Here is a 72,089-nt window from a genome sequence, read left to right as displayed (position 1 = left end):
ATGCCTCTGTTGTCCAGCCCAAATAGACCTTGGGTCTATTTGTCTTTTAAGCCCTCTTCCTTTTATCATTTAAGCTATTTAATCATTTCCCAAAATTTTGCATTTGTTACAATTTAGTCCTTTTGTTCAATTAATTATCGAACTTTAAAATTTCTTAACGAAACTTTAATACTAACTTTTAACACTCCATAAATATTTATAAAAATATTTATGGCTCAGTTTAAAATCCCGAGGTCTTGATACCTCATTTCGATTCTAATTATTTTAATATTTATTTCTAGTGCACTATTCACTATTTCAAAAATTTTCCTAACTTCATATTTAACTTATACTTACTAAATTAATAATATTTTCTACCCATTTGTCGAATTTAGTGATCTCGAATCACCGTTCCGACACCTCTGAAAATTAAAGCCATTACATTTTTTTTCGTCGGATTTGTGGTCCTGAAACCACTGTTCCGACTAAGCCTAAAATCGGGCTATTACAATGAGGATGCTGGTGATATTTTAGATTAATTAATTAAATAAATATTAGTTTATTAATATTTTAATTTAATTTTTAAATGATATTTTATTATTTTATTATTATTCTATTTAGTATATATATGGAATGAAAGATGAAGAATCTTCATCTTCTTCCATGCAACCAACGTGAGAAGAGAGGAAAAGAAAGAAAATTTTGCTTTCTTTACAATTTGGTCCTTCCACCAAAAATTTACCATTTTCACTAAGAAATCAAAAGAATTTCCATAGCTTCCAAGAGAGAAAAATAACAAGGAGACAATGGGGAGCTAGAATATCAAGTTAGATTCAAGAAATAGAAGCTGGAGGAGAGAAAAAATCTAGTTAAAGATTGAAATCAATAGCACAAGGTAAGAACATCAAGATTTCAATATATTTTTAAGTTTGATATTATTGAAAAAGCATGGAAATAATGTTATAGTAGAGTTTTCTTATATAATTTCTTATGTTCTTGATATATTAGTGAAAAAAATAGGTGAAAGTGATGGGAAATATTATAGAGAAAGGGAATAAGGGAGTTATACACCTAGTAATCAACATTTTCCACTAAAACAGTTTTGGACAGCAGGAGTAGTCTAAATTTGAAAAATCACCATAAATCATGAAAATTGAATTAGAGGATGAAAAAATATGGAATTAAATCTTATTGAGTCTAGTTTCTTATAGAATAAACGGTGTAAGCAATGGAACTGTAAATCATGAGTTATAATAAATATTGTGAGATAAGGTCAGAATGATTTCGGGTTCCCCTGTTCTGACTTTGAAAAATCATAAAAATTGGAGAAAAATTATTAGGGCTAAAATTTATATGTTTAAAATATTTAATGAGTCTATTTTCAATATAAATAGATGAGAACATTATCCGAATCTTGTACAAGGAGATAATTAATTTTTTTTGAAGAAAGGTCAAAACTGTCAGACAGCAGAATAGGGATGAATTTAAAGAATAAACTGTACTTATTGGCTAAACCAAAAATTCTGAAAATTTTATGGTAAGAAGATATGTGAGTCTAGTTTCAGATAAAATTTTCGGATCTTAGTTCAGAGTTCTGTAGCTCAAGATATAAATAATTTTGTGACAATGACTCAAGTGGACAGCTTTGAATGAACAAATAAATAAATAGTGAAATTATAGATAATGTTACATATAAGCATGTTATATACTTTAAGGATATGGAATGGAGAGGAGGAGGAAGAAAATATATGATTATTCAACTAGCATGAGTTTTCATTAAAATGACTAATTTGCATGTTTTAGGCTCGGGGACTAAATTGAATAAAAGTAATATTTAAGGGTAAATTTGTAAAAGTGTCAAAAAGTGACCAAATATCATGAAATGAATTGTTTTATTATTTAAATTAATAAATTGAATGAAATATTAATTTATATCAAGATTGAGTGGAAATTGAGAAAATAGAAAATTACCAAAATGTCCCTAAATTTTGGTATTTACGCAATTAGCCTAGTAAGTTCGTCTAACTTGAATTATATTCTTATATGATTGAAATATATATATTAGATTGAGAAATTGATTTGAATTGTGAATTGAATGAAATGAAAATGAAGCTTTGAATTACAAGTGTAAATATCGGGTCTCGTAGGCCCTATTTGTTATGAATATAATATTTCGAGGATATGTTGTAAAGAATTATAAAATAACATTAATAATTTAAAAGTTTTAATTCGGATGAAACTTTGTAACTCGGTTCAATACATATGCAAATGTATGTCTTCTAGTAATGCCTCGTACCCCATTCCGGCGTCGAATACGGGTAAGTGGTGTTACAATGTGACATCGCCAAATTCGGTCATAACATTTAGACTGGGTTTGGGGTGTTACAGGTAGTGCCTTGTGCTCGACTTCGGCAACGGTCTCAGGTAAGGGGTGTTACAGGTAAACTGTGATTTGACTCCTGATATAGGAGCCTTTGTAGTATTTTAAGCACCCATCGGCAACTTTTTATAATTTGCACATCAAACGTGCAAATTAAAGATATATGGGAATTAAAGCTAAAGATGCCTCCTTTTACAAATTCAACCATTAATTTTTACAATTGTACACAGCATTGGCGTTCAGTATATATATGTATCGCATTGGAGACAATAAACAAGTTTGGGTCCTAGACATTACCAGATATTTAAACAAAAATGCTTTAGGTTCCTTTTTAACCTTCTTCCTCTACTTCAATGTACATACGATATACCACTGCGAATGGCCAGCAAGAGCTCATGAAAAACATCATGGATGCTTGAAGCTTATCTGCAAGCTTTGATGTGTATTCCTACTTCATATATGCAAGGGGCATCGTTTCCTGTTTAGAAATTTATCCTAATTTACAGTTTATTTCATTCAAGCTTAGCTCAAAGAAATAATGATTTACATGCAAGATGCAGTTTGAATAAAAGATTCCATGTGCTGATTAACATTTGGGGATGCTTGTCAATTCCCATATCTGCCATGCCATGTCAATTCATGGTACTTGAACTTACGTCCTCTTGATTGTTGTGAGAACAACAGTACCACTAAAATAAGGACACTTCTCTTTTGATAATGATAATAATAATAATTTGAGATTCAATATAATTCATATGCAAAATCGATTCAAACCGAAACCCCTCGACATTTTTCACCCGAATGCGACATGACTTCTATGACCATACTCAATTTACCCCAAAACAGTGGAGGTCTATGTAATGGCCCAAATTTAAGGTTATCGAAACAGTGATTTCGGGACTAGAGGTGTTCATGGGCTAGGAGGTCCGGCCCGACCCGACGACCCACCCAAAATATGGGAGGGTTTGGGTAAAAATATAGGCCCGAAATATGGGCTTGGGCAAAAAAATGATGTCCACTTTTTTGGCCCGAGCCGGGCCGGCCCATGAACACCTCTATTTAGGACCACAAATCCGATGAGAAAAAAGTTATTTTTATTATATTTCTATGGCCTACAATTTCACGGGAATATTTCGTGAAAATTTCGTTCAAAAATTTTGACGTTTGGGCACTCAATTTAGTTAAAAGGACTAAATTGTAAAAAGTGCAAAAGTTGAGTTCTATATGTTAGAGGTGTCCAATTTTTATGAAATTTTAAATTAGAGGTCTTTATATGTTAATTAGACCATTGGTTAAGTTGGTGGACAAAAATGGATATGGTTAGGCATGTTTCCAAAGTTTTTCAATAATGGCATTTTAGTCATTTAGTTATTAAAATGAATTAAAAACAAAATTAAAAGCCAATTTTTGATCATCTTCTTCATTAGGCCAAATTTAGCAAGGGGAGAAGCCATAGTTAGGGTTTTCAAGTTTCCAAGCTCCATAATCAAGAAGAACGAAACTCGAGGTTAGACAAAGGAAAGAATAAAGTTGAAGGCTAAGTTGGTGAATTTGGCTATATTTTGTACTGAGTATTGTAAAGCTACTTTCGGGAACTTAAAGACGTCGGAGATCGTCCACACTATCAACGACAACAACTTGGTATTTTATGATGAACCATATTTGGGTTATGGCATGTATAGGGACTTAGTTATTTTGAATGTTTGTATTTATGATTTTGCTAAAGAATGATATGTAAGTATTTGATGATGAATGGTTGTTAAAATGGCTAAGTATGAAGGTGTTTGTTGTTACAAATGTTTAGGTGATAAATCATGCATGGAAATCATGAAAGAGTAAAATTTGCAAAGAAACAAATTTCAAGCAGCAACAGTAACGTGAATTTGAAAAATCACCTAGGATATTATAAAACGAATTAGAAGGTGAATGATATATAGAATTAAATTTTATTGAGTCTACTTTCATAGAAAAATAATGGTGTAGCAAAATTAATTTTATATTTTAAGATATGTGAATTTTAGTGAGACAGGGTCAGAACTATTTTTGGAGTCCTCTGTTCTGAGTTTAGAAAATCATTAAAAATTGTACAAAAATGGTTATGAGTTTTAGTTTATATTTCTAGATTCCTTATTGAGTTTATTTTCTGTAGAAACAAGTGAGAACACCATATGAAAATCCTACAATAAGAAATCTTATTTTTAGTGACAAGAGGTCAGGATAGTCGAGTGGTGAAACAAGGGAGACTTTAACTAATAAACTGTACTAATTGGCTGAACCAAAAATTATGAAAAAATTATGGTAAGAATACATATAAATCTAGTTTTAGGAAAAATTTACGGATTTAAATTTTGAATTTCGTAGCTTAAGTTATAACAAAATTAGTAACTGTTGCGCAGGTGGACAGCTTTGTTGTGAATAGTGAAATTAATTTCAAAAGTAAAATTTTATGCCCCTAATTTTTAAGTTAAGCAATGCCTCGAGCTCGACTCTGGCAATGGTCTTGGGTAAGGGGTGTTACAGTCTATCCCTTTTCCATTAAACCAAAGAGATACACGTCTTTAGCATAAAAATGGTTTCATTATGAGGTTTCAAGAGGATTTGACCATAGAACACTGGCCTCCTGGTATTGCCTCGTAATAGGGGTCAAAAGTGGGGCAAATCTGGAGGTATGGTAATCGGTTTCAGTGACCGTTGCTGTGTTCGTGAAATAATTGTTTGTTACAAAAGGACCTTTGTGATAGCCCAAAATAGGGCCTAATCGGAATAGTAGTTTCGTAACCACAAATCTGAAGTGAAATAGTTTAATTTTATAAATTTTTATTAATTACCGATTGATTGAAATATTGTGTGAAAATATGGATAGAAAATTTTATAAATTTCTACCATTTAATTTAAATAAAATTAAAGTTTAAAATTGGCTCATTCATGATATAATTGTAAATTGATTAGTGAGGTTAGATAATAAATGTTTGAAGTGTTAATTACAAGTTTTACTAGATGAATTTCGATGAAAATGTTGAAAAAAGACTAAATTGTGAAAGATGGTAAAGTGTGCATAAAGTTGTGGTTTTGTGAAATTGAGGGCTGTTATGAGTATGAAATATGATTTAGTGAAGTTTGAAATTTAATAATTTAGTGAATTTTATTTTTACGAGGTTTGGGACAAAAGCGGAATTTTTGAAAAGTTATGGGAAAAAAATGTAAGTTTGCCAAAATATTGTGTATGAATTGTATTTGAATGGAATATTGATAAAATGCATTAAATTGTGTTAATATAGATGAAGAAAGAAGAAATAGTGGAAGTGGTCGGGGAAAAGAGAAACTTATCGACTAAATTACAAAAATAGTCGTTTTGCATCCGAGGTAAGTTATGTGTAAATAATAGCAATATATTTTTATAAATTGTGAATTTTATTTGATATGTGAATCAATATTGAATGTGGAAGGAAAATTGTTCATGAATTATTCAAGTGATAAAGTGTTGAAAATAAAGTGTTAAGTGTAAATTCCCGGTTGAACTTAGGAATAGAAGTGGATACAAGTGACATGTCACTAGAGATCAGTGTTACAATGTTACAGTGAGTCCCGGGTGCTGGGTGATCTAGCATGTGTTGCAGACACCTGATAGATTGTGTGAGCAGGCCCGTGGACATTTCAGTGTTCTTGATCAGTGGTAGCTTCAGCTACATTTCAGTGGTAGCTTCGGCTACATATCAGTGTGGCTTTATGTGCTAAATCTCTACGTATCTGTGTATATTCCGAGTGTTCAATGGGATTAATAATGAGTTAAAGTGAATATGAAATGAAGTGTGCATGCAGGTACGTTTAAAAGAATGAGCATATGTGATAAATGTCAAGTGTATAAGTGCATGTGCAAGTGCAAGTGAAATGAGCAAGATTATGCATGTGTAAGTGATTGAAATTGCTAAGAAATGTTTGATTAGTTATAGGAGAGAAATGTCAATTATTAAATGAGTACTTATTGTTTACATGTAACTTACTAAGCTATTTGTAGCTTACACATTTTCTCATTTCCTTTGTTTTATAGTGATTTGAGCTTGTTCGAATTGGGGATCGTCGGAGCTCGTATCACACTATCATAACCATCTCAGTATTATGTTTTTTTCGATGTGTTTAAAACTATGGCATGTATAGAATCTTAATCATTTTGAGTATGTTCATATGATTGGCTAAGATTAGCTATTGAAATGGTTAGTAAAGATTATGTTTTGGTGTTTTGTATGTGTAAATGGTAGCTAATACAAAAAAGCAGTTTCTTTGACAGCAGCAGTGACGTGAATGTGAAAAATCACCATAAATAATATAAATGGAATTAGAGAGTTAATAATATATAGAATTAAATCTTGTCAAGTCTACTTTTACATGAAAGAAACGGTGTAGGCAAAGGAATTTTATATTTTGAGATATTTGAATTTTAGTGAGACAGGGTCAGAATGGTTTTTGAAGTCCCCTATTTTGACTTTAGAAAATCATTATAAATTGTACAGAAATAATTATGGGTCATAATTTATATTTCTAGATTCCTTAGTGAGTCTATTTTCAAAAGAAACAAACGATAACCTTATATGAATTCTGTATAATAAGATAATTTATTTTTGGTGCCAAGAGGTCAGAACTGTCTAGTAGTGAAACAAGGGAGAATTTAATGAATAAACTGTACTAATTGGATAAACCAAAAATTCTAAAAATTTTATGGTAAGAAGGTATATGAGTTTAGTTTCAGGAAAAATTTACGGATTTAAATTTAGAGTTTCGTAACTTGAGATATAATTAAATTAGTGACAATCGCGCAGGTGGACAGTTTTGTTGTGAACAGTAAATTTAATTTTAAAAGTAATTTTTTATGCTCCGAATTGGTAAGTTAAATTGGATGACATCTCGTACTAGATTCCGGCGATGGTCTCAGGTAAGGGGTGTTACAACCTTAATGGCTTTCAGTATCTACTACTCCGAACCATCTTGCAACAACATCCTGCATATTGTCCTGCTGAAAGCAGATGAAACATAACAACCTGGAAGCTCATTGTTTTTGTTTAGCGATGGCTGTATGAACATGTAGGACAATTTGAATCGACAGTCGTCACCAATAATCTACAAAGCAATGCTACCTTGAGAATAATACAAGTTGCACAACCAAGTGCAAGATTTATAAATCACTTTCACCCTCAGTTTAAAAGCATTTTCATGGAAGCATTATAGTGTTGCTATTACAGCATCAAAATTTGAAGTCTACAACCTGAGGATAAGAAATCAAATATTAGGGTGTGAAGCATTCAGCCTAAAATTTAACTGATGTGAAGATAATATCAGTTTGTCGTGTAGTGGAGAATGCCAATTTCATTCCTGGTAGTACAAACAAGTGAGGGTTTGACACACATGAAGTAGAGTGTGGGGATAATTCATAGTTCTTATCCAAATGAACTAAAAGTGTATTCCAGGCTGACCCAGTTAATTTAGTAATAAACCAATTGAGAGGAACCAGGTTTGCAGTAGTTCAATTCAACAATAGGGACAACAGAGGGAAAGAGCTAATCACGAGTTCTCTTAGAGGAGTACGTGTCGGAAGTTCACGTCAGCAAAGATGAGTGATTGGTTAGTCCAGTGGAACTGTCCAGCGGAACTGTCCAGCGTGGTAGGTCTAAACTCAAGAAAAATCGTCACAAAGATCTTTGAGTTAGCGTACTGGTTTCTGCTCCTTTATATGACTCGGAAGAAAAAAAAACAAAAAAAAAAATTTGGTGCAGTTGTTGCTTAGTGTACCCGCACTTTCTGCACTCAAATTCAGAGGCTGAGAACTCAACAACTATCAAACACAAAAATCCCTACAACAAACTATAAACAACACACACCCCCCAATATGTACAAAACAAAGAAGAAAAGAGTAAGCTGTTGCTTAAAAGGGTTCTCCAAATCCATCTACCAGGCTGTATCTACGAAAGCCTCCATTTTTTCTTATCTTACATAAATATTTACAAATATGACCATAATAACGTACATTACCACCACTGGACAAAACCCAGATTGCCATAAACATTAACAGTAAAATAGAGAAATGAACCCCATCTTCTTAGACTTATAGGGAATCAGCCTCCGAACCGCATTATACAAAACAGAAAAACTTGGAGGCTTATATTAAGAATTTGAAACCTCACAGATTATACTTTAACTACAGAGGCATTAAACAAGGAAAAGCTAAGAAAGGAAGGGGGTAGAAAAAGTGTTGCATCTCTCTCTGTCCATTCAAGCAAAGTGGTCACCAAAATTCCACCTTATCAATTAGTACCCGTTGATAGGTTGTGTTTGGTCCAGCACAGCCATCCTCTCTGAAACATCGGCTAATGACTTGAGATTACATCGGATAAGAGCCTCCACAAAGTAACAAGTTTCATCCTTGGTGTTCCCTTCTGGCACGTCCACAGCGAATGATTCGATCACCATTGTTCCTGGCCTTCCTTCAATAACCTCTGGATGGACCGTTATGATTGACGAATAATTCTGCCATACATACAAGTTAACAAGATTCCTACTTTTTCTTCTTCTTTTAGAATATAAAAAAAAATAAAAGTAAAAAGGGAGAAAGAAAAATTGTTGTTTATACCCTGAGACGGTGGTCGCCTCCGACGATTTTGATGCCGAGAATGTGCTCTTCGTCATCGAGAAGCTCTAATCGTTCGGTGCTGGTGGTGGCCGGAAGGCCAGATTTAACGTTGACTTCTCTGACGCTACCGATTCCGAGGTCCCCTTTCATGATGCACCGGCTTACGAACGGCTTGTACTTCTGCGGCTGATCAAACCGCCTTACCAATGACCATACCTTTCATAATTTAATCAAAACCATAACCACTATTATTAGTTGCAATAAAATTAATTAAAATTTCAAAAAAAAATAATATACCAACTATTTGGACATGAACTTTTACTTCTAATTTTGAAAAAAAGTACTAAAATAGTTGGCTTTTAACAGTAAAACATGGACATAAATTTGAATTTTTCTCTTTTTTTTAATAATTAAATCTAAAAAAAAAAGAGATGAAGATTTAGTAGATGAAGAGGAAGATTTGGGAAGAGAGAGAGGTGAATCAGAGGTAGAGAGACAAACTTACGAGGTTAACAGGAGCTTTGACATGTTTGACAAGAGCAGAGGAGCACTGGTCGTCTCTGATGTCGTGCCTGTGGTGTCTCCGAATGTATTGGGCCTCCATCATACCGTAAGCATCACCACCGTTCATTTGTTTTCTGATTGATATATCTAATCAATGAGCAATCACCTCTGTATAAATAAGAAGGTGAAAATTACAGGAGAGTTCCGCAGAGATAAGCTCTCTTTGGTTTGGCTTGGGTTATTGCAGGAGACTTGGCTTGGATTTACAAAAAGGAAAAAGGGACTTCAAACTTAGGACTTAGCTTTTAGTTTAAGAATTTAGGTTGAAGGCTTTGGTTTGCTCTTAACTTGGCTTCCCAGTCTATCAAAAATGAAAAATCTATAAATCCACCGACAAGTTCTTTTGTTGATAAAAGCAAAAAAAAAAATGCTCATAGCCCTCCTTTTAGCTTTCCCTACTGGACCCACTCTCTCTTCAATTTGCCCTTATCTTCATACCATCTCCACTCCCTCTTCCAATTGGAGTGGTTTTCCATTTCATTGGATGGTTTTTTCCTTTTTCTTTTTTAACTTTACTCTTACAAATAAAATACAATAAATATATATTTCCGAGTAATATACACATAAAATTATGTATTTTTAATATTTATTCCATGATTATAATAGTTTAATTCATGCCAAAAATATTAACTTGCAATTTTAAGAATATGTTTTGCAAAAATTAAAATAAATATTTCGTGGTAAAATTTAAATCAAAATAAAATTGGATCAAATTTTAGTATAAGAAGTATATATTAATAAACCGACTGAGCCGATCTAATTCAGTCGGAGGTCAGTTAATGATTTTTTGGAAGTTTGGTTATCAGTTAATTCAATTCAAAATCGAATAATAATTAACCGAATTAATTGAACTTAATAATTCATAATACAAATTATATGTAGTTTTAATTGATTAATTCGGTTAAATGAACACTATCAAATTTTTTATATTTTTTATACTAGTTTTAACTAAAAAGCAAAAATATATAAATTTCGGTTAATTTTATTTGAAAAATTTTGGTTCGGTTAAAGGATTAAAAATTTAGTTAATTCAGTTAATACTAGTTCGATTCGATTAACCGAAGGGTTAACCATTTGAGCACCCCTAATTAAAACCAAGTAAAATATTCATCATTTAATGTAAATATTTATTAAACTGAAAAGATAAAAATATTTTTGTAAGATTAAATTATTGTTTTGTTTATTTTATGTAAAAATAATTGACAACATAAAATTTTATGTAAATGTATATTTATTTTATTATAATAAAAAAACAGAATGATGGGTTGAATGAAATGGTAAAATTAAAGTTTAAAAACAATGATGAACTATGTTCAAAGAAATTGTTTTAAAGTTACTTTTGTTTAAATTGATTTAAATATATTTTGTATAAAAAAGTAAAAATAAAAACACCTTAAATAATATTTGTTACTTTAAAAATTTAGTTAATTAAATCGATATTCAATTGATTTATAGTATCAATTTAATAAATAGATTTAGATATATAATTAATCCTATGCTAGACCTAGTGGGTGAGATGCTTTTGAGAAAAACTTTACATGTAAAATTAATTATTTAAGAAAGTAAGTTTTTTTTAAATAATAGTAATTTTAAAAGAGTGGAATGATTTTTATAATTTAGAGTTTTATAGTCGTAGATTCGTCGTCTCAGGTGTACACGTTACGCCCCCTCAGAAATATATTGGTTGAGTCTGTCGAACTTCGTAACTTGTGTAACAGCCCGATTTTCAGTGGTGTCGAAAATAATGGTTCGATGTCACTAAATTCGACGAGTAAGTTCGTTAATATTATTATTTAATATTTACGAGTCAAATGTGATTTTTTTAAATGCATTCCCGGGACTCTATTCCGGTAAATCGGATTCGTAAATATTTTTAATAAATATTTACGAAGCTAGTTGTGTAGTTAATTAGGTTTTGATTAGGTGAGTTTGACTTAATTAAGGTTAATTAGATAAAATGACTAAATTAAATTGATTGTGAAAGTTTAATTATGAAATAGAAAAAATTAAAAGATCAAAGAAGCAATTATGCCATTACTTAAAGTTGAGACCCATAAGTAGATATTTATTTTAAAATCTAAAGTTAAAATATATTATAATATAATAATATTATTACTTAAAAGTTAAGTATATATATATTATATATATTATATTATATAATAAAACAAACAAATAGAAAAGAAGGAAGAAACATAATTGAAAAACGAAAAAGGGAAGGGAAGAAGGAAAGAAAGAAAAGAGAAAATTGGGGTTTTGAAGTTACAAGCTTAATTTGGTAAGTTAAATTAGTCCATTTTCTTATAATTTTGATGTTTTGGAATCCTAGAACAAAATCTGCTTGATTTAAATTGAAATTTTGAAAGTTAGTAAATTTTTAGATGTTGTTCATGTTGAATTAATTGATGAATTAGGGGTTAAATTGGTTGAATTTCAAGTTAGGAGTTAGTGAAGGGTTGATTTGTAAAAAAAACATAAGTTTTGAATAGTAGGGACTAAATTGAGAGAATTTAAAAATTAGGGATTTATGGTGAAATTAGAGAGTTAAATTAGTTTAAAGTGGGAATGGAATGAAAATATGAAATTAGTTTTGAGAATAAAAGTTAGTCTCGGTTTAGGGGCTAAATTGGAATTTAGGCAAATATTGAGTAAAATTTGAAATATTTAATGTGAGATTGAATGGTGTTGTATTGATGATTTTTAATTGTTTTAATTCCGTAGCTAGCGTTGTACCGGAATTCTCGACTAAAAAGGAGAAAAATATAGTTGACGAGGAATAGCTCGAAATTCCTGGTTTGTATTTCTATAATCCGAATCTAATTATTAATTGTTGTATTTTGATTAAATGTTACAATTGAATTGGATTGTCTTGATATGTGATGAAATTATATTGGTTGAATTGAATTGGAATATATATTATGAATATATATATATGTGTAAATGTTAAATTGTGCAAATATGATAATTGAATTGTTTTTTATATGTATAAAATTCAGCTTTAATGCCTAAGTAGACGGAATTTAGAACTACTGGGATATTAGTGGCATTCCATTAAGGAACTTTAGCGCGCTCTCTGATTATTAGCACGTTGGTGCTCTCTGATTACTAGCACGGCAGTGCTATCTATTTAGCACATGTGTGCTCTCTGTTTAGCACTTTAGTGCTCTCTGTTCATTAGCACATAATAATGCACTTCTGTATTTATTTCGTATATCCGGTGTGTTTTATAAAATCTACTTTGGGCTAAGAATATGATATAGCAAACTGAAAATAGAATGTGAAATATGTTGTAAATACATGGAATACACGAGTTATATATTCATAAATTGATTGTGGAATGGATAGTGTCATTGTTTAAATGATACGTGAATAAATTATGGAAAGGTATTATATATAGCAAGTGATGACAATTGAGTATTGTGTGATTTTAAATGTTCAATTGTGCTTAACATTTTATTATACATATTTTATTGTTTTATTTTTTTCTTTAAATTCGGATTATAGAAGTACTACTGAGTTTTTACTCAGCGTACGGTTTTGTTTTCCGTGTGCAGGTTAAGTACTTAAGTTTGATTGCTGATTCAGCATCCAACAACGATCCCGAACTCAAATATGGTGATGTTTATTTCTTTGTGTCGGCATGTACCTAGAGTGTCTAAATATTAGTTATTTTGTGGTTTGATTGTAAATGAAGTTATAAGATCTATTTTGGAGAGTTTATAATTTGGATTAAAATGATGCTTTGATGACTTGTTTTGATGATATAAAATGTTTGAGATTTCTGTCAGTTTGATTTGTAATCTCCGGTAATGCTCCATAACCCGGTTCCGGCGAGGGATACAGGTTAGGGGTGTTACAATTTGTAACAATATGTCTTCACGCGAGTGACACATTGAATGCATACAATTCGCTCATGTTGTAGCCTTCTTAATTTTTTCAGTACGTCTTCACTCCAAACGTGGCCGCCCTTCATTTGTCCAACATATTTTTCTAGTCGTTTTGGAAAAAAATCAGCCTAGGTATTGAAATAGTGGCGAATACATACTTATGTTGATCAATTGTGCGTGCTAACCTGCAGAATCGTGTTGTCCGTGGTAGTTCGCTACAACATGTCTTAGACAATACCTATGGTGTATACAGTCCCAAAGGCTTCCCTGTCGTTCAATTGCAGCCAATATTTTAGGTCCATTGTCGGAGATTATGCATATATCGAGTTGGGGGAAAACATTCCTCCTCGACCTAGACATGAAGAAATCTCAATCGCCTCTTGACTCTCCCGGCATTATACATACTTATGTTGATCAATTATTTGATAATCTGATTATTTAAACCCGTCCTACGTGGAGCTTTTTTCCCTCTATCACTTTTAACTCCACACTTTTCCCCCTCAACCATCAGATATCCCGGCATTTCCAAGATATATTTTTTGAAGAAATTTGAAAGTTTGAAAATAATGCATTGAAAAATCTGATCGACCTCAACCTCCTGTGAAAAAAAATTATCAAAACTCAGTTGCATTCAAAAAAATAAAAAAAATTACAAACTATGATTTAATCAAATCGAGTAGTTCGAGTTTTGATAAATTCAATTCGAATAATTGAATATACGATTAGCATAAATAAAATGCTTTTAAATATCAAATTAAATAATTATTAACTTTACATATCAAAAAAAACTAAAGAGTACATAAAAAACCCAAAACTCTACACAACCCTAAATCTTAAAATCCACCGAGCTCTAACCCTACTTTAAAAGGGATAAGAAAAAAAATTTAAGTTAAAAACATTTCTAAAAGAACATTTCTAACTAAAAGTATTTTTTTACCGAAATGATGAAAACGCTTTCAATTGAAAGCGTTTTCATTATTTCAGTCCAATCTTATAATATTTTTTTAAAAATAACATAATCCAATAACTATCGTAAAAAACCGTGATTTTTAATTGTACTTCAATTTTTTCTTTACAAGAGAAAAAGAACATTTGAATTTTGAACACCCGTCAACCCCAAAATGGAAATTTCTTAATATAAGCTGGGCGCAGTTTGCGCAAAACAGGTAAATCCAAATTTGCTTTTCCTTTCTGGTCAATGTTTATTTTCATATTTTTCCTTTTATGATATAAAGTGTTCATGGAATATTCCTTTTTTTTATTTAAATTCCTTTTAAATACTGTGCAATGACCCTTTTAACTTGCAGTTATGAGTCGTAATCGTTATCGAGCATTATTCTTGCTTATTCCTCCGATAAAATTAATAATATATATTTTTTTATATTCAAGATATCTTCCATTCCCGTTTTATGATGTATAAAAATTAATTACTAATAAAATTATTTCTAAGATTCGAACCTAAATTTTATTAATAAGAGTACAATACATCAATAACACGAGAAATGTTGTTTTTACATTGGTGAATAATATTAACATCATACCTAATATTTAGTGTTGGAGGGTTTTTTTGTTTGTAGTGTTAAAAGAAAGGAAAGAAAGAAAGAGGACGTCGTTGTCGAGGTTTTGGCAGTATAGAGAGAGTAAAGATGAGGTTAGGTCAAGTAGTGGGTAGCAGGGAAATAAAAAAGGGGAGGCCAGAGAGGAACCAATAGGGTTGGGACAAGTGAGGGTTTTAGTTTTTATGGTTGCCGCACACTTCCGAAGATAATTCAGGAACCACTTTTTGTTTTTGCGCTATGTTCAATGTTTCTGCTGCTCTTATTCCATCTTCAAAATTCCTTAACTTTGAGTTGGAGATAAATCCCCCGCACTTGCATTTTTTAAAATTAAAGGCGAAATGACCCCACTCCCACTGCTCCCACCTCCACCTTTTATTCACTACGCAGTTATTTTTTTTATTTAACACTTCCATAACTCACTTCGATTCCAATTCCAATGCCATTAACAATTTATTTATTCATATTTCCTGCATTTACAACCTTTTTTTTAATTTCCATCTTTTCCCATCATAGATTCTCTTACCTGATTATTCATCTTTGCTCGGAGATTTCTGTGGGTTAGATTCGAAAAATAAAAAGATTTGAATAAAAATATAAATTTATGTAAAAAATAATATTTGTTTGAAAACGGGTCGAGTTTTGAGTAAGATTCTTTTAGTTCGATTTTAGCTTGATTCGACTCAAATTTTTAATTAAAAATATTATTATTTTGCTGTTATTTTTTCACTTTTTACCACTGTTTTGCTATCATTTCATAATTTGTTTGAATATTGTAAAATACTTATTTTATTATTAATTTTACTATTATTTTAGACGCATTTACTTATTAAATTACATTTTATTAGTGTTATTTAAATATAATTTTTTAAATTTATTTTCAATTTATTAGGATATATTTATTTTAATATATGTAGTATATTTGATGTATTATGTTTTTTAAATTTTTACATAAAAAATAATACGAATCAAATTCAAATTTTAATATTTTTATTTGAACCGAAATATTTTTAAGGATATAGCTTATATGTTAGTTGGAGTTTTCATAAAAATACATTATAAACTTATCATTTGTATTAAGTAGAAGTGAAAAATTAAAGGCATAAAAAAATAATTAGGTAGGATGTGTGGTTCATCATCCTGCTTTTCATTTTCCATCAAACGCTTGATATCCTTGCCTTCTCCACTTCCAAGTTCTAACCATCATCAGATCTGTTCCTAAGCCACTTTTAGTACATTTCAATTTCCTGAAATAAATATTTTCTTCTTGGGTTTTTCATTTTCTTGTCTCCAAGTGTCTGGAAAACTAAAGTATCTCATAAATTTCTCAAGTTTTTGGGATGAAAACTTCGACGAGTTAATTTTATTTATTGCTTACTGGTGTTTCAAGGTAAATAAATTTTACTTTTGATGGAAGCAAGCTATATGTGAATGAAGAGAAAAAGACAAAAATATTAATCTGAAACCAAGGGGAAAATTTTACTCAAAAGAGAAGACAAAAATTGTAGGGTAATTGGGGGGGGGGGGTTGTAGAAAATGTACGAGTGATTGGAACTGGGAGGGTGCTCAAGTGGTCCAATGGAAAGCAACCTTTGGACAAGGTTTAAGTAGTAGATTTGGACTTATCAATCACTGCATGGATTGTGCAAACGCCAAATTTTTTATTTTTTTATTACCCACAATTGGAATTGAGAATAAAAGGTTATGAATATTATTGACAAATGAGGCTGTGGCGTTTCCTGCTAAATGCTAATAATGATATTGTATGTAGACTAAGTTAGGCTTTCCATTTTTGAAGTGATTATTTTACTGTTTATTGGGCTTTAAAATAGTATGAAATCTTAAATTTATGATCACATTACTTATCAAATATAACAAATCAATGTTTTTTTAATGTTTAATTTTATTTTCGAGATAACTTCAGGAACTTAAGTTTAACTCTTGTTCTAATTTAATTTTTAGTCAGGATAGGTTATGTTTTTAATCATTTTTTATTGTTAGAATCATAAAAAATTTAATAAATCATCACAATTATCATGATCATGAATAAAATTATATATTGAAGCGTATATGAATCCATCAATTCCTTAAAATTTTTGGATATTATGATTTTTATCTTCCAAATTAGTACTCAAGAAATTCAAATAAAATTTACTTTTTCTTTTCTAAAGATGGAATATTAGAAAATTTATCGTTATGTGTAATTTGGAGACTATAATTCTAATATATAACTGTTATACATTAACCTTAATTTTAACCAGTCCATCACCAATTTGAAATTAGTTACTAGAGTAGCTACACATATTTGACTTATATTTTATCTAATACTTAAATTCCAATAAACCTTAATCGAATTAGATCACTTTTAATTTAGGTTTAACCTATTATGATAGTAAATAATAACATTTAATTACTCTTATTATATACATGATGTTCATTTTTCAACATTAATTTTTAATCAATTCTCAATGCAAATATCTAATCTAATCCATCAATTCGATTTTGAAATCATTAAATTTGGAGTTTTCTAGATTTAATTCTTGAGTCCCGGTTTAACTCATTTGTATTTTTCTATTTCATGTTGTTTCCAACATTTTTTCTATTTTAATTAATTTTTAATACGTCACTTATTTGGTTAAATGATTAAATAATAGTGATTTCATCATTAAATTCCAAGCTTAATTCCTCTCTTAAGCACTTTTGTATTTTTTTATTTCATGTTATTTCAATTTTTATATTTTTAATTAATAAATATATTGTTTTTAATTTTTAATTAATAATTCTTTTATTTATAAAATTAAATAATAAATATGTAATTATATAATAAAAATATATTATATATATCATTATGTTAAAAATATTTAAAATTAATAATTCATTTATATATAATATAAACATCAACTAAATTTTGATATATTTTTCTTTATATATAATATTTATATGTCGATATTTATCTTCTCTGCCTATATTATGGGTATGGTGATTTCTAATATTATAAAATGAAATAATTATTTTAAATATTATTATGTTTATATGTGAAATATTTCAAATACATATACAAAAATATATAATACTAAAATTTACTACACTCATTATATGAATTGAGAAATAAATATTACACATACAAAAATATATTTACTAAAAATACTGATATTAGCAATAATTATTTAATTTTATAAATAAAAGAGTTATTAATTAAAAATAAAAAACTTGAAACAACTTTTCATGAAAAAATGTGAATATATTTAGAATATAAATTAAACCTGAGACTTAAGAATGAAATCACATGTGTTAAAAACATTAATTAAAAGTAGAGAAAAAGGCTTAAAATAACATGAAATAAAAAAATACGTAAGAGAGAAATCAAACCCAAAATTCAAAAACAAAATAACTAACATTTAACGATGTGTTAAAAAAGTCAAAAAATGTGTCCTATAGGACATACTTTCAATTGAGGTGGCTGAAGCTAAAAACACATATTTTTAATTTCTCTTACTAAATTCGATATATTTCCTTAAATATCCTTAAAAGTAACCTATGTCTCTATTTTTTTTGTTGGCATATTCGTTAAATTTAACCTATAGAACTTCATAAATTTCTCTCTCCTTGAATTACTTCAATTTTATTGGATAGCTAACAAGGAACATACAGCATCCTAGGGTGACACGTTTCAAAGCAATTAAAAAAAGTTTCTCTTTTCCTTGTGAACCATTGATGCTATGTCTACTTTAAAAAAGTCATATCGATTTTTTCCTCTAATTTTATAAAAAGAAATTATTTAGTTTTTTATTCGTCTATTCTTTTTTTAATTTATATTATCAGCCAAAACACTGAATAAAAATTTAACATTTATTAATTTTGTTGATATTATAGACATATGGATGCTACATTAGCAATTAATTGATTTAACAATTAGTATAATAACATACACATGACAATTCATATGTATAATTAAACAGAAAAGATGAAAAATAAATAGAAAATTAAAATAATTTTTTATAAAAAATTCATTATGCTTTTTAAAAATTGAGGAATGAGTTTGAGGCCAGCATTGAACTTTCGTTTCATTTTCAGCAAAACATAATGTTGATATGAATTTGAGGAGAATAATTTTGTAAAATAAAAATGAAATGATAATTTAAAAGATTTTAAACGTGCTTGCATACATGATGCATTTAATTACTTTTTTGAAAATTCTAATTACTCTTTTATATTGTATATTGATATTAAAGTTATATAATTTCTTTTGCACCAATAAAACTAAGATAAAAGCTTGAAATTCAATTTTCTTTTTACTTTAGCATTAAAATTAAGGGTTTTATGAGTAAAGATCATAAGTTATGATTTATTTAACTACAAAAATAATATTATGACTTCTTTAAATAAAGAGTAATACTTACTATCTTCACACCTATGAATGTTAAGTCATGTTGTACCGCTAAGTTCTTTCATTGTCACTCCATCGAAATCAAGATAAGTATTCTGGAATGATTAAATAATTTCGATAGTAACAAATGTCAAATTGTAAATGGATGACATCGAGTTCCTCTTTAATTGATATTTTAATCATTTAGAAAACATGACCCTAGCAAATGTGTGCTATGGAGCATGAATTGCTCCATGCAATTTCTTTTAACTTCAAGTATAAACTGCCACAAAAACTTATCCATGTGAGGATTTATGCAATGTGCGAGTGTCCATGATGGACGTCTAGCATTATTCAAAATGCTAACAACTCCACATGTAACATCCTTGTATTTTTAATACCCAAACGCTATCGTCTCAACATTTTCATTATCATCATTTTTATACACTCTCTTTCGTTAAAACTAAAAATTAAACAAGATTAATAATTTAATAAATTTTGTTATATCAAAAAATTAAAAATTAATAACTCTAAATCATAAACCCTAAATTACTTTAATTTAACGATATCTTAGTAAAAAACAAGTTCACAAGTTACTTTGCATCTCAACAATAAAAGATAGATAAGAATATGTATTATCCCTTCACGATTGGTTTCTTTCCTTTATCAGATGAATTTTTTTCCCAATTTGCATTTTTTACAAAACTTAAATATCAAACAACGTCTTAAAACACAAAATTTGATGCCCTTAGGCTCACATTTGGTATATTCATTTTAATCCGAAATCATAATCGAATTAACGTATAGAATTTATATTTTAACAAATATTAACTCTAAATCCTAAATTAGAATGAATTCTCGAAAAGTGATTCAAAAAAAAAAAAAAAGAGAGACCATGATTGTGTAAATTGAAAGCAATTTACAACCACAAATGATAAACATAAAAAGGTAGTAAAGAGGGAAAGAAAATAGGAAACTTTGGACCTTTGCTTTGCTTAGTAGCATGAGTTTATCTACAAGCTGACTTTATTTTGATTGGATGTTTAGAGCGTTATTATCCAAAACTTTGGCCTTTCAAACAAAAAGCCGAGTATTCCACAATTGCAATAACTTCCAATTTTATGTTCAACTGTGTAAAGCAATGAATGTTTGAAAGCAAAGACCCTCATTTACTCTATTTTTCACCAACTTTTCTTTCCAACCTAACGTAAGTAAAGTTTAATCCTTAATATCCACCACAACTTTATATCCTTAATGCATTCATTTGCCATGCACATATTCCTAAGAGTGAAGCTAAATTATTTATTTTTGAGATCTAAATAAAATTATAAAATTTTAATAGAGATTAAATCGAATTATTGTTTTTTTAAATAATTATTCATTTAGTAAGAAAATTTCTGCCATTTGATCCAAAAACCAAGACGCATACCTGGCGTATTCTCCGCCATTGCATCCCCAAAAAAAAAAAAAAAAAATCCCTTCAAAGCATTTAGGTTGTGCAACGAAATTTTGGACCACCGGGGCATAAATGCTATCAAAATCTTAAGCTAACATCCAACAAACAAACATCAATAAATGAAATAGCCCCAAGCTTCGATTTAACCTGAAATTGATTGCGAAATTATATATGTATATATAAAATACATCCTCCAACTTAAAATTAAATTAATTATAATTAAAATATCCACTTTTGATGCCTTAAAATCACTTTAGATAGGGTTTGGTATGAACCAATTGATAACTTTCCAAAAGTTTAATACTTATAAGTTGAAGTCAAAGTGTTGATTAAGTGATTCAATGCAGGACGCACCGTCCAAAAAGCATTTGAAATTTGGATTTCTTTTAAGATATTTATTTCAAAATCAATTACATAACAACATAATTATGATTTAAAATTCCAAAAGAATGCACCTGTCGTTATCTTTATTTCAACTGCCTATAGAAATGATTGTGTAGTTTATCAATAAGTACGTTCTACTTCAAAAAAAAAAAAAAAACTATGTTTGAACTTCAGGATTGACATAATTAAGGAAAGTATGGCAGAAAAATAGCCATAAAATTTAAAATGATTAATTTCAATTAATTAGATATAAAAAAGATCTTAATTATAAAAAAATTATGTGTGGGTTTAAATAGAGGTGTTAGTGGACACGTCAGGTTGTGTCGGGTTCAGGTTTGACTTAAGTATGATATTAAAATATTTTATGCTTGTCCAAACTTGGTCCGATTTGAAATTTGGGCTTAAAATTTTATCCAAATCCGTCCATATTTGTAAAAGACTAACCCAAATCCATTTTAGGCCCGTCCATATTATTTTTTAATTTATTTTTTAAATATTTATATTATATTATTTTAATATTTAATAATTTTATACATTTTTTATTTATTGAAAATTTTTATATAGTCATTTTAATATTATTTTATTTAGTATATATTTTAGAATTGCATAATATATAAAAATAACATAATATAAAGTATTATAAATTTAAAACAGATTGGACCAAATTTTTTGTTCAAACCCATTTTTATGACTTAATGTATTTACCTAAATTCTTCTAAATTTCGGGTGAACTTTCGGGCCTAGACAGGTAACCCGTACTATGAAGAGTTGTAGTTTTAAAGATGCAGGCATCCAAGATTGGAGTTTGAACAATCAGGAACGATCACTAATAAAGATGGGACTGCATGTCTGCTGGCGGTATACAAGTAGAGAACCCGTTGTTTTACACCAGGCCCGGTCCAATATCCAACCCACTGTATTTCTTGGACCACTGGGTGAAACATGTCCAAGAAATGTCCGAACTTTATGTGAACGAATCTTGATGTTCTATTTTCTGAGAAATTACGACAAGGAAAATGAGTTTGGAATTATATAATACTGATAACTGGAAAGTTATATAATATTTTGTTAAGCATTCATATATATGAGTTTGATGTAAAATTATATATTTGTACAGATTAAATCACATAAAAAATTTATCAACTAATAATTGGTGCACTATTATAGAATAACGTTGTTACCAAATTTTCTACTTCTCTTAATATCTTAGTTCAAATCCCTCCTCTGTGATTTTTTTTTTCTAAAAAAGAAACAATAATTGAAGAACAAATGATAATGAACATGAAAAACACGAGATACAAATGCTGAGATGACTCGTGGCGGTTCTACAATCTCGGTGCAGGGAGAAGAATCTTTGTCTGGAGAGTTACGTGGCGATTACCGAGGCTAGCAATGAGGATGGCTCTATTCAAAGCACTCAAAATTCTCTTTTTTGAAGAACCAAAGCATGCTTCCTCCCGCTGTAACGGGCGGTTGTAAAGGGGGGTGGAAAAAAAGAGGTAATGAGCAGAAAGAAGAAACAGCCAACTAGAGGGAGGAAATGTGGAAGCTACTGCCAATGGTTGCTTCATGCAACCGTACATTTGGCCTTCCCACTGCTCTGCTGCCATTCACGTTTCTACCCACCACCAAAAGCATCGACCTTCTCTCACCTCCCTTTAATATTCATTAAGCTACCCTTTTTAAATAAATTGATCAATTTCGAAGAGTAATTTATAATTTTTTATGACAAAAATTAATTTTTGATTCATCGATTGGGACTCTTTGATTCATCCATCGCCTCTTTTATATATATATATATATATATATATATATATATATTATAACATTACACAGTCAATAGCAGCAGCAAAACCAGATCTGGCTCTCCCGACAAGAAATAGTTTACTTTTTCCAAAACATATATAATATAACATCAATCTTTCAGAACAAAATCCGCTGTAAAATGTTCCCATATTTCAGTTTCAAGTTTCTTGCCCGAGTTCAGCTGCCAACACATATGGACCTCCATTTTTGAATGCATTCTAAAAAGCTTTAAAGTTTTTGCTTTTCTCTCTTACCTCTTGCATCGGTCCGAGGTTTCCGTCGAAGGTGAACAAAGGTACATTCTCATGAGTTCGAATTTTTATTTCTGCTGTTGGTTTAGCGCCGAATGCTAGCTCAGCTCACCCGCACGCAAAATCGAAAATAATTTCATTTATTTTTACTCTATATTTTTATTTATTTTTTTATTCTTAATAATTTAATTTAAGTATTCCACGTCCATGAACGAGATCTAAATAAAATAAGAAGAAATGAAGTAATTGATGACAAATATTTTAGATGTTTGAGTAGTCGAACACATGAATTTTTTGTAATATATAAAAAATAATTTGTTTATTATATTATTACTAATTTGATATTAAAATAAATTTAATAATATATTAATAATTATTACGTGATAAAGGAATATTAATTAACTATTAATTAAGAAGATAGAATATTAAGTAACTATTATGTGATAGGTCAATTTCGGTTTAGAAGTTTGACTTCGATATGATATTTTCATAGTCTGAGTCTGATTTGACTATATTATAAACTTAAAAATTAGGTCGAGCTGAGTTTGAACTTTAAATATTTGAATTCAAAATTGATTCACATTTTAAACGATTTTTTTTTTTGTTTAAGACTAACATTCAAACCCTTTGAAATTTTGAAGGAATTTTGGAGTTTGGGTGTATAGATTGGTCAACACACCTTGGGTTTTTGAAGATATATTAAATTAGATTATTTATATGGTTCTAATCTTTGTGTGTATCACGATATTGAGTAATTAAAATAATAGTAGAAGCATAGGTATTCCTGGTTTTAATTTAGAGTTTTAGAAGCTTTTTGTATTATTGGGAAAAAAGTAATAATATTCATGTACTCCATTAAACAAATGAGAGCTTTCTCCTGCAAGTATTCTAGATGAACTGGTGCTGGATGACAACCATGTTCATTGTGTAATGATGCACCAAGACATTGTCCCTAGAGCCTTCTCCTGCAAGTATCCGAACCATGTGGCGGTTGTCCTCAAGCGTTTGCCTGGTTCCCTCCGGTCTCACCCCTGTTTACTTAGAAATGTAAGCACTTATTTATCGAATAACAATCAGCCGAAGTTGCAGCCTAACTCATGCATTGATTTGTTTGTTTTGTTTTTAATGCAGAAACTTTTATATGCTCCACTTGGCAAACTATTCATTCTCCAACCAAGTGAAAAGTCATCTCCTCCACACCCTCTAATCCCACCGGGAAATGCTCTTTATGCTTTGGACAAAACACATTTCGAATACTTCATGCAGGCGCTTAAGGCTTTCCTTAATTGTCCACATCCACTGGACACCCTCAGTGATCTTACAGCATATGGCTCGGAAGGTACTATTTTAAGAGACCATAACTCTAGCAACTACTTGAAAGCAGTTAATGGGGTCTTAAGGCTATAAAAGATGGCCAATCAGTGTTCGAGGATGGATACAAGCTTATTATGGCCACTGCTTAATTCACCATCTCCTCACTCATGGAGTCACGATAAAAGTTTGGAGAACATCCTTTTATCAAATAAAAAGATAATGAGCGGGGTGTGAAAACTCTCAACCGTTCTCTCTATGGTTTGACTTTTTCTTCTTCTTCTTCTTTTGTTTTCACCATAATGTTATGGCAACACACATAATCACTACACCAAATGAGGCTTTTAGCGGCCTTTTTTTAGGTCTTTAGCGGCGCTTTTTAATGCCACTAACTCCATTTCCGGCGCTTCTACAAGCGCCACAAAAAATGCTGCTAACGACAACGTCGATAACTTTTGCGGCGCTTACATAAAGAAACGCCGCTAAAGCTCATGTTCTTTAGCGGCGCTTAGAAAAAAACGCCCCTAAAGATCATGTTCTTTAGCGACGCTTAAAATAAACGTCGCTAAAGCTCATGTTCTTTAGCGGCGCTTTGGAAGAAAACGCCTCTAAAAGTAATGTTCTATAGCGGCGCTTCTTCAAACACGCCGCTAAAAGTAGTGTTCTTTAGCGGCGCTTATTTCACAAACGCCACTGTTTTGATATGACTTTTAGCGACGCTTTTTTAAAAAACGCCACTAATTTTGGGATTTTTTTAAAATTAAATTCTTTATTTTTTTCAGCCCTCCTGCAACAGCAAATCAAAAGCAACCAAATCTAAACTAACCAAAAACAATAAATTTATATAATGTTTCAAATTAAATGACTAAAATAATATTAATTGATAAATAAAAGTAAATTCATACTTTTCTTTACAAAAGCGTTAAAAGTATTTATGCAACATACACTATGACGGCAGAAGTTGCGACTGCTGAAACATCTTCATCATAATCTGAAGCTACTGATGAAATTCGTCGTACTTTTTGCTCTGCTCTGCTTCTCTCGATGCAGCATCTTTTTGAAGTCGTAGTTGTAGTTCTTTGTATTTCTTTTGAACCTCTGCTTCTCTCGCTGCGGCCTCTACTTCTCTCGCTGCTTCTCTCGCTGCGACATCTACTTCTCTCGCTATAGCCTCTGCTTCCCTCGTTGCCGCCTCTGCTTTAAGTTGCTGCTGAAGTTCTTCATATTTCCTTTGAACCTCAAATGTGGTCGCTTGCATCTGAGCCATCTGGTCTTTTAACCTCGAACTTGACTTGAGATTGACTCCCGAAGCCATGTATTGGTGCGAGCTGGATCCAAAATATTGGGTTGGGCTGATAAAAGATCCTTGAAATCGAACCGGACCATACTTTTCAGGACCCAAAACTTCAGTAATAATCCGGTTATCAATGTCTTCAAGATGAACAGAACTATCACTAGAAGCAATCGCTTCGTACTCCATCTTTTTTTCCTTTAGTTTTTCCTAATAAATAAATCACATAGTTAGGAACGCAATATATAGTAAAAAAACAAATGCAATATAACAATAGTCGCATTACATGCAATGAATTAAACCATTAGATAAAAACACTATAAATAACTAAAACAAGTGAAATCGTATTAAGTAAACGTACCATAATTTCACCAGCTTCAGGAGTCATAGCAGATCCATCTTTCTTCTTATGTGTAATTTCAAAAAGTTGTAGGCGTCTAACTTTTTGACCGGACGACCGTTCCTATAATATAGTAGTAAAAATATTATTTAATAGAAAGTTATACATATTTGAGAATATTAAAAAATTAAAAATACCTCCACCTCAGCTACACATGCAAAACTTCTCGACCCGACTGTGTGAGTGAATTTTTGTTGCTGCCGGCTGCTTTTTCCAACTCGTTCACGATCCTACGTTATAAAATTTTTAGTACGTAAATAGTAAATACTATAAACCAAAATAATTACAATAGTTTAGAAGTACGTCGTACCTCGCCTTTCTGAGAATGCCAAAATCTAACCGCATCTTCCCATTGGTACCTCAACATACCCGGCGGGGCATTTTGCAATTTCTCATCGAGGGTGGTTTTTGTCTTATAATAATTTTTCTTCAAAGTACTTTTATTGTCTCTCCATCTTTTTCCCAATGCCTTCTTTACATAAGCATCAGAGACATCTAAAGCAAACCTCACCTACAAAAAACACAAGTTAATAAAGTAAATATAAATGAAACTATTTCCCATAATTGTTTATAACATTAACATTTTGTTACCTTAATATTATCGAGGGCTTGGTTTTTGTTGCTATCGGGCATTTGACGCCATGACTCGTAGTTGATAGGCAACATATTCGAATTTCGTGCTAAAATGCCCATGTATCTTGCTAAAAGTCGAGCTTCTGATCCAACAGGCTGACCAAAACTGTTTCTGCATACCTTGACATGCTCGACTGGATCTAACTCGTATAACTCTCTAAGTATCGTACGTCCTCGACCTCTACGCGTCCCACCATTTTCAACTACAAATGGTATATTATAATATAAGAATTTGAAAAATAAATCAATTATAAGTCAACACGCATGGAATTAATGTAAGTTACTTTGAACTTCCGTAGGATCCTCGTGTGTAATCGGAACATTCGAAGATCCAATTGCTGTCTGTTGTTCAGTACTATTTGTTTCTGTCGATTTTGGATCATTTTGAACAATGCTTTCCCTTATAATTTTTCTTCTAGGCATTTTATCTGCAATACACATAAAATGTAATTAAACTTAATAACTAATTACAACAATAACAGCACATATAAAATAGTTGAGTTATATAATAAGACCAAGATTTAATACTAATGTAAGTTACATATAATTAAACAATCGTAAAATCTTACTACATCATTATTCGTAAATATCTTCATCCGTATCCTGACGAACCCATTGAAATTGTGCACTAGTACTAGAGATATTATCGTTTAAGTTTTGTTCTGGAAATGGCAAAGTTTCTGATCCGCCGTTGATGTTATCTCTACTTCCACTGCCCATGTCAAACAAGTCTCTAGGGATGTTACGGAGTACAACGTACCAACCCTCATCAGTTGGATCTTTTGAGTAAAAAACTTGTTTGACTTGACTTGAGAATACATGCGGCTCATCTATCAGTTGTTGGCCTGTATGAATCAATCGGCCAAAGTTCACCATTGTAAAACCAAATTGATCTTGCTTGATTCCACGAGCTGTATTAACATCGGCCCAATCAGCTCGAAATAAGACAACTTTCCATTTGCCGTAGTAATCCAACTCAATTATGTCAGTAAGCTGTCCAAAATATTCCACATTAGCGCTAGCATAACTTGTAATTGCAGAATTAACAACTATTCCACAATTTTGCGTTCTCCTCAACCTCTCGCGATATTTTGTATGAAATCTGAATCCGTTGATGAGGAACGCACTATATCTTTTAACCACTCGATTTGGACCTTGGGAGAGCCATTTAACTTCGTCGTTTACGCTCTTCCAATTCCAAACCTATTGAATGGAAAGTAAACTAAGTAATTAAAAATGTTATGAGAAAGCATTATAATTTGTAAGCGAAAGCTCCAACCACATACCGTTTGGCTTAACCATTCATAAAAAGATTCTGTAAACAACTTATTAATATCTCGATATTGTGTTCTTCGGGAGCGCGCACGAGATCTCAATATTTGTTTGTACTCACTATGTTAAAAAAATGTGATCTTTGTTAGAAGATAAACAATTTTTAGTTTGATAAATATTTATAAAATTTGTAGAACTTACTTCCGTAAAGGTTCCAATGATTCGTGGTGAAACAGAACATATCGATGTGCTTGTACCCACGATAAATTATCTAATTCCGCAATTTCAACTTTGCCGATTGGCCGCATACATGACAGCACTGTTGGTTTTTCCGATCGCCCCAATACAACATGCAGTCATTTGGGCAACTATGGATTTTGTTGTACCCAAGGCCTAAATCTTTTATCATTTTCTTCATATCCTTGCATGACTGAGGGATTTTTGCAAACGGGAACATCTCTCTCAAAAACTCTAATCGCATTGTCAACGAGTTTCCGGTCCACCCTCCCAAACATTTTAACTGAAAAAGACGAACACAGAAGGCCATTTTTGAAAATTTTGATCCCTCATACAGTTCTTCGTTCATGTCATTAAGTAGAGCGTAGAACTTCGCCGCTTCTCCATTTGGCTCTTCATGAGGTACACTACTTCCCGGTTCGGTAAAAGCAGTTCCACCAATATTACAATCATCAGATGCCATAAAATCCCCTGGGAACGATTGCACACCATGATTGTGCATATTAAATGCATCCCGCAACATACCTTCCATGTCATCTCCTCTATCAGACTGATGGTAAGCAGTACCAGGATAAGATACCTCCATCGTTGAAGAGGAAGTACTTTTAGGGCATTCTCCATGAAAAAGCCATTGCTTATAACCCTTAACAAACCCATCAACAATTAGATGCTCGTATACAACCTCACGATAATGTCAGTTTATGTTGACACACTTCTTACATGGGCAAAGAATCATGTTCTCTTGGCTTGCATATTGAAATGAAAAATTTAGAAAACTGTAACACCCCATACCCGAGACCGTCACCGGAATTGAGTACGAGATGTTATCCAATTTAACTTACCAATTCGGAGCATAAAAAAAATTGCTTTTAAAATTAAATTCACTGTTCACAACAAAACTGTCCACCTGCGCGACTGTCACTAATTTACTTATAACTCAAGCTACGAAACTTAAAATTTAAATCCGTAAATTTTTCCTGAAACTAGACTCATATTCCTACTTACCGTATAATTTTTAGAATTTTTTACTTAGCCAATTAGTACAGTTTATTCATTAAAGTATCCCCTATTTCACAGCTCGACAGATCTGACCTCTTGCCACTAAAAATCAATTATCTCTTTGTAAAGAATTCATATAAGGTTACCGTTTATTTATTTTGAAAATAGACTCACTAAGGAATCTATAAATATAAATTATGACCTATAATTCTTTCTTCACAATTTATAATGATTTTTCAAAGTCAGAACAGGGGACTTCAAAAACCATTCTGACCCTATCTCACTAAAATTCAAATATCTCAAAATACAGAATTCTTTTGCCTACACCGTTTCTTTCATATAAAAATAGACTTGATAAGCTTTAATTCCATATATAATTCACTCTCTAATTCCATTTCTACTATTTATGGTGATTTTTCACATTCACGTTACTGCTGCTGTCAAAGAAACTGCTTCTTTGAATTAGTTACCATTTTAACATACATAACACCAAAACATATTCTTTAATAGCTACTTCAATAGCTAATATTAGCCATATCATTTGAACATGCTCAAAATGATCAAGACTCTATACATGCCATAGTTTAAACATTTTGAAAATCACATAATACCGAGATGATTATGATAGTGTGATACGAGCTCCGACGATCCCCAATTCGATCAAGTTCAAATCACTATAAAACAAAGGAAAAGAAAGAAATGTGTAAGCTATAAATAGTTTAGTAAGTTACATGTAAACAATAATTACTCATTTAATAATTAACACTTTTAACATATAACTAATCAAAACATTTCTTAGCAATTTCAATCACTTACACATGCACAATCTTACCAATTCACTTGCATATACATTTTCACACTTAACATTTATCACATATGCTCAATTCTTTCAATTGTACCTGCATACACACTTCATTTCATATTCACTTTAACCCATCATTAATCCCGTTGAACACTCGGAATATACACAGATACGTAGAGATTTAGCACATAAGTGCAACACTGATATGTAGCCGAAGCTACCACTGTTATGTAGCCGAAGCTACCACTGAAACGTAGCCGAAGCTACCACTGATCAATAACACTGGAAATGTCCACGGGCCTGCTCACACAAGCTGTCAGGTGTCTGCAACACATGCTAGATCACCCAGCACCCGGGACTCACTGTAACACTGTAACACTGATCTCTAGTGACATGTCACTTGTATCCACTTCTATTCCTAAGTTCAACCGGGAATTTACACTTAACACTTTATTTTAAACACTTTATCACTTGAATAATTCATGAACAATTTTCCTTCCACATTCAATATTGATTCACATATCAAATAAAATTCACAATTTATAAAATATATTACTATTATTTACACATAACTTACCTCGGATGCAAAACGACTATTTTTGTAATTTAGTCGATAACTTTCTCTTTTCCCCGATCACTTGCACTATTTCTTCTTTCTTGATCTATATTAACACAATTTAATACATTTTATCAACATTTCATTCAAATACAATTCATACACAACATTTTGGAAAATTTACATTTTTCCCCAAAACTTTTCAAAAATTTCACTTTTGTCCCTAAGCTCGTAAAAATAAAATTCACTAAATTCTTAAATTTCAAACTTCACTAAATCATATTTCATGCTCATAACAGCCCTCAATTTCACAAAATCACAACTTTATGCACACTTTACCATCTTTCACAATTTAGCCCTTTTTCAACATTTTCATTGAAATTCATCTAGTAAAACTTGTAGTTAACACTTCAAACATTCATTATCTAACATCACTAATCAATTTACAATTACATCATGAATGGGTCAATTTTTAAACTTCAATTTCATTTAAATTAAATGGTAGAAACATGAAATTCAAGCTTCAATAAGCATAAAAATACGAAAATAATTAAAAACGGGGCAAGAAATCACTTACAATTGAGCTTAGGAAGATCAAGAACCCTAGCTATGGTGACATGAATTTTTTTGGCAGCAAACGTCTGATTTTGAAGAAGATGGACACTTATTTTCACTTTATTTTGTCTTTTATTCAATTTGGACAAAAATGCCCTTGACCCATTACTTAGATATTTTTCTAGAAATACCCTTTTGTGTCCATAACACTAATTTATGGTCTAATTTCCACATAAACACTTCCAATTTTATGCAATAATTCAATTAAGTCATTTAATCACTAATTAGACACACTTTGCATTTTTCTCGATTTAGTCCTAAAAATTCAATTAGGCACTAAATCATTAAAATTTTCTATCCATATTTTCACACAATATTTCAATCAATCAGTAACTAATAAAAATTTATAAAATTAAACTATTTCACTTCGGATTTATGGTTACGAAACCACTATTCCGATTAGGCCCTATTTCGGGCTATCACAAAAACTCTGCACCCCATTTCGATAACCGTTGCTAACCCTTGACAAATTCATCCAAGACCGGTCCATTTCTTAATTCTTGAAGTCTGACGTTGACAATAATTCAAAACACCAGTTATAACTATAAATGAATTTTAGAAAGTTGTGAGGTGATATATTTTTATGTATTATGTAAGTTATGTAAGTTCTGTATTATGTATTATGTATGCCCCATGTAAGTAATGTAAGCTATGTAAGTAATGTAAGATATTTAATTTATGTAAGTTATGTAAGTTATGTAAGTTATGTAATTTATGTAAGTTATTTAATTTACTTAATTTATGTAAGTTATGTAAGATATTTAATTTATGTAAGTTATGTAAGATATTTAATTTATGTAAGTTATGTAAGATATTTAATTTATGTAAGTTATGCAAGATATTTAATTTATGTAAGTTATGTAAATTACTTAATTTATGTAAGTTATGTAAGTTATTTAATTTACTTAATTTATGTAAGTTATTTAATTAACTTAATTTACGTAAGTTATGCAAGATATTTAATTTATGTAAGTTATGTAAATTACTTAATTTATGTAAGTTATGTAAGTTATTTAATTTACTTAATTTATGTAAGTTATTTAATTAACTTAATTTACGTAAGTTATGCAAGATATTTAATTTATGTAAGTTATGTAAATTATTTAATTTATGTAAGTTATGTAAGTTATTTAATTTTTGTAAGTTATGTAATTAACCAAATGTTATTTAATTTGTGATACCTAAACTATTATTCAATTATGATTTTTAGTCTAAATGTCATAACAGGGATTATTAAAATTGTTGGCTACTGTAAATAATCTCATACTGTAATGTGACATTTTTAATTAAATTTTGAATAAAATTGTATGAAATAAAAAATTATTAATAAAATCGGAAATATAAATTTTATATAAATTATAAATTTAGAACAGACATGAAAATTTACAATAAATACAGAAGAGGACTGATGAATGTCAAAGAAATTTGGAAGACCTAAATTATGGTGTAATGGTGACATGTCAATGGAGCCACGTCTCCCCGTCAAGTGGCACATGCTTTTCCCATATTATTGTCCCATCAATCAAACACCCCCAAAGTCAAAAAAACACACAACCATAAAGCTTTTAACTTCAATTTTTCCTTCTTTTTCTCTTTTCACAGGAACTGCATCCCATCTCATCTCATCCAATTCCTTCGATCAAAATCCAAACCATTTCCATCAATTTCCCTACTTATGAAACAAACAGTTTGAAAAAGAAAAAAGATGAACCCTTTCCTTTGCTTTGTTTTACATCCATCAGATGCTAGCTCTTGTCAAGTTTCCTCCATGGAAACATTTTTAATTACATATTTTAATAAACATTCAATCTTTAAAGTAAAAAATAGCAGTCATGAAACTGAGCATATATAGAGAAGAAATGTAATATAATACCTGTTAGAGAATAACCAGATAAATAAAGATATCTCAACTGTGGTAGATTACCAATTTATTGTGGAATTACACCTACACAACAGTAATAATTTATTAAACAAATATATATATATATATTATTTTACTTTTTAAAATCAAATTTAAAGTGAAGGCTTAATATGTAAATTTTATAAGCACCAACTGGAATTTGTAAATTAGACCAATCAAATTTTTACATCCAGCACCAAAGACATATAAAATAGTTGGAATTTAGTTCTAATTTTAATTTCAAGTATGAGTACTTTTAATGATAACAAATTTTGAATTTAGTTCTAAAATTACAATTTAACATCAAATATTGAATATACATTTCTAATTATAGTGTTTGTTTACTAAAATGCTTCTAATTTTCAAACAATGAAAATTATTGTTTGAACAAATCAGCAAACTACCCTAAATACGAGCAGTAAGGAATGCACCAAAAATTCCAAAAAAACCGAATTAAAAGCAGTACCCTTCAGAATCGAAGCAAGAAGAAATGCAGGAAAAATTTTACATCCATTCAACTATTGATAAATGACCAAATCAGCAAACTTACCTAAGTACACAATTTTCAGTTCTCCTTCCTTCAACAGGTGGGCAAATGCAGACTCACTCACGGGAACAAGACATGATTATCGAGCGATTGTAAGGAAAAAGTAGAAGAAATAAAAAAGCTCGACAGGATCGGAACCAAACCCTAGACACGCAAAAATTCTCAAATTCCCCAAATTCCAAACCAAATTTGTAAGAATTGCTTCGTGACTAAACTAAGACCCTAAACCCCAAATTCCCAATTTACTCTGAACCTAAACCCTAAATCAAGATACACTGTTTCGAAAAAAGCTTACCTTTTAAACACAGATGACGCAGCTTTGATAGTATCCTCTAAAGCCTTCGTTTCCACAGAAAGATTTCTCCTCTCCGTTTCTTCCTTCGTTTTTTCTCTTTCGATTTCACTGCTTTCGTTTCTCCCCCAATTTTGTTTCTGCAATGTAGAATTCTGGCCACTGAGATACACATAAATTGGCATAACTTAAAACACGGTACAGAAACGACGACGTTTCGTCGAAATTTTAAGAAACATTTGCGGCGTTTTTGAAAAAACGCCACTAAATTTTAAAGTTAAAACAGAAACGACGCCATTTTAGTAAGCTGTAATGTACAATTCTGGCGTTTTCTCAATAAACGCCACAAAAAATTAACAGAAACGGCGCTGTTGAATTAATATATAGAAAATGCTAAGTATAAAAGCGTGTACAGAGACGACGCCGTTTAGCAAAAAATTGAAGACACTTTCTCGGCGTTTAATGAAAAAACGCCGCTATAGCTTGTGTATTTGCGGCGTTTCTTGACAAGCGCCACAAATAATGAAGGTTCTAATCCAAAACAGTGCCGTTTTGCTCGGATTTATTGCACATTTCTGGCGCTTTCTTCTAAAGCGCCACTAAAAATTAATTTCCTTAAGTTATACGTCGACGTTTAGCCAATATATCAAGTCACTTTTCCGGCGTTTCAAACACAAACGCCACAAAAAACTAACATAAACGGCGCCGTTTAGTTAATATAGAGAAAATGCTAAGTTAAGCAAAAATTTTAACTTATTTTTTAATTCCATTTAAACTAATATTAATTAAATACATCAATTGGTTTAGATTAAATTTTTAAAATATATTTTAAAAATACTAATTAGTATTCTAAACCCAAAACCACGATCGACCCCAAAATTCCTAAACCTTAAATCCCAAACCCTAAATCCATACAAGTGTCCACCAAGCATTGCTATCCCATTAACATATGTAAATTTAAATACAATTAATTAATCTGATTTTATTCCACCAATTGATTTTTTGCTATTTCTCTAAGAATTATTGTTTTATCGTGCTTTAATGCGGTGTTTTATTAATTATTTCAGATTGGTTGGTTAATATATAAATTTTATTTATGTTAAAAAATGTAAGAACATATTTAAAATATAAATTAAAAAACTAAATAAGATCTAAACCCTAAGTCCTTAACTGTTAACTTCTAACCCCTAACCCTATAACCGTAACCCTAAATTCATATATACAAGTGTCCACCAAGCTTAATTTGTTATTCCATTTACATATGTAAAAGATCTAAACCTAATACCCTAACCCGACCCGCCTAAATCCCTGGCTAAACCATTAATCCCTAACTCCTAACCGGCCCATAACGTCTAACCCAGCTCCTAACACCTAAACATTAAATCTGATCAGCTATTACATAATATATATATATAGTACTCCTGATCAATTACAATAACCTTAAAATAGTAACCCGGCCCTAAATATGACCTAGCTAAAATCTTAAATTAATAATCATATATATACATATGTATTATATTGAGCGAGCACTAAAAATCTTGAACCGAGATGGGATAGGATGGGGATATCCTTCGGATATAGCTTATATCGATTTTGAATAACCAAATCTTCACACAATTTTAAAGATCGAAATTAATATTATATTTTTACAATTATATAAGAAATTAATTAATATATAAATTACAAAACACTAGTTAATCTAAATTGTAAACCATAAACCCTAAATGAAATCATAAATCTTTAACACATATTAACCTTAAACCTTAAACCCCAACCTTTAAACCATAAACCATAGACCAAATACGATAAACTAAACATATATAATAACCTACATTATATAATGCATGGTTAAGACCAAAACTCTGCGTTTTGGTTAATCATTTTCCGGCGCTTATCAAAAAGCGCCGCTAGTACCATGCTTTAGCGGCGATTTCTCGTGAACGGCACTAATTCCAGTATACATCAAGACTTAAACGCTGCGTTTTTGTTAATATCTTTTGCGGAGCTTATAAAAGAGCGCCGCTAATAATATACTTTAGCGGCGGTCTCCAAAAAGCGCCACTAATTCTAATATACCTCATGTAAAAACTCAGCGTTTTGGTGAGTATATTTTGCGGCGCTTGTGCAGAAGCGCCGCTAATACTATGATTTAGCGGCGTTTATTTATATGCGCCACTAGTAACTGTATACATCGAGACAAAAACATTGCGTTTTTGTTGTCAAATTTTGCGGCGCTTATACAAAAGCGCCGCTAATAGTATACATTAGTGGCGTGTTCGCTCTGCGCCACTAATTCTAGTATACCTCAAGACCAAACTCTGCGTTTTGGTTAAGAGGTTTTGAGGCGCTTACCACAACACGCCGCTAATATTATACTTTACCGGCGTTTTACATTAAGCGCCACTAACTGTAACATACACCAAGACCAAAACGGTGCACTTTGGTTAGGATATTTTTGCGGCGTTTTCCCATAAGCGCCATAAATTGTAACATACCTCTAGGCCAAGCGTTGCGTTTTGGTTAACATATATTGCGGCGCTTTTAGTAAGCGCCGCTAATTCTTGCTTTAGCGGCGTGTTTTGTTAAAGCGCCACTAACGCTAATATACAGCGAGACAAAACGGTGCGTTTTTGTTTAGATTTTGCGGCGCTTTAGCCATTGCGCCGCTAATAATTACTTTAGCGGCGATTTACTATAAATGCCACTAATTCTTGTATACATCAAGACCAAAACGATGCGTTTTGGTCTTCAGATCTTGCGGCGTGTGACGGGAAATGCCGCTAATGATGTTCTTTTACGGCGCTTCTCATGATGCGCCGCTAATGCCTAATATTTAGCGACGATTTATTTTTTGCGCCGCTAATGCGAGATTATTAGCGGCGTTTGTAGTGCAAACGCCACAAATATGCCGCTAAAAGCCTGGTGTAGTGAATATTGAAGAAAAAAGGAAGGAGAAACAAAACAACCGTTGTACATTCACTGAACTTGGTGACTTTTGCTGGGTCTAATGTCATATAATGGGCTAATAGCCTAATACTGTTGATTATTAATAGATTGTTAATGTTTTAGCTTTCAACACAAAACTCTCATTTCTTTATACGTATTCTAAACTTCTAAATCTAATGCCAAGATTTTTTCTCCACTAACAACACAACAGGGCAGCCTGACCATACACAAAATAACATCCCAATGCCGCTATGCTTTTCTCGCTTTATGCAATGTATATAATGTAACAGCCCGATTCTTGGCCTAGTCGGAATAGTGGTTTCGGGACCACAAATCCGACGAGGGAAAATATGGTTATTATTATATTTTTATGGTCTACAATTTCACGGAAAATTTTCGTAAAAATTTCGTTCGAAAATTTCGACGTTTGGGCACTCAATTTAGTCAAAAGGACTAAATTGTAAATAGTGCAAAAGTTGAGTTCTACATCTTAGGGGTGTCTAATTGTTATGAAATTTTAAATTGGAGGTCTTTATGTGGTAATTAGACCATTAGTTAGTTGATGGACAAAAATAGACATAAGAAATGGGTGAAATAGATTTTTTTAAATGGGGCATTTTAGTCATTTGGTTATTAAATAGAATTAAATGGGAAAAAGATGGCAAAATATGCTCATCTTCTTCATGGTGAACGAAATCAGCAAGGGGAAGCCATATTTAGGGTTTTAAGCTTTCAAGCTCCATAATCAAGAAAGACGTGAAGAGTATATCAAGCGGGAAAAGAAAAGATAGTGGAGTAAAGTGCAAAATTACGATATTTTGCACCGAGGTAAGTAAACACGTGACTTAATGTATTATTTTGATATTATTTGATATATGTTGAGATTTATTTGGAATTAAAATAAATGTTTGGCAATATCCTAAAAATGTTGTTAAATCGGGAAAGGTGATAAAGGGTTGCAATATATGGGTTATGGGTTGAACACTCGGAATAAGCCGGAGTATGTTGTATATAAAAGGGGTTGCTGTGTGCTGATTCCCCGATTTATGGGTGGTGCTATGTGCGTGATCCACCATATCTTTGAAATGTGAAAGGGGTTGCTATGTCTTGATTCCCAGGGGTTGCTAAGTCTTGATTCCCGATTTCATTGGTGGTGCTAAGTGCGATATCCACCATATCTTTGAAATGAAAAGGGGTTGCTATGTGCTGATTCCCCGAGGGTTGCTAAGTGCTGATTCCCGATTCATTGGTGGTGCTAAGTCGATATCCACCATATCTTTGAAATAAAAGGGGTTGCTATGTCTTTGATTCCCAGGGGTTGCTAAGTCTTGATTCCCGATTCGGTGGTGGTGCTAAGTGCGGGATCCACCAATAACGGCTAACATTCCAGTGTTCAACGAAAAAGTGTGGAAGATGAATATTGCCATATGGTGGAAAATTTTATGGGGTAAATATTGAGTTGAATACTAAATCGACCCATGTATGAGATGGGAGAAAATATCAAAAAGCATAAAAGGAACGATTTAATTATAAACTGTGTTGAACAACAGCAACTGGGTAACTTTGAAAAAATCACCATGAATGGTGGAAAATGAATGGGAAGCTGAATAATATATGAAATTGAAGTTGAATGTATCTATTCTCATATGAAAGAAATAGAATAAGCAAAGGAGTTGTATTTTTGGAGATATCCGAATTTTACTGAAACAGGGCTGGATTGATTTCGAGATCCCCTGTTCTAACTTTGGAAAATTACCAAAAATTGAAAAAAAATAATTATGGCATGAAATTTATATCCCTGGAATCCTTATTGAGTCTATTTTTATTAGAAACAAGCGAAACCATTTTTCAAATTTTTTACAGAGAGTTAAGTGAATTTTAGTGAGTAAGGGTCAGAACCATTGGGCAGTGAAACAGGGGAAGGTTTAATGAATAAACTGTACTAATTGGCTGGGTTAAAAATTCTGAAATTTTTATGGTGAAATGGTATATGAGTCTAGTTTCAGGGAAAATTTACGGAACTCAATTTGGAGCCCTGTAGCTCCAGATAAAAATAAATTAGCAACTATGACGCAGAAAAACAGCTTGCTGGAAATTGCCTAAACAATAAAGTTATTCATGAATAAGTTTATATTTTGGTGTAGGTATGGGAGTAATTACTTATTTATCATGTGTTTACTTACTAAGCTATATGCTTACTCAATTTTATTTTCTCTTGGTTATAGTGACTTCCAACAACTCGGAAATTGGAGCAAGTCGGACAATCATCTACACTATCCTTCACATTTGGGGTATTTTACTACTAGTGTTCAAATTTTATGGCATGTATAGACAATTTATGTAATGTGGGATCATCATGTAAATATATGTTATGGTTCCTTTTAAATGTAGTGTTTATTAATAGTTAAACTATATGTGTGTTTATACAAATGAAATTGGTTGGTATATTGGAATGTGTTCTAAATTTGCAGGAGGTTTAAGCAAAAATAAGTAGGAATGCTGTCGAAATTTTTTAAAAATTTAGTAATACCTCATACTCTGTTCCGGTAAGGAATACGGGTAAGGGGTGTTACATATAAACTAGATTTGGGTACATAAATATCCTAATCTCATACAACCTGGTTTTAAAGTTTAGAAAAAAAATGGTTAATTTACCAAATCTCCTCAAACTATCACCTTTGTTCTAAATTGGTCTTTAAATTTTATAAAATTTTAATTAAATCCTTAAAGTATAATTATTGTATCAATTATATCATTCCATCAACTTAGCCCTCAATTTAGATTTTTTTTAAACATTAATCTCATTATAGCTTCTTATCATATCTGCTCTTCTTTGATAACATCTCTAAAACTACCCATAGTCCCTCCTCAACCCTTAAACAGGGGGATAATACGTTTCAGCACACTCGAACCCACATAATCTGCACAGGCAACAATGTCGATGCCAATCGAGTTAAGACTCAATCGACAATTTATATGTTAACTGTTAGTTAATACATTATGCGGAATATTTCTAAAACACATAAATCAAATTGTAAAGACATATGTACCCACTACATGGACATCTTGAATTAAAGAAACACAAACAGAGTCATTATAATTTATTTATATTATTTATTTTTTAATATGTCAAATCCAAAGTTTTGATAAATACACACTTATTTTTAATTTGATCATTGTGTTTTTAATTAATATATTGGCAATAAAGCCTAATTGATTTTTTGAATAAAATGAACTAACTGATATGATAAATTTTCATTGTAGTTTTAAAACAACCAATACAGTTACACTTTAAAATAATAATAATAATCTACTAATTGAGTCTTAGCTTAATTAGTAAGGATATTGATGTCAATACAGAAATATATGAATTTAACTGCACTAAAGCGCATTATTCTTCTATTTATAAGTGTAGAAAGGACTATAAATAATTTTAAACATTGTGGTAATCATTAAATAGAAAATAAAAAGTACAATCTAATTCGCATTACAGATTTCCTTGCTAGCTGAGCCCATTATTTACCTAAGGAGGCCTTACCCATCAAAATTAAAAGGCCTGTCTAACTAAAGAAAAAAGATACTAAAATAACATTTTTTTTAAATCTCTATTTTCCTTTTTATTTTATTTTATTTTGCTTCTTCTTCTTTATTTTCTGCTTCCCTTTTTCCTCTCTGGCAGAGATTCTATCGTCTTCTTCCTCTCAATTAAATTTCCATTAAAACAAACCCTCAAATGCACTCCTTCCCTATCTCTATCACGCCTCCGCATATTCTTGTAACCAAATGCTCCCCTTCTGTTTCATTTCTCTGGCACCTTACCACAGTAGCCTAAAGAAGTTTTTTTTTGATCCTATATACCCCTTATCTCATTTTTTCCCCAACTATTTCGAAACTCCCCTCCCAAACTATTTCTTTTTCCGTTTGCATTTCTTCTATTTCTTCCTTGTTGTTCACCTTTCTTTCTTTTTTATTTGCCCGCACTTCCCAATTTCCAGGATTGGTGCAGTTTCTATTTGGGGTTTTTGATCATCCCACCGCCACCATTGTTTTTCTTTTGTTACTCTCTAGGGTTTCCTTCCCCCCTTTTTCCTTTTCCTGTTTCAATTTTTTTGGTTTCCAGGGCCTTTTATCCAGGTTTTGTAGATGTTCTTAATCGAGTAGAAAGAAAGAAAGCAAAATAGTTACATCTTGTTGTCGTTTTACCTTGAAATTTCATTGGAATATCCCCTTCTTTTTGGCAGTATTTGCTGAAGTTTTCATTTTCTTACTTCAGAAATCTTAATACAATCTAGTATAGTCACTTGATTAATTAAAAGAACAAAGAAACTTAAAGTAACTTCGAAGTTTCTACCTTTTCATTTTAAAATCAGAGATTCTCCAGGACTATTGAAACACAATCCACTTCTTTCCCCAGACGGAATTGTTTTCTTTTTTTAAAGAATAATAAAAAAATTGTTTTTAGATTGGTTGCATTGTGGCGTGGCGTGGCGTTTGGGAGGGTTTAGAAAGTTGCTAGGGAAGAAAAGTGGTTTAGGATTGCATGGGAGAGCATGAAGGGTGGGCGGCGCTGCAACCACCAAACGGTCTATTGCCAAACGGTTTGTTACCGAACGAAGCAGCCTCCGTGATTCAGATGCTTGACTCGGAACGATGGATGAAGGCTGAGGAAAGAACCGCCGACCTCATTGCCTGCATTCAGCCCGATGCACCCTCTGAAGGTCGCCGTAATGATGTTGCTGATTACGTACAGCGCCTCATCACCAAATGCTTCCCTTGTCAGGTCAAATGCCATTCCATCTATAATGTCTACTTCTTTCTTCTTCTTTTTTTGGTTTCTATGTATTTTATTGAAAATGTCAAAAATGGATAAGTGACATTCATATGCAGGATAAAGAAGCTATAAACTTTACATTTCATGTTCGGGTGGTTGAGTGGAGGGGCGAATGTAACTTATGTTATATGTAGTTTTTAACTGTTCATGTCTAGTTCAGTGAGTTTATAAATCAATTTTAATGACCAGTTGGATGCTTGTTGTTGACAGGTGTTTACTTTTGGGTCTGTGCCCCTTAAGACCTATTTGCCTGATGGGGATATTGACTTAATGGCGTTCAGTAAGAATCAAAATTTGAAGGATATGTGGGCTCATCAGGTTCGTGATATGCTGGAAAATGAAGAAAAGAATGAGAATGCTGAATTCCGAGTAAAAGAAGTTCAGTACATTCAGGCCGAGGTAATGTTATAATGAAATGCCTGTTCTTCACAGTTCCTATATTATCTTGCATTCTTGTCTTTTCTTCTTAGAATCTATTCTTTACCATTCTATGTTTTGGTACCTTTTCTTTGCCTGATTTCTTTGAGTAAAAGTTGCACATTTCTAAGAATTGCTTACTTTCTGGGAAGTTGATTGTTGCTTTTCTTTTTCACATTTTTTCCTGAAAGTTCTTGCATAAAACTATCTTAGAATTCTTCCACGCATTTGCTTAATGGTGTTATCTTAATACAATAATTCATTTTGATATTTTCTTTTCATTCTCATACACTTTCAGGTGAAGATAATTAAGTGTCTTGTAGAAAATATTGTGGTAGATATTTCATTTAATCAGCTTGGTGGATTATGTACCCTTTGTTTCCTTGAAGAGGTTAGTATTGCAAAGTCTGACGCTTCAAGCTTGCATATTCATCTTTGGAATGATAGACTATTTAGGAATTTGTGTAAGCTTTAATCTAACCTAATGTCCATGTATATAGGTTGATATTTTGATAAATCAGAACCATTTGTTCAAGCGTAGCATCATACTGATAAAAGCTTGGTGTTATTATGAGAGTCGTATTTTGGGTGCTCATCATGGACTCATCTCTACTTATGCCTTGGAAACCTTGGTTCTTTACATATTCCATGTTTTCAATGAGTCCTTTTCTGGACCTCTTGAGGTGGCTATGTTTACCTTTCTTTTCTTTTTTTTTATGCCTTTTTCCTTTGTCTGTAAATCTGTCTGATTTCCTTTTTTCATACGTAGGTCCTGTATCGTTTTCTTGAGTTCTTTAGCAAGTTTGATTGGGAAAATTTCTGCGTTAGCCTCTGGGGTCCGGTTCCAATCAGCTCACTTCCAGAAATAACAGGTATTACATTTCTTGGACATCTAATGCTAAGCTTTGAAGTTACCCTCTACATGCAAAATTTTTCTAGTGTTTGCTTTAATTACATTGTTCAAAATACTTTTTGCAGCAGAACCTCCTCGAAAGGATGGTGGAGAGTTGTTACTCAGCAAATATTTTCTCGATACTTGTAGTTCAAGATATGCTGTTTGCCAAGAAAATCAGGGCCAACCATTTGTTTCTAAACATTTCAATGTGATCGATCCTTTGCGTATAAATAACAACCTTGGACGTAGTGTTAGTAAAGGTAGTTACATCTATTTCTGTTTAGTGGTTATTCCTTGTACCTTTTTGTGGTTTCTCTCTATTTTGTGACTTATTTTTCTCCCTTGTTCCAAACTTCTGCTTCAAGTACTATGCTGCTTGCTTGTGTTGGTCATAGGTTTCTATCCTGCGCATAACTATTTGATGTATTAATATGTCCTTTTTTCTTGTCTTGTTCCTCTGTGAACCTACGGAAAGTCCTTTGATAGATTGCAAATGCTAAGACCTTTTGAAAATATTGAATTTAAGGTGGTAGAAAGCAAGGCGAAGAGATTGTTATTGGAGGAAAGAAATGTGGCAGTCAACTGTTGGAATATTAGTTTTGTTTACCTCTGCACAGTTTTGGCAGTTACTGGAAACTTATATGATTAAGAGAGCCACATGCTAAGCACTTTTGAAATTTTGAATAAAAATTGGTAGAAAGCAAGGTAAAGAGACTATTATTGGCAGGAAGACAAGTGATATTGAACACTTCGAATCTTAGTTTTGCTTGCTTCCTTTTTTGTAGTTTTGAAGCTTTTGGAATGGTTTAGTTGACAACTTTCTGGTTGGCTGCATGCACTGCTAATAGTAGGTTTTTTTTGTGCATAAAAATAATATACTATTCCCCAGGCAATTTCTTTAGGATACGCAGTGCATTTTCCTTTGGGGCTAAAAAGTTGGCAAGATTACTTGATTGTCCCAAAGAGGACCTCTTTCAAGAAGTAAATCAATTCTTTATGAATACATGGGAAAGGCATGGCAGCGGCCAACGCCCTGACGCACCAAGGAATGATCTCTGGTGCTTGAGATTATCAAAGGATGACCAAACTCAAGAATCTAAGAATGTCTGGAACAATTCAATCAGCAAAGTAAATGATATTTCCTCAAGGCTTCAAACTCAAGGATCATGTAGTTTTTCCTCACAGCATGTTATTCATCCATCTGAAAGCACAACTAAGGTAAATGAAATATCTACTGTGTCTTGCGCTCAGAGCCAAAAGGGTTATGGTAGCATTTGCAACTCAAAGACCTCTGATCAGGTTAGATGGGTTTCTAATTCCAATCAGAATGTCCATAGTAGTACAGGTCAGAATATTTCTAAAGCAGAGACATCAGTGACTGATGTTCGAGGAAGATATCTTTTTGCAAGGACAAGATCTAGTCCTGAGCTTACTGAAACATGTGGGGAATTTACTTCTCAAGGAAGACAGAACGGAGTGCCAGAGAGTGGGAAAACCCAGATTGCTTCTGTGAGGACAGATAAGGATCGGAGGAAGAATATGGATTCTGATATGGTGGCAAGCTATAACATTAAATCATCAGGTGATACTTCTTCATCTGTTAGGTGCACTTCAACCCGTCAAAGCATTGATACTGCTGCTGAGCCAAACAGTCTTCTAAATGGTTGCCAAGATGATTCAGGCTTGGGAAGCACTGGTCAGGACTTCTCTTCAATTCTGGGGGCACAAGGAATGCATCAAGAAAAGCAAGATCTGGTGAACATGATGCCATCTTCTGCAGTTCATGGCTTTAATGGTCAGGTTCCTTTTCCATTAAATTTAGCTGCAGGTGACTTACCTTTTCCTATCCATTCTCTATCAATGGGATATGATCAGAGAAATTTGGGCAGACTTGTTCCTACAAATATAGAAATGTTTCCCCAACGATTGATCTCTTGTCCTTTTGCCAATTATTTTTCTGGCATTGGATTACCCTCAAATTCTGAGGATCCACCTGGGGAAGTAGAACATAAGTTATGGCATGAACAAGACAGGGGCGCCAATGGTGGTTTTGATCTTGATAATGGAAGTTTTGAAATACTTCAGTCAGATGATAAGCAACTTTCTACTTCACCTAGAGTAGGCAGCTCAGATAATTCTACTAAAGTACAACACAAGTTTTCTGAAGATATTCAAGGATCAACTAGGGAAGATCATATAGATGTTTGCCAATATCAAGATAATAGAGGGGGAGATGTTTACTTTGAAGAAAAAATTGTAAGTTCTAGACACTTAGCTGTTTCACATGCTAGTTCATACAGAAGTAAAACCTCATCAGAAAGTTCTTTGGAAGGGTTATCAGCTAAGATCCCTAAGCCATCTAAGGAGAAACGGGGTAGGAAAACAGCTGCTTCTGTGCTTCCTTCTGCTGCATGTAGGAAAGGTAAGATTGTATCTGAGCATTCCTCTCAGGCAGATGATGGCAGAGACTGGAATTCACCATCAATACCTGGAACTGAAATGGCTGAAAGAACTACTGGACCTCAGCTGGTTGGTTCTTTACCCGTTACAAAGCATCAAATTTCTGGATATGAGACAGCTCAGACAAATGGCTCAGATCCACTGATACCTGTTGCTCTGTTCCCCTTAGGTCCAGGTTCAGGGAAAAGAACTACAGATAATTCTGGACTGTCCACCTTAGCCTTCACAATAACAGGGCCACCGGTTCCATTTTTGTTTTGCCCTTTTCACAACATTCCAGCAGACACAGGAACTCCAGAAGCATCTACAAGCCATGTTAGTTGGGATGAAGGTTCTGAGAACACTGATTCTGGTCTAAATTTCGAATCATCTGAGAGACTTGATCAGTCTGAGGTGTTAAGTACTTCTAGTTCTATGAGAAAGGTCATGTCTCTTGAGCCAGCGGAGCATAAATCTGACATTCTTAATGGTGACATTGCTAGCCATTGGCAAAACTTGCAGTATGGACGGTTTTGCCAAAATTCACGATTTTCTCCACCTATGATTTATCCTTCACCTGTTGTGGTGCCACCCATTTATTTACAAGGTCATTTCCCATTAGATGGTCCTGGGAGACCTCTTCCATCTAATCTGAGTCTTTCTCAACTTATGAATTATGGACCTCGTATTTTCCCTGTTGCTCCTCTCCAATCTGTCTCAAGTAGACCTGCGAGTCTATACCAACGGTATGTTGATGAGATGCCAAGATATCGTAGTGGTACTGGGACATACCTGCCAAATCTCGTAAGTGACATTGACAATCTGTAATTAGCTTTATTACCTTAAACTTTTTTGCCCTTGAAACTTGCGTTTATTGGAGAATAATGTTGGTCTCATTGTCCTATTTCTTTTGGTTCTCCATTAAGTGGTTATGTGCTCTCAGAGTGGAATCATCGGAAATGCAAATCTTATATTGGTTATAAGATGCCAACGTCATTATTTATTTTCATCAGATATTTGAAGTGGTCTTAATGTTTCTTGGCTCACATTTCTGTGACTTTTAACCTTAAGAACTACACCCTTCAATAAATATTTTATGCAATTTTTTTTCTACTTCAGAAAGCTTCAATGAGAGAACGTCATTCTGCAAATTCAAGGAGGGAAAAACATAATTATGACAGAAATGGCCAGCAGGGTGATAGAGAAGGGAACTGGAATGGCAATTCAAAGTACCGAGCTGTTGGGCGTAGCCAAAGTCGCAATCAGAATGAAAAATCAAAGTTCTCATTTGACCAATTGGCAGATGTTGGTGGTGAAAGCAGAACTGAGAGGCCTTGTGGCTCACGTAGACATGATTCATTTACATCATACCAGTCTCACAATGGATCAGTCCACTCAAACTCTTCACCAAGTAGTTCTGCTAACCTGCCATATGGCATGTGCCCGCTGCCAGCTATGAACCTCAATGGGGTGTCATCTAATGGACCTCCCATTCCATCTGTTGTGATGCTGTATCCTTATGATCATAATTCTGCTTGTGGTTCCCCTGCTGAACCGCTAGACAATGGCTCTCTTGGAACGATGGGTTTCTCAGGTGTGAATGAAGTATCACAGCTAAGCAATGGAAGGAGCTCTGGTGGAGTATTTGACAAGCAAATATTTCATGGTACCTCTGCTCAACGATTTTAACCAGACCAGCCTTCTTCTCCCCACCTCCAAAGGTAAATTGTCTTCTGGTTTGTCTAAGGTAGTTTATTATTGAAAGCTTCCAGTACCCTGCACCTATACTGTTGTCCTACTGCCTTTGCAGGTCTAGCTATAGATTTTTTGGTGTAGTAATTTCTATGGCCAACTCAATGAGCTGTGTGGTTGTCTCTTGGTCTAGGACTTGACATATATTGCAGGACTGAATTGAATTCAAATTGGATAATAATTGATTACCCACCCCTTAAAGTCTATACATTTTATATTCTGATTTTATTTTGAATATGATTTATTTATCTTAGCAGGGGATTTGGTTCTATTGCCAGATCAGCGGCCCAGAAGATGGGGATTCCCCCCACCCGCTTGCTTTTAACATTTGCGGGAAGAATTTGATGATGGTGGAACCCTATGAAGAGGGAACCCCTCCTTAACACGCTTTTTTGTGTTCTCAATCTCACTCATGAAAGCAACAAGTGGTTTTTCTGATTCATTGATTCCTAATGGTTTTCTCGGAAAATGGGTCACCCATGTTTCTTGGCTTGTGCCCTTCTATACATATACTATGAACGATGGAAAATCTTTTGCTGAAGGTGCTCTATATTTTTTTATGAAGACATAACAGAGTAATGATGAGAGACTTATATGCAGGACTCGTAGGATAGTTAAAATTTAGGTTTCGATACGTTGCAACTCAAATAGGTGCTCCTCAGAATTCAGTCATTTTTATAAATTGCAATTACTAGGATTTCCCTTCCTCACAAATGTAATAGGATTCGATCATTTTTTGATTTCATAATTTCATTACTAGCTTTCATTGAACCAGTATGTCTTCATGGTAAGAAAAAAGCAATATAGAAATAATCAATATTTCAGAAAATAAATAAAGACCCTTCATTGTACGTTGCGTTCAATGTTCAAAGTCTCTCTTTTGAGGTATTCAGTTAACTTGATGATACTCCTAGATAAGATGTGATGTGATGCCGAGGTGAAGAATACCAAGATGATTGGTTTTTCCAAAGCATTGCTATGTATTAATAAACAACGTCCATGTCGGTGCTGCAATGCCACTTCATCCATTTCGGGAGGATGAAAGATGACAACAATTACTTAAATATCTGATGATATGCAAAAATAAAATAAAAAATTTGAATATTTAAAATATTCAAGGGGTATGTTGATAATTGGAGATGCCTGAATCACTGGTTCAGCTCCAGGAGTCTTTATCTGACACGCAGTCCAGGGATATTCCTTAGGCCCATCTTTGAAAGTACGAGCTTGGGAATTGCAGGAGGGTTGTCAAGACCCATGCTTCTGCTGAACTCATTTGCGAGCTCCACCAGTCTGTATTTATCCCTGCCTATGTTCTTATCAGAATTGTAATAACCAAGCCATGCCTGATAAGCTGATTCTTTGCTCTTCATCTCTACATTGGAAAGTGCCCGTCCCACCTGTTCAACCATATTTTAACACCATTAAATTGAATACTACCCTTCGGACAAAAAAAAATGAATACTACCCAATTTGTAAAAAAAAAAAAAGATCATGAGTTCTTCCTCGTAGTTATGCAAGAATGAGGAATAAAATGCCCAAGGCACATTCTACTAAGCTTACCTTTTTCTTTGTTTCTGGGTCCAAAGAAGGCAATGGAGCCTTTGTTATTGGCAAATCCTTGACGCAAGACAGAAATTTTTCCTCCCATGGTGCTAGTAAGAGTATTCCTTGCCCTTCTTTACCCTTACGCCCAGTTCTACCTAGCCGATGTATATACTGTTCTCTATCAGATGGCATGCCCACCTGTGATGGTTTGAAAGAAAAATATGTAAAATATAATATCAACAGCAAATGAAAATTTTGCAAAGTATACATTGAAGAAAAGTTTGAGATGAAGAAGAAATTTATTCTTCTTCAGAAATTTGAACAGAATATAGGAAGCTCATGGTAATTTAAAAAAAGCCATGCACTTGGATACAGAGTAGGATTTCTCAGTACAGGTTTGAATCGTATCAGTATTTTAATAGAACCATGAAATAAAAAGGTGGGACCTAAATTCTAATTAGAAAAATAATGCTTACCTGGAGGACAAGTGTAACATCAGGATAATCAACCCCTCGAGCAGATACATCTGATGTTACAAGAATAAGTCCTTTTGACTTCCGGAATTCATCAGATACCCTTGTTCTGTAACTCTGTGATTTTCTTGAATGGATCTCTCTAACATTCAGGTTCAGTTCACGAAGAACATCTGCTACCAACTTCGTTACCATAGCAGTAGTGCAGAATACGAGAACCTGCAGAGTTAGATTGCTAGATTACATGGTTTGTTTAAGGATCAAGAAAATGATGAGCATAAGCAACATTTTGGAGAAAAACACATCAGCTTTGAAGTTCCAGTACTAAACACTTGAGGATTCGGGCCAACAACACTTTTATAGTAGCAAAGGCTTTGGAGACTAACAAAAATAATTTTTTTCTAACCATAGCTAATAAGCTTAAGTAAAGGACCGTAAGTAAAATTACACCTTATAGTCAACATCATCTGCAATATGTTCTTTCAGAAGAACATACAGTAGGGAAAACTGCATATCTAGTGGAGCAACCATGTGCACTTGTCGGACCTGAAATATCCAAAATTTAACAATTAAAAAGAAATTCCATTTTACACAAAAAAGAACATATCAGACTGCAAAATCTACCAGTGAATGTGTATCCTCAGTGCCTTCTTGAACCGTATTGATGAATTCATGATCTCTTCTAAGTGCAACGTGGCAGATTTGATGGACCTTCACACCAATAGCAGTTTAGAATTTTTTTTTCAAATTTGTGAAACATAAATAGGCAATACACACTGAGGTTAAAGAAAGAAACCTCCTCAGGAACTGTTGCAGAAAATAGAAGTGTCTGTCTTTGTTTTGGAACAGCAGCAATTATCCTTTCTATGTCTTTACGAAAACCCATGGCTAGTAAACGATCTGCTTCATCAAGTACAAGGACCTTCACACCCATCAGCTTTGTTGCAAACCCAGCAGTATTCTCAAGATGGTCTCTGAGCCTTCCAGGTGTAGCAACAAGAATCTGCAAGTTAAAATGGAAGTAAAATGTAACATCATCCTACCATAACATGGCCTTGACAGTAATGTAGTATTAACCACAGTGAAGACCCAGAGACTAGTTGACAGAGAAGTGATGCTCCGTCTATTTGATTGATTAATACAATCTAAAGTTTTATCCATGTCAATTCCCCCAGTCTAATTCCAGTCCAGGACACTTCAACAGTTTAACAATGTAAATAAGGATCAAGACATACATCTCCGTTCATGATAACAAACTAACCTGGCAAGGGTTTGCTTGCAGGTTTTTTTGCTCTAGAGCAAGTCTTGTACCTCCAATCACAACCTGAACACCGATAGATGGGTGATACTTCAGCAACTTCTTAGCTTCTGAAGCAGCTTGAATCGCAAGCTCTCGAGTTGGGCATATTACAAGTACATGAATTGGTGGCCGCTTAACATCACGATCAACAGGAGGCAGTTTTGAAACAATTTCAATTGATGGAAGCTGAAAATAAAGAACAGAGAATAAGGAAAGCGAACAAATGCAACACATTCACAATTGCAATTGCTGCTCATAATAATTAGAAACTAGAAGGATTTTACAGAATATCATGATGCCTATAAGTAATCTCTCTCCCTAAAATAGAAAACAAAGTTAAGAACAGGAGATTGCAAGAAAAAGAACTTGTTTTCCTGGGTATATATTTACTTCTCTTTTTCCTCACTGAAAAATGGTCATTTAAGTCTTACGAAAAGAAACTCAAAACCTTTTATAGTTTTGATGGTGCAAAACATGTAGAGGTCACGAGAGAAAAAGGGGTCATATGGCAGATATTAACCCCCAACTAACGGATGAGGTGAACTCAAACCTACAAAAGCAGCAGCTTACCAAAAATGCTACCGTCTTTCCAGTGCCTGTTTTGGCCTTGGCTAGTACATCCTTGCCTGAATTATAAAAAAAAATTGTGATTAGCTGTAGGGATCCAAAAATATGCATAACTGGAAAACAATATCCAAAGAACAAAATTACAGGCAATATCATTTCAGAACATCAACTGATTAGCAGCCTAAAGGTACAGCTCAAGCCAGCATTGTAGTTAGGCTAATATCAAGCTGAAGAAATGTAAACCACACAGATAACCATTTGAGGCTCAGGCTACCTTTTAACCATTCTATAGGTAATTCTTTAGAAGATACTTAAACAAAGGAAATTCTAAAACTGCATACAGTTGCATTCATACTTACAGTACTTTTGACTTCCTTACCATAAACAATGAAAGCGTTCCACAGTAAAAAAACAAGGCATAGTTTGTTGAAAGATCCCAAACGAACCTTTGAGTATTACTGGAAGAGTTGCCTCCTGTACAACGGTCATCTTCTCATAACCAGCATCCTTAATTCCCTTCAACGATAGGGGGGATATTGAAATTTGATCAAATCTACAAGCAAAACAAAAGATCAGACATTTACAAAATCCTAAGACACATGAACCATTTCTCATAAAATTTGATAAATTTAGACCTTGTTTCACTCAGATATGACTCAGATTTCCCTTGTGAACTTCTAGAAGTCACTGTTTGGTCAGCATCCTTCTCTAATCCGAGTGCATAACTCGCTTTCTTCCTTAAAATTATATAATCATCCTCAGCAGCGGCATTAATATCACTATCTTCTCCACTAAGAAAATTCTCCAATCCTTTCATTTCCCGACCTTTTTCCTCTTCACTAGCATCGGTATCTTCCTCTTCATGAAAGTTTGATTTTCTTCCCAAATCCATTCTTCTTCCACTCCCCGCATTTCCTGAACCCAAACCCCTCTCATTTCTCTTTCCTCTCCGTGAATCCATTTTTGTTTTCTCTCTTTTCACGCCGCGAGATTTTCTACTCGAATACGATTCGTCATCCTCATCGCCATCGTCATCACTGTCTTTATCTTCTAATTCACCACCAAACCGTTTACTGAACCGGGACTTCCTCGAAATAGAATCGCCGAAGTTGCCCCGTGTTTCCCTCTTGCTCGACTCACGAAAATTGTCGAACTCACTCTCTCTTCTCCACTTCACAGAAACGCCGTTTCTCTTTCTATCACTACTCGTAACTCTATTGCGTTGTCTATCTGCATCTAATTCCTCATCTTCGCTAGTGAGTCGACCACGGAACGAATCGGTTCTCAACTCGCCGACCCAGTCACTGAGTTCGGCCTCGTCCTCGATCAGACTCTTCGAGGCACGAACATCTCCTCTGATTTTAGGAGCGAACTCGGAGCTTGCCCTCGACCTAGGTCGAGACGGCCTGGTGGAAAGGCTCCGCGTAATGAGTTTCCCATTAAAGCGAGGCGATAAGCCAAGGAACTTGAGTTTAAAAGGGAAAACACGATTTAAAACAGGTATGGACCCATTAAAGCAAATGGTTCGCGCAGGTTTCATGCTGGGAAAACCAGTTACCGGTAGAGAAGGGCTGAGAACACGAAGATGAGGAATAAATTTTATAACCATTTGCTTGCCCAGAATTCAGGGCTGAGAAGAGTGGCGTGGTAGTCGTTTTTTGAGGGTTTAAAAGTTTTGAATGGAACGGGGATAGGGTTTTAGCCTTACGCGAACGAAGAAAAAGAGTGCGTTAAACGATGTCGTTTCTTAATTTTCTGACTGAACCTGGACCGTAGACCCAATATCTGACTTATCCGGTCTGAAGAAAAAGAATCCAACAACTAAGTTTTGCCCATTGCTATAAAATCCTTTTGCGGCCCAACATTAATAATCAATTATGTGTAATAGTGTCCTTTACCTTCAAGATATTAGATTTATTTAATATACATAATTATTAATTTAATTTAACTAGCATATATATACATATTAATCTCACTCAATATTTATAAACATGTTTTATATACATATATTAATTTTTTTAAAGTAACGATAAATCTACACTGAAATTGATCGGTATCAATACGTACCAATACCAATAAAAAGATTGTACATCCATCGATACAGTATTGAATACCTTAGCTTTGAATAGAGTTAATCTAAGGGTGTGTTTGTTTGGTGGAAATTGTTTTCCAAAAAACGTTCTCATTCATTTTCAGTGTTTGCTTTGTGGAAAATGATTTCCATAGGAAAACATTTTACAAACATGGGTAAAATCCAAAGCAAAATTTTGGAAATTGTCTTACCGATTTCTAATCGGTATGACATTTTCCCTTTCTCCTTTCTCTTCTAAGCAAATTTTCTTCCACATCCTCTGCCTCCTCGTCTTCGTTCGTCACCTCACCTCACCATCTCCATCCATCATCTCCATCGACCGTCGGCCTTACTTGTATTTTGAAAAAAAACCCTAAAAAATTAGCAGCCACTGTCAAGAAAATAAGACCCAGAAGCAATGGTTCTCTCTCTGTCATCAACAGGTATTTTTTCTGTTTAATTCTTTTAAAAATCCAAATTGTTTGTTGAAGCTTCCATTGTTGAAGATTCCAGAAAACATTTTTTCTATTTAATTTTCACTGATTTGATTGGTGGATCGGGTCTGGTTCCAGAAAATAAATTCTTAGCCTAGTAACAACCCATGATCGATGACAGTTTTTGTCGCTGCATCTAGAGAAACCAAAAGGAGGATCAGAGAGCTAGGTAAATTTGTTTACTCAAAGTTTGAAATTTGTGGCATCTTTGGCTTTTTTAAAACTGAGAAAAAGCTAAGTGTATCTTTGTCTGTATGTTAGTAGGAATAATTTGAACTGTTAATTCCAATAATTTCAGGTTAGGAGTGTGAGATATAAGTGAGAGATATATAAAGAATGGGAAGTTAATTCAGGTTGTAGGGCGTAGAAAATTTGAAGGTTGAAATAGTTTTAGTACTTTTGGGATGATAGAGAACTGCAAATTTGGTATAAATTCTTGTTGTGACCGTGACACACCTTTGTTTTTACTTATCTATTCATGGAAACTGTTAATTTTTTTGTTGGTAAGCGGTTCTAGTTCAACACTTTGTTAGTTTACCGTTAAATGATATATATATATTTGGAGAGTTGTTCATATTGTCGTAATGGATTTGAGATTTATAATTGGCCTTCTGGAGTAAGGCTTCTTCTTTTATTTTGGACTAAATTTGTAATTTTGTATGATGAGCCTAGGATGGGAATGAAGTTTTCTTTAGGATCAAAAGAAACACTCAACTGAATAAGCTCATGAATGCATATTGTGATCGACAATCTGTGGATTTCAACTCGATTGCCTTCTTGTTTGATGGCCGCCGCCTGCGAGGCGAACAAACTCCTAATGAGGTATCATTCCATTTTCTCTATTAGATAGTGACCACTTGTGCTAATGTGCACATTGCGGAGGGGGAATGTGTTCTAATGCATATTTTCTATTTTGTTTCAGCTGGAAATGGAGGATGGTGATGAGATCGATGTTATGCTTCACCAAACTGGTGACACAAGCGCTTGATGTTGTCAACTGTGTGAAGGTAAGTTCTAGCTTACTATTTTTAGCAGTTGAAAGTAGACTTACTGTCTGATTGTGTAGATGTTATTATATACAGACTTATTGCTATGGAATATTTATTTACCTATTTGGTTCTGAAATATCTAGCTTTTCTTTATGAGTTTTAGTGGCTTCGGTTTAAAATGAGATGGGTTTTGGAGCTTATTTTTTTCATTATGCCTTTGGTTTGGTGGCTGTTTGGCAATTGCTAGCTATTTGTAAGTTAGTGATTTCTTGGTTCTCAAATATTTATACTGCATGCATAGTGTATTCACTATATTATGATCCAAATTTGGACGATGTTTTATTATGGATTGGATTTTATTCGTTGAAAGAAAAAAAATATGTAAAAAGGTTAAATTCTGCTATTGGTCCCTATATGTAAAAAGATTGTATCACCTCCGGATGTGTTGAACACGAATATAGAACATGAGTACTTCAATTAAACCTAAAAGTAAGTAAAAAGGGATTGTATCTTACTCCGGGTATGAAGAATGTAAGTTCCTCCTCAATCTGAAGCAGTAGCGTTGTAAATCTTTTAGTTGCCTTTTTATGTACTGAAATTAGTATGACGTTATTAGGCTAAGTAGAACTACTCTTTTGTATCAGATTCAATATCTGCAACTTTTACCCATTATCTCTTTGTTTTTAATAGATTGGGACATTAGTATTGGAGCATAAGGATGAGCGCGATTTGGGGCTCCATTTGCTGCAGTTTGCTGAGGTAAGAACTTAAGGAAAAAAAAAGAACAATCGATTTATTGTTTCTTGACTCAGGCTCGGTCTGACAAATTTTTATCTTGCTTTCAGGTTGTTGAGGAGGCTTGTACCAATTTGTTACCGAATGTTGTGTGTGAGTACCTCTATAAGTTATCTGAAATCTTCTCCAAATTTTACAGCAACCCTGAGTGCAAGGTATGATCAACGATCTAATTATATGGTTTCTTGGTAAAATAAACATTGTTATTGCTTGTCACCCTGCCCTCACAAGGTCGTTCACCTAGTGTTGAAACTAGGAAAGTTCTAATGGCGGAGTGAATTTTAGGTAAAAGATGTTGCAATGAAACTTTAAGATGACATGTGGCATATATTGATGAAATGAGCAGGTTATCGGGTCAGATAAGGAAACAAGTAGACTACGATTATGTGAAGCAATCTCAGTGGTTATGAGAAAATGCTTCAATCTCCTGGGAATCACACCTATTTACAAGATATGATTGTACTTTGCAAGCTTTACATATAACCTATTCTTAAGAAGGGTAGGTTATATATTACTTCATATAAAATCCTATGTACAGCGACAATTGTATTCAGATCTCATTACTTTATTTATTTGGACAGTTTTGATTGTAATTATGTGTTTTAGCTATGAATTTATTCATACATACAGCAAGGCCTAATTAACTAATTTATCTACCTATTTAAAACACTAATCGCTTTCAAATTGCTGATGGATTGTCATGAAATTTAAAGTAGACAATTAATAAATAATTTATATAACAAACAAATTAAAGAAAAATATAAGACAATTTCTAAAAGCTTCACAAACACAACTTTATGTGTGTTTTATTAAACTTTCATTTTATAGATTTTAAAATAATTTTGTGGATAATTTTGTTGTTTAATTGTGGTTTGAAAGTTAATTTATAATTATTCAATCCTTATTTTTTTTATTTTTAACACAATTACAAATAATTTATTTGACTTTGGTTGTTTTTAATTTATGACGGTTAATATTGTAGCTTAATAATTGAGTATTATTATATATTTAATTTGATTCATTTATTTATATATAAATCATTGCAATATATGTAAAAACAATTTAAAATATAAAAGTTATTAATATGTATATAAATTTATTAATATATGTAAAAATAACTTTTTCGAAAAATATTTTCAGGAAATCTGTCAAACAACAGAAAATATTTTACACAGATTCATCCAAACATCAGAAAATATTTTCAGTAAATCATTTTCCAGAAAAGTAAATTATTTTTCAGAAATTATTTTTTGGAAAATATTTTACTGCCAAACAAACAGACCCTAAATCGGATTAATTTGATTATTAAAGCTTTTGAGTTATTTCGAGTCAAGTTAGCTTTCAATTCGATTCACTCAGGTTTGATGATTTTTTTTTTCAATTCATATCATTTCGAGTTCAAGTTACCACTCACCATTCCCTTAGACTTTGCATGGGTCTCGTTTAGCATTGATTTTTAAAAATATTTTTGAAGTCAAAAGCATTTTTGGAACGATAAACAATGTTAAATAGACTATTTTTGAGTCAAAAGTATTTTTAAACTCAAAGGCAAAATCACTTTTTTTTTTTTTGTAACTTTTGCTTTTGGAAAAAAAATGGAGTTAAATGACATTTTTAATCTTATTTATAGTTTAATATATTTTCTTTATTATTTATATCAAATATAAATTTATTTTCCTATTGAAAGGAATTTCAAATATATAATATTTAAATATGTAACGGTTATATTTTAATATATAAATATATAGTTGATATATTTCAGTTGAATTTTACAAATAATCAATATTAGTGGTTTAAAATATTTAAAATTTGTATTTCATATATCAAAATATTAATAATGAGTAATAATAAATTATTTTTATATTATATTGTAATATTGTAATATTAATGAATTTAAAATTATTAAAATGATATTTTTTACTTTACTACATCGAATCTAAAATGGACATTTTATTTATCAAAAGTTCTTTTTAACGACAATGCTAAACACTCAAATAATAAACCAAACTTGAAAAGTATTTTCAAAAGCAATGCTACATTAGCTCTTAGTAAGGTGGAAAGAAATTGAAAATTTGAAAAGGTAGAAAAATAGAAAAATAAAACAGTGAAAATATAATTCTCTCCGCAAGTGTGCTTGATAAGAAAATTATAAAATTGAAAGAAAAATAAATTTCTTTCTATCCGTATAAGTATGATATAATTTCTAATAATTATTAAATGGGTAAGATGTAAAATGGCTAAAAAACTTTAAATCCTTTTACTTTTTCCGCTATATTTTTATGTTAATATATTTTTAAGATTATATTTAAATATGTGTTTGTCTTGGAAATATTAAAAATAACTGATAAAAAACAAATTAAGACGAAATGGAAGGGCAAGATAAGATAAATATATTCAACATCCATAAAAGTGATAGTACGTAATAATGATTACACATGTATAGTAGAGTAAAATTTAGGGGTGTGCAAAATTCAGGTAAAATCGAAAAAATTCGGTTAACCGACCGAATTCAGTTAATCAGTCGGTTAACAAATTTTTTTTGGTTAGGGGTCGGTTAATTATTTTTTAATTTTTCTGTTAACGGTTAATTCGGTTCGAAACAGGTCGGTTAACCGAATTTTTTCGGTTTAACTGAAAAAATTAATAAATAAAATTATAATATATAAATAGTCCCACTATTCACCTAAACCCAATCCAAACCCAAGTGATGTGAGCACATTTACGCCACCAAGGAAAACCGATCTGGAGGTCTTACCATTAGGACCTATTACCCGTTCTAAGGCAAAGAAATTCAGGGAAGTCTTGTTCCTTACTTGTGCTACGATTCCAGATCCATTCGGTCATGTTCATGCCTTAGAACATAGGCTTTATAACATGTTACATGCTGATATGTGACATATCTCGGTTATATTACTAGTTCACGCCTTTAAGTATGTCTATGTTATGCTAAGTCCGTTTCTGCAAGTGGGTTGATAGTATTTGTATTGTTTCTAAGTTGTTTCTAAATTGTAAGTGTGTTAAAGAATAAGAATTGCAAGTATTCCAGTTTGTAATTGTGTTTTCCATTAAATTTACAAGACTTTGATGGAAGTTTGATATGTTTTGATATAGGTACAATAATAGACAGCAGTTTAAGGCCTCATTTCTAGCTCGGTTGAAGCTCAAATATGTGCGTACAGCTCTTCTCAGCTCGAAATAGTTCTGAAAGTTTATTTCCAGCTCATTTCAGCTCAATACATTTCCAGCTAGCTCAATTTCAGCTCCACCAGCTCAACTCTAGCTGACAAGTCCAGAAGTAGCTGGAAGGTATCCTATGTATCGGGGAGTGTCCCATACGCATGTGGCAGCCTAGGTGGCATCCCAGCATGCAAATCACACACGTAACAGCCTTGACACATGTGTGTGCATGTGTGGCCAAAATCAGTCCCCTTCTCTACATATGACGCCAAATTCAAAGGGATAAGAACAAGAGTTCAAATGTTTGAATTTCAAACGTTTCACACATATTAAATGTGTGGCTGGTATTTGATGGCGCCAATAGAGGATATAACTCATTCATATTCAAATTTGAATTCTTTATTTACAACCACAAGTTCAAATTCGACAACCCCTTCCCTGTACTTATAAATAGATGTTCAAACAATGTAATCTGGTTAGATGATTTTTATTAAACAAAAACTTGTGAGAATTTTCTCTCAGTTTCGGTTCTTCATTGAACTTTCTTTTGACATTTCAGACTTAGTTTGTCGTGTCAAAATTTCTTTGATACTTAGGGTTCCTAGATTGCTATCTAGAGGGTCCAAGTCCTTCGACGTGAAACATATTCGATTCGGGTTTGCATAGTCTATTGTGCAGGTTCTTTCGAGTTTTTCATCTCCAATTTTGAATTTTGTTCCCTTTCTCTTGTTTTGTTTGTGTGTTGTTTATGCTGCAAAAAGGATGTTTGCTATAATCCTAGATCCTCAATCCTTCAAGGTTCGTTGTTTCAATAAGCAACGTCATATCAAGTGGTAATCAGAGCTTAGGTTGGATTTTAGCACGTTTTGCACCAAAAGAAAAAAAAACATATAATTATCACAGTTAAAAAAAAACAAACAAATTTTTTTTTCGAATATCAAAGTTTAAAAGAAAAAGAAAAAAATTCGAAAAAAAATATATATATAATAAAATCAATTTTTGAAATTTTGTGCAAATTACAAAAGAACGGTGTTGAATTGTGTATGACATGTTGGAAGATGCTCAAGTTACACCTTGAAATGCGTAAAAATCATCTGAAACAACTTTTCTTGTTTGATTCTGTGATAGGATCGTTGTAAGCATTTCTTTTGTAGTAAGTGTTGAGTTTTCTTTTTTGTTGTCATCCTCGTTTCTTCAATTTTTTTTTCTCTTTTCAGTCCTATATCTTTCTTTAACTGTTTGTTTCTTTAACCTTTATTTTTCTCTTTTCCCTTTCTCTTGTAAGTTTGACATAGTTAACAAGTCCGAAGGATCGGGTTAGTTCCTTAAAGAACTGATTGCGAGTGATCGAGTGGAAAAAGGCATTGAGCGTTGCGAGAATAGAAGGGGAGACAAAAAGAGCCATTCAAGTATTCTCTCAAGTGAAACACGAGCGCTGAGTGTATTTTGAGTGCACTATTATTTGGAGTGAAAACCGAGAGGTTTTGTGAGTGTGCTGTGAGGACTTTTATTATTTTTGTTTTACTTAACTTTTTATCAGTATTCTTTGTGTTGTTTAAGTATGATAGGATCGGAAGATCGTATTCGTGATGAAAATCAACCACCGGATTTGCAAATACAGGCTCTTACTCGCACCTTGCAACGTCTGTTAGAAAATGCATTAGAGACTATACATTCTCGTTTGGATAAGATCGATGGGGGTGGTTCCCAATCTGTCCATAATGAACAGAATGATGAAAATGACGTCGAACTTTCACCAAGGGTGAATCAACGACCAGGACACGAAGTTGATGATAATATTTTTAACATAAAAGTTGTTATACCTTCTTTTAAGGGACGAACAGATCCTGATGCATATCTTGCTTGGGAAAGCAGGGTAGAACATGTTTTTGAGTCTTATAATTACTCAGAACAGAATAAGATTCGTTTGGCTCTGATGGAATTCACAAACTACGCCTTGATTTGGTGGGATCAATTATTGATAAGTCGAAGACGTACCGGTGAAGGTCCCGTGAGAACTTGGGCAGAAATGAAGCAAATCATGCGCAAGAGGTTTGTTCCTTCTCACTATCATCGTGAATTATAATAGAAATTGCAATCGATAAAACAGGGAAATAGGAGTGTAGAGGACTACTACAAGGAGATAGAGGTGTCCATGATGCGAGTCAACATTGTTGAGGAACGAGAGGCTACTATGGCACGGTTCCTTGCAGGTTTAAACTCTGAAATTTCTAACGTTGTTTAGTTGCAGCATTATGTTGAGTTGGAGGACATGGTGCATATGGCGATTAAAGTTGAAAGACAACAACGTAGAAAGTCTTCTAATAAAGGTAATACTCCATTTAAATCATTTTCTAATCCTTTGGGTACTCCTAACAATTTCAAGAAGCAAACACCATTCCAAATCAAAGAAAATGGTGAAACGAGTAAACCCAAGGCTCCAATTGTTGATGTTGGGCGTGGGAAACAACAAATGCAACTAGAACGTTCGAGAGACATTTTATGCTTTAAGTGCCTTGGTGGAGGACATATTGCCAGTCAATATCCAAATCGGAGGACCGTGATATTATTAGAGAGTGGCGAGATTGAGTCCGAGACAGAAGAAGAAGAGCCAGAACTCCCTACAGTAGATGTTGATGAAGATGATGACAATGTGCAGACATTTGCAACCGGTGAAGCACTTGTTATCAAGAGAAGTTTAAACACTCAACCGACTCAAGAAGAACAGCAGCGAGAGAACATCTTTCATACAAGATGTCTTGTCAATGACAAGGTATGTGTTGTAATTATCGATGGTGGTAGTTGCACTAATGTTGCTAGTTCCGTGATGGTTGAAAAGTTAGGACTGAAGACGACAAAGTATCTCAATCCCTACAAGTTGCAGTGGCTGAATAATGGAGGAGAGATTAAAGTAAACAAGCAGGTGTTAGTTCCGTTTGCCATTGGAAAGTACAAGGATGAAGTACTTTGCGATGTCGTTTCAATGGATGCAAGCCATTTGCTATTAGGATAAATAAAAACTTTTGAATAATTCAACCACTAGATTTTATTGTTTTAAAATTAAATGATCAAAACAAAAACTTACTGATAGTTTAGTGACTATGGTGTAGTTTCCCCTTAATATTTTCAGCCAACAATGTGATTGATTGGGTTGATAAGAATGATTAAATCAAGGTTGCCTTAATACTACACCTAACACTTGTTGGTTACATAATAGACATTTTAACACTTAAACAAGACTTTTCTTAATCAACCATTCGTAGATCTTGTAAGAATTAAATATTGTTGCATGCTTTTAAACTTTAAATGGGTATATTCACTATAATAAAAAAAATCTCAAAACTATACATGAATTTTGATTTTATGTAATTTTATATATGAATTTTGATTTAATCAAATTCTCACAAATTATTAATACAATTATTGATATTGCACCATTTTATATTTGTATATTGCATACACAAATAATTTTATGTGTATGACTGAATCAAAATCAAAATTTTATGTTTATGATTGCACCAAATCAAAATTTATGTATCAAATTATACATTAAATTATAGTTCATGTATAATTTTAAGATTTAATTCTTAAAAAATAGTATTCATTAATAAAATGTTCGTGCAGTGATAAATGTTTAAGATACAAATTTTACGTGCACTTCCATCCCTTATATCTCACTATATAAGTTATATTTTCATTTCGTTGATATCAATGTACTTGTTCATGAGTCGGGTTATCCATTCAGGCTCGAAGGTCCGTCCGAAATTTAGGAGGGTTTGAGTAAAAACATTAGGTCCAAAAAATGAGTTTGGGTAAAAAAAATTAGACCCGTTTAAAATATGAGTTGGGCTCAAACTTGAACATTCAAGGCTCGAGCCCAGCCCGGTCTGATCCGTTTTTTAAGTTTATAATACTTTATATATTATGTAATTTAAAACACATTGGAAAAATAAACTTATACAAAATATATAATACTACTCTAATGTAAACATTAAAATTATATTAAGATGACTATATAAAAAATTCAATAAATAAAAAATATATAAAACTATTAAATATTAAAATAAAATAAAATAAATATTTTTTAGAATAATAATAATAATATGGGCATGACTAAAATGAGTTTTGGTTAGTCTTTTTGCAAAAATAAACAGGTTTGAGTAAAATTTTAAACTCATATATTTTAGACCGAGTTTAATTTAAATAAATATAAAATATATTAATATCATATTTAAATCCGACTCAGACTTGAACCAACCAAAGAACACTTCTAGATACTAATAAAAGATAATCCCGTGAAGTTTTTCCAGAGCCATTGGATACCAGAAAGGAGCAAATAATAATAAGACAAAAACAACAGCGTCACATCGTTGATCGAATAAGAATTTGGAAGAAAATAAAGGACAACCGGCAAAGCAAAGGCTTTATATATAGAGATGCTTGCTGGGCTTTTGTCTGTCCCTTGTGTGGATACGACTTTTAGAGGTTCATAATTACCAAACTGTCTTTTTAATTTGGAAGTGTGGACAAATGCAAGAAAGAAGAAATTAGTGGATAGAAAGCGATCCTGCTACTACTCCTTCCATATAATTTCATAATGATTTTAAAACTCTAAAGGTTGTTTTGGTAAGTTGAGAGATTATTATAATCTATCAAAACCAGATATTATGGAGAGAGAGGAAAATCGAAGTAGATTTTGAAAAATAAGTGATGATGGAAAAGAAAGTTCTGAATTTTAGAATGTTAAGTTTATCAATGATCCAAAAAGTCTCCTAAATGAATATTTGGATATTCTATTTATAGTCTTACCGGATTAGTTATACTCGGAGAATGATTATGAAACAAGTCACATAAATTTATAGGACGCGGAAGAGATATAGGTTAATTCACAAGAATATGTTATGAATTATGGGTAATGAGAGTGAATAAAATCATGTTCATGTTACTTGTAGTGCGTAATAGGAGAGAAGTTATGAAGATAATGGATATAATGGTAGTTTCATAGAAATTACACTCATGTGAGGACTCATTTTTTTAAGGAAAATGCTATCAATGAGGAGAGGAAGAGAAAAGGAACACTTGTACTCCAAAGAAAATCAAGTAAAATTCTTAATAGTATCTGTATCTAAGTCTACAAACCATACTTTTCAAGACATCCAATACTAGGACAAACCTAAGAATATTGCTAATATCTTAAGCTTAGCTCCACAATCTTCTCAATATAGAGTGATTTTATAAAGAATTAACTCTACTATTGACAAAAGTGTTAATAATAAAAAACGAGAATCTACCATACCAAATCCTAAGCTCCTTTCATGTATGTTACTTTGTTTACATTTTATTTGCTTTCATAACCTTTTCAATAGAATGATATGAATCAACCTGTGCCTTAGCTATAAATACATTATTTATTTTATTATGTACAAAACTGTATTTTTTCATGAAATTGAATCGAAGCTTATTAAAATGGATATATTATCAAAATAAAATTGAAAGTTATACCGAAGATTATAATCATACCAAAATTATATATGTCATGGCAAGTGTAATGTAATGTAATAATCAAGAGTGGAGCAAAGGAAATTTGTGTGGTTTTGTCAGATATGTAAACCGGGGTCTTGTGGGTCCATATATCTTTTTTTCCTTTCGTGCTCTTTGACACAACAAAAAGGTTGCTATGAAAAGGCCTTAGATAGGGCCCGGTGGGGAGGGGGGTTAAAATGAATGTTGATGGTTCATTTGTAACGTACGTACAGCTGCTGCACGCGGCACACTGTTGTTAACCTTTTACCCTTTTGATGGCCATGGAAGTTAAAGACAAATTTCTTTTGACTAAATTTCTACTAATTTGAACCAAATAATATCATTGCTCAATTTATCTCAAAACCCATCATCATCAACCAGAATGTGTGACTAAAAGAATCTAATAGTTGTGGCCCAAACTTGTTAGGTAAATGTTGGAGTGATTAGTTGGTTTGGACATGACAAAGCTTTTGAGTTTTGCTTGCCTGTTTCCTCCTATTTATGAATTATTTCACGGCCACCGACATCGGCACTAAACATATCTCGTCGGTTTTTATCGTTACCACGATGTTCATAGACGTCGCAGAGTTTGAAGTAATAAGGGGAAGTAATGCCGATAGGATTTATTAATGGAGCTGATTGAGTTGGGAAACAGCCACAATGTACTATTCCTTTTTCATCCAAGTGTAGGGGTTTAACAGCATGCAAAGTAAAGAGTTACCAGCACAATCAATAAACACCTTAAATTGACATTGATGTTGCTATTTTTTTTCTTTTTCAAAAATAAAAGTCATGATTGTAGGGACTAGGGACACTTCAACTCTTCAAATCATTACTATTTTCTTTTTCTTGATATTTTCCGATACTTGGACTAATAAAATTTGAAATACAGATATATTAAATTTTAAAATTGATAAGTTTTATATATCATTAGTGAATGATAACACGACATTCCATCATTAAATAATAAAATAATAGATAATTTATAAATAAATATTAATCATTTTATTTGAACATAATTAAATAATAATTCATTATAAATAAATGTTAAAATTTTAAACTCTAAACCTTAGATCTTAAACTTAAACCGAAAATTATTAATATTTATTTATAATAATTACAAATAATATTTAATTAATCCATATTTTTGTTTCATTTATTGACGAGGTATCATACCAAGATTTTATTTTTCAAACATAAAACTCTTAACTTAAAATTTTATTTAACACGTATCAAACTTTCCATTAGTAAAATCAATTAATAAATCATATTACAATTATTTACCATCAACGTATAACTTCATATAATCGGTGCCTTTTGGCAGTGGGGGGAGTTGTATTGTGGACAGCTACGCAAAGCAACGGACGATAAATTCTGGAATCATAACTAGAAATCTTTTTCCTTTTTCTTTTTAATAAAGGAGTATCGTGAATTCATACGTACTTCACGCATTTCAATATTATTGGAGTAAAACATAATACAAACTTAAATTGACCCTTACTTGTGGGCGGACATTTCCACTGAAAATAGGGTGCCGCTGGTTTTGGAACGAGCTGACATGTAACTTGACTTTTGGAACGAGTTGGTTTAGAATCTTTTTATCCAATTGCTACTTAAATTTATATTTGGTTATTATCTTCCCATCAACACAATTAATTTATACTGATACGTTTGATAATCTTTATGTGAAAAATACATAAATTAATAAAAATATATATTTTTACATTAAGAATAAGTCTACACAAATAGTTGTCCAAATAATTTGAATCTGAATACTCATTTGTCTAGATTTATTCAAGTATTTTTAGTAAATTTACAATTTTTTACAAAATATCAAGTTATTTTATTATTATTTTAGAATTAATATATATTATAAATATATGTTAAAAAATTATAAAAAATTACATCAAAATAAACCTAAACTGATGGTTGTCTAAATTCAAATGCATTCACACAACTGTTTATCCAAATTCATTGTAGATGTCTTTTTAGTTCTTTTATACATATATATTTATAAATTTTTTATTTTTTATTTATTTTTATTTTTTATATATTTATATATTTTTATAGATTTATATTTGTTATTAATATTTTATTAATAAGTGATCAATATAAGTTTAGTATACTTTAGGACTCTAATAATCATAGAAATAGAGTTTTATATTATATATATACACTTCTTAATTTTATGTTTATAAATATAAATTTTGGAGAAGTATGGTAAATTATTACTATTGATCAATTAAATTCATACATTCGCTCTTTTTCTCTTATGTTTCTCTTATATCTCTGTCTTTTATTATCTCTATTCTTTTATTTCATAACAAGTTATCAACTCGATAATTTTTTTTTTTTTGCACATTTACCTTCTCTCATCAAACCAATGCCCTCCAAAAGAACCTCTATCATTCTTTTCTTACCACTCGCCTAAACTACGAACTTTATTATTATATGCGAAGAATTATATAAAACCATTTAACCTAGATTTAAGAAGAAAATCTCATAACCCAACCAAGATTCGAACCAAAGCTTGAAGTGTGAAAAAAAGAGTCGAATGATACAGTCCCTTTGTCACCCCAGAATGAAAGGGGCAATCTCATAATTATTGGTATGTGAATATATGTGATTTAAAGTTCATCCCTTAACCGCCACCCAAATACTACTATTATTTTGCGTCAAGAAATCCATGAAACAGATCACCATCTAAGTGAAAGTTAAAAATGAAGATAGCAAGAAATGAACCTGAATTTCTTGAAAACTACCATTACCTTCAACCACTAAACTATTTAGCCTTTTAGAACAAGTTTATCAAGAAATTCATAGAAACTTTTTATTCGTGCCTAATCAAATTTATTCAATTGAGGATTGAAGATCAAATTTGTTATTCGAGATGATAAACAACAAGATGCTTTATATTTTATTAATTATTAATTAGTTAATTTATGATTTATTTGATTAGTGAATTTCATATAAGAATGGAGTTTCAACCATTCAACCACATCAATTTTTCATATATAATTTTACATTGTGTGAATAGTATATTAATCTGTTTAAAAGAAATGATTATTTTTTATTAAAATATTGGATGGAACTAAGATTATGAATAAAATATAAAAGTAATTGAAATAATTAGCAAGGCCTGTGGAAAATTATTTTAATTTGATATCGGATATATTTCAAATTATGAATTGGCTTGGAATACACGTCAAATTGAGACCAAACCGGTTGAAACGGAAACAAATTTGTAGTCAAGATAATGGCGCCAAATGTCAAGACAACGACCTTTGCCGTTAGGGGGAATTTTGAAAGTCGTACTTTTTTACTTTTCTCAAATCAAATCCCAACGCAATAAACGGCCACACGCTCTCCACGGTCCACCTCTATTCTGTCGACACGTGTAATAAGTTAATTGAGCCTGGGTGGTCGTTGGTCTGACAAGTTTACAAGCAGTCAGGATATGTGTGACGCACTCGTATTGGTTGGTGTGTATAAGAAAACAAAACCTGTCACATGTGTCGCTTTTCTATCTTATTATTATTCGAAAATGCTACTCTTCTTTTTTAATAGAATCCATTTAATTTATAATATCACATGTAATAGGGTGCATCGACAGGCTTGGCTCGTGAACCATCTCCTACTTTTTGGGTAATTCTTCTGTTAATTGTGCTAGTGGATTATGATATATGTTAATTTTTATAATATATTAAAAATATAATTAACTAATTAAATTCTGTTTGTGATTTTTCTTATTCTATTAGCAATAAATAGAATATTTATTATATTTTCAATAACATTTAAGATCCAATAAATAACAATAATTGATTCAAAAAACAAATTAAACATGCATGAAGTCGAAATCAACGTATAGGATGTGTATATATACGAAGCCTCTACAAGAAATTAAAATAATTACATCAGGGGGTTTGTGCATAATAGAAAGTCCAATCACTCTTTCAAAATTAAGTATGGTAATGTTAGTTAGCGCTTCACCCGATATCTTATGGAGTTGTAACACTGGTCAGTGTCTCAGTGACTTCATTGGAAATCAACAAATAACATGGTACAGTATAAATATTAGAAATATTTTATAAAATTCATGTTATTCTTAATCAATTTAAATAAAAATTAAAATTAAAATTTGAATTCACATCAAAGATAATTATCATTTTTTTTGTGTTATTTGGATTAAAATTTTAAATTCATGCATTTGGGTTATAGAAAATATATTTTCAATTAACATTATTTTCTAGTGAAATTTTTAGTTTAAGTTTTGAAAAATAAAGTTTAATATATTATATCATTTTAATTTTTCTTAAAAAATATTTTTTATTTAAGCATATGTAAATATAAATAATTTAAAATATATACATGCTATAAGAAAGTTAAAATAATAATAAAAGATTTGTACATTAAAATAATAAATATACATTGGAGTACATGGCATATCTCTAGAGAAGATAATTATGATGCACACAATATAGCTAGAATGGTACAAGAAAGAAGGATTGGTTTATGCTTGTTTGAAGAATCTCGTCCGAGGGAGATTGACTAGGTCTTTTAATTAGTTGATTTATTTCTCTTTCACGTCTTTTTTTTAATTTCATAATTGAAATGTAGGATTTTAATATTTAATTATTGGATAACAATTTTTTATAATAACAATTCAAAATTAATAATGATATTTTTATATATTCAAATTTTCATTGGATAATATTATTTAAGACAGTGAAAGTATATAAGAATTATTTTGAAGTGATTTGAATTTAATATTAAAATCTAATTAATAGATAAATTATTTAATTCAAAAGTTAATTCTTTGAAAAATCGTAATAATAATTTTTTAAATATAATAATTATTGTGAAGTGATTTGAGAATAATATTAATTTTAATTAATAGATAAATTGTTAAGTTGAAAAGCTAATTATTTTAAAAGCAGTGATAATTAATTTTTAATTTTTTTCAAATGAAAGTTTTAAATAAATATAATAATATTTAATATTTGTTAAATTTATATAAAATTTATATCTCATTGTAATTCTCTTTTCTTTTAAAATAGATTATTCTTTTTAATTTTGTTGATGTGTAATTTATCAATTTTAAATTTATCAATTTATCACTTTTGGCGTGGCATTTATAGAGATAAATAAATTATTATCATTGGATTTTTTAAAATAAATATCATCATAATTTTAATCATTCAAGAGATAATAGTTAGAAATTTTATAATATTTTATATATTAATTTTATGAAACTTTTAATATAATTGTTAAATTTCCATAATAAATTCCATTCTAAAAGACAGTATATTTTATTTTATATATTAAAGAGATAATCTATTAATTTTAATATATAAAAATTATCATTATAATTTAAATTATTCAATAAATAATATAAAAATTATATATTTTTAAAACAAAAAAATTGCCAACCCGCGCATCCCTTGAATAGAAAATTAAAATTTAATTAATAAATTGTAAAGTTACTTAAGATTTCTAAAAGAATATTCAAAACATATAATATTTGGAAATAAAATTACAAAACAAAATTATTTTTCAAAGTTTTAGATTTATTATCTTTTCATATTTTTAAAATTTTGAAATGTTTTTATTTTTAAAGATAAATTGTTAATTAAATAAACTAAAATTTGAAAAGTTAATTTATCCATTAAATTTAATTTATATAAATAAACTATCTATTTAATTATCTTTAAGAAAATAAAAGTTTAAATATAAATAAAAAATGGAGATCGTCACTTGTCTAATATGAATGTTTATGTACCTTGTTATATATACATATATGATATGTTATATTCATTGATTGAGTTATAGTTAGTACTATTGTTGTTGTAATAATTAAATTAATGTAGGATTAAGAGTGTCTAAATGTATATTATTTTTGATTTAAAGGTATTAAGGTATGAATAATTTAAAAATCATATAATAAAAATTTTTAACTTTTAGCTTTGATGATATTCATGTTCTTAAACTTCATATTCTGCTCAAGTGAACTCAGTCCAGTACTATTTCAGTTTTGGTACAATGATTGAATTGCAAAATACAAAGATAATTACTTTCAAGCAATTTTACTTTGCCACACGTTTATCTCATTTTGGTTATCTCTAGTTCTAAATCTGATGAATATTTATAATATTTTTATTCTAAAACCACCTTAGGAGTAACCAATCACAATGCTGGGTAGCTCTTTTATTAGCAGCCTCAAAGCTAAATATAAACATCTAGTCTCTCGAATACTCTTTGTCTCATCCACACTTAAACCATGTATTTTCTCCTATACAAAGTTATCCGATTTTAGGTACCAATAAAAATTTGTCACACCATTAAATTTTAAAGATATAAATTTATTATTATATATCCGTCCATATTCAACTAACTCTTCAACTCTATTTTTTTAAAAACATGAGTAATTAAAATTAAAAAACTCATATAACATAAAAACTTTAAAATTTACACCATTCTTATTACTGAAGATTCAATGCAATATGATTTTTAATTTTAAAAATACACCATATGAAATAAAAAAATTAAAAATGGTAAAAAGCAAAAAATTCACTGTCTAAAAACTTTTTTTGTTTAAATTGGTTCATAAAAATAAAAGATATTAATTTATGGAAAAAAATAAAAATGATTAAAATTATAAAAGAAGAAAATATGTTTGTTTATAATTAAAAAACTAATTATTTTAAATAATTTAATTAAATTTAAATTAAGTTAGAGAATATAGTAGATATAAATGAATGTATAATAATACTATGTTATTTTTAAAATTTAATGATCTGGGTGTCTAAAACTATATTTTTTAAGATTATTTTAATATAATTTATTCTCTAATAGGAAAATATAAAACGTTAGTTGACAAGCATCAAATTTAGGACAAAACTAATTATTATGTTAGACGTGCAAACCGATAATAAATAAGGAGCAATTTTGGATCATGTATAATAGCACGGAAGATATGTTTGTCCCATTTTTTTTTTTCGCAACTTTGTTTTACTTATTTATTTGTTGCAAACTTATTAAATTGTCTTAAGAGTGTTATATAAATCATAAGTTTCCTAAGCTCATATATCATCAATATGTATAAATAAAATAAACTAAGATATAAAAGTTCTAAAATTACTTTTAATTTAGTGTGAGTTTAGATGAGCAGTGTAGTGTGTTTAACTTACTTTTTGTCAAAACCATTTTTTTAAAACAAAAATTTAGTTGTCGACTTTAAAAAAACAAAAATTGGAGTCGCCACCGATCCTTGATGGAGGTGTGATCGGCTCGCCTTAAAAACGATTTTGGTCTACGAAACTTGAGAAAACAGGTTCGGGAGCCAGTTACGCACGAGGAAGGGGTTAGCACCCTCGTAATGCCCAAAATCGGTACCAAATTGATCGTTTAGTGTCTTGGTGTCGAAAATTTGAAAAGATTTTCAAATAAAACTTTTTATCCTGAATGAATTAAAAAAATAAGACGTTCTTATTTTAAAGAATTTAAACGTCACACCCAGCAAGTTAGGGCACAACATTTTTAATCTTCAAAATTAAGTTTGTTTTTTTATTTTTAAAACTCGTGCATTTAAACCTAAAAAGGATATTCGGTTATTTAGGTAAAATGAAGAAAATCGAAACCCAGTAAATTAGGGCACAATTTCTCAAAATTCCAAATATCGAACATTACCTTTATTTATTTACTTTTTTAAAAATTCTTATTTCGAGATGACAAAATGTCATGTCTAGTGAGTTAGGACCCAACATTTTTGAATT

General features: G+C 31.7%; 5 protein-coding genes across 12 annotated transcripts; 3 read left to right on the top strand and 2 right to left on the bottom strand.

The window, feature by feature from the left end:
- Window positions 1–8,269: 8,269 nt before the first annotated feature.
- Window positions 8,270–9,896, bottom strand: LOC105802791 (abscisic acid receptor PYL9). The gene is made up of 3 exons (XM_012634641.2): window positions 9,484–9,896; window positions 8,979–9,194; window positions 8,270–8,875 (listed from the first exon to the last, which is right to left on the bottom strand). Exons 1-3 carry the CDS (start codon window positions 9,607–9,609, stop codon window positions 8,657–8,659), a joined length of 561 nt encoding a protein of 186 aa, XP_012490095.1. The 5' UTR covers window positions 9,610–9,896; the 3' UTR covers window positions 8,270–8,656.
- Window positions 9,897–23,036: 13,140 nt separating this feature from the next.
- On the top strand, window positions 23,037–24,809 carry LOC105800933 (phospholipase A1 PLIP1, chloroplastic). 3 transcript variants are annotated; one of them, XM_052624576.1, is made up of 3 exons: window positions 23,037–23,289; window positions 24,138–24,292; window positions 24,377–24,809. In XM_052624576.1, exons 2-3 carry the CDS (start codon window positions 24,176–24,178, stop codon window positions 24,650–24,652), a joined length of 393 nt encoding a protein of 130 aa, XP_052480536.1. In that variant the 5' UTR covers window positions 23,037–23,289; window positions 24,138–24,175; the 3' UTR covers window positions 24,653–24,809. The 3 variants fall into 3 exon arrangements, with proteins under 3 accessions (XP_052480536.1, XP_052480537.1, XP_052480535.1); XM_052624577.1 differs by having other exon boundaries at window positions 24,130–24,292; XM_052624575.1 differs by having other exon boundaries at window positions 23,887–24,292.
- A 15,872-nt stretch (window positions 24,810–40,681) lies between these two features.
- LOC105802792 (uncharacterized) lies at window positions 40,682–48,151 on the top strand. 4 transcript variants are annotated; one of them, XM_052624430.1, is made up of 9 exons: window positions 40,682–41,826; window positions 42,088–42,276; window positions 42,593–42,685; window positions 42,795–42,977; window positions 43,064–43,166; window positions 43,276–43,449; window positions 44,079–46,432; window positions 46,748–47,349; window positions 47,638–48,151. In XM_052624430.1, the coding sequence occupies exons 1-8, from the start codon at window positions 41,587–41,589 to the stop codon at window positions 47,315–47,317; spliced, it is 3,906 nt and encodes a 1,301-aa protein (XP_052480390.1). In that variant the 5' UTR covers window positions 40,682–41,586; the 3' UTR covers window positions 47,318–47,349; window positions 47,638–48,151. The 4 variants fall into 4 exon arrangements, with proteins under 4 accessions (XP_052480390.1, XP_012490096.1, XP_012490098.1 ...); XM_012634642.2 differs by having other exon boundaries at window positions 43,273–43,449; XM_012634644.2 differs by having other exon boundaries at window positions 43,273–43,449; window positions 47,635–48,151.
- Window positions 48,152–48,340: 189 nt separating this feature from the next.
- On the bottom strand, window positions 48,341–52,956 carry LOC105802793 (DEAD-box ATP-dependent RNA helicase 31). Its single transcript, XM_052624431.1, has 10 exons — window positions 51,904–52,956; window positions 51,715–51,821; window positions 51,272–51,327; window positions 50,663–50,887; window positions 50,198–50,404; window positions 50,026–50,112; window positions 49,852–49,947; window positions 49,405–49,620; window positions 48,944–49,126; window positions 48,341–48,780 (listed from the first exon to the last, which is right to left on the bottom strand). The coding sequence occupies exons 1-10, from the start codon at window positions 52,875–52,877 to the stop codon at window positions 48,553–48,555; spliced, it is 2,379 nt and encodes a 792-aa protein (XP_052480391.1). The 5' UTR covers window positions 52,878–52,956; the 3' UTR covers window positions 48,341–48,552.
- A 460-nt stretch (window positions 52,957–53,416) lies between these two features.
- Window positions 53,417–56,208, top strand: LOC105802794 (arginine--tRNA ligase, chloroplastic/mitochondrial). 3 transcript variants are annotated; one of them, XM_012634647.2, is made up of 7 exons: window positions 53,417–53,782; window positions 53,912–54,002; window positions 54,506–54,655; window positions 54,756–54,840; window positions 55,513–55,581; window positions 55,668–55,772; window positions 55,964–56,208. In XM_012634647.2, the coding sequence occupies exons 3-7, from the start codon at window positions 54,564–54,566 to the stop codon at window positions 56,072–56,074; spliced, it is 462 nt and encodes a 153-aa protein (XP_012490101.1). In that variant the 5' UTR covers window positions 53,417–53,782; window positions 53,912–54,002; window positions 54,506–54,563; the 3' UTR covers window positions 56,075–56,208. The 3 variants fall into 3 exon arrangements, with proteins under 3 accessions (XP_012490101.1, XP_052480392.1, XP_012490104.1); XM_052624432.1 differs by lacking the exon at window positions 53,912–54,002 and having other exon boundaries at window positions 55,903–56,208; XM_012634650.2 differs by lacking the exon at window positions 53,912–54,002 and having other exon boundaries at window positions 53,418–53,782.
- Window positions 56,209–72,089: the final 15,881 nt, after the last annotated feature.

This window comes from Gossypium raimondii, chromosome 11, assembly GCF_025698545.1.
Source record: "Gossypium raimondii isolate GPD5lz chromosome 11, ASM2569854v1, whole genome shotgun sequence".
In the NCBI taxonomy this organism is placed as follows: Eukaryota; Viridiplantae; Streptophyta; class Magnoliopsida; order Malvales; family Malvaceae; genus Gossypium; species Gossypium raimondii.
Note: the sequence above shows the minus strand (reverse complement) of the source record. Positions and strands in the feature narration are given on the sequence as shown.

What these genes read in the sequence shown, in the direction of transcription:
- LOC105802791 (XM_012634641.2), bottom strand. Translation starts at nt 9,609, where the DNA reads ATGAACGGTGGTGATGCTTACGGTATGATGGAGGCCCAATACATTCGG. An exon ending in TCAAAGCTCCTGTTAACCTC is followed by an intron (nt 9,195 to 9,483) that starts GTAAGTTTGTCT and finishes AAATTATGAAAG; the next exon opens with GTATGGTCATTGGTAAGGCG. An exon ending in GAGGCGACCACCGTCTCAGG is followed by an intron (nt 8,876 to 8,978) that starts GTATAAACAACA and finishes TATGTATGGCAG; the next exon opens with AATTATTCGTCAATCATAAC.
- LOC105800933 (XM_052624576.1), top strand. Translation starts at nt 24,176, where the DNA reads ATGATGCACCAAGACATTGTCCCTAGAGCCTTCTCCTGCAAGTATCCG. An exon ending in ACCCCTGTTTACTTAGAAAT is followed by an intron (nt 24,293 to 24,376) that starts GTAAGCACTTAT and finishes TTTTTAATGCAG; the next exon opens with AAACTTTTATATGCTCCACT.
- LOC105802792 (XM_012634642.2), top strand. Translation starts at nt 41,587, where the DNA reads ATGGGAGAGCATGAAGGGTGGGCGGCGCTGCAACCACCAAACGGTCTA. An exon ending in CTCACTTCCAGAAATAACAG is followed by an intron (nt 43,167 to 43,272) that starts GTATTACATTTC and finishes TACTTTTTGCAG; the next exon opens with CAGAACCTCCTCGAAAGGAT. An exon ending in TGGACGTAGTGTTAGTAAAG is followed by an intron (nt 43,450 to 44,078) that starts GTAGTTACATCT and finishes ACTATTCCCCAG; the next exon opens with GCAATTTCTTTAGGATACGC.
- LOC105802793 (XM_052624431.1), bottom strand. Translation starts at nt 52,877, where the DNA reads ATGGTTATAAAATTTATTCCTCATCTTCGTGTTCTCAGCCCTTCTCTA. An exon ending in CTGCAACAGTTCCTGAGGAG is followed by an intron (nt 50,113 to 50,197) that starts GTTTCTTTCTTT and finishes ATTGGTGTGAAG; the next exon opens with GTCCATCAAATCTGCCACGT. An exon ending in ACCCAGAAACAAAGAAAAAG is followed by an intron (nt 48,781 to 48,943) that starts GTAAGCTTAGTA and finishes ATGGTTGAACAG; the next exon opens with GTGGGACGGGCACTTTCCAA.
- LOC105802794 (XM_012634647.2), top strand. Translation starts at nt 54,564, where the DNA reads ATGCATATTGTGATCGACAATCTGTGGATTTCAACTCGATTGCCTTCT. An exon ending in ATGTTGTCAACTGTGTGAAG is followed by an intron (nt 54,841 to 55,512) that starts GTAAGTTCTAGC and finishes TGTTTTTAATAG; the next exon opens with ATTGGGACATTAGTATTGGA. An exon ending in ACAGCAACCCTGAGTGCAAG is followed by an intron (nt 55,773 to 55,963) that starts GTATGATCAACG and finishes TGAAATGAGCAG; the next exon opens with GTTATCGGGTCAGATAAGGA.